This window comes from Trichosurus vulpecula, chromosome 4, assembly GCF_011100635.1.
Source record: "Trichosurus vulpecula isolate mTriVul1 chromosome 4, mTriVul1.pri, whole genome shotgun sequence".
NCBI classification, from domain to species: domain Eukaryota; kingdom Metazoa; phylum Chordata; class Mammalia; order Diprotodontia; family Phalangeridae; genus Trichosurus; species Trichosurus vulpecula.
In genome coordinates, this window is record NC_050576.1 from 58,784,539 (window position 1) to 58,856,627 (window position 72,089).

Consider the following 72,089-nt stretch of genomic DNA (forward strand, 5'->3'; position numbering starts at 1 on the left):
TGGGATTGTATCCAATGGAGTGCTCGATTGTGAATTATCACGTGGTCATTTTCCCTGCCAAATCCTACATGAAAGAAGGAACAAGAGATCAGGTGTGAGCTCTCACTAATGTTAATCCGAAGATAGACCCTGCTTGACAATGGCTTCTAAAACTATTGTCAATGTTGATAAAGATCTAGTCCTGGCAGAAATGACCCCATGTTCTTTGGGTGCTGTTAACACTATTTGGAGGGCAGGGAAACAGAACACAGGATGGTCTGCTCTTCTGCTTATATTTGCTCTTTTGTTTTGCTGATCAATGTTCTTTCCTATCAACATTCTTCATGGACAATTGACCTAGGTTGGGATCTGAGTAAAGCCCAGCCTCCCCAGTAGTAAACCTGGCTCCTTGGAAAGTTAATGGTAAAGCTATTAGCTGGAATTAAATTTTAATTCATTAACTTCTTTTTCCTTGTCCAAATTTTAAGATGAAACCTCTACTAAACAATATATTATCTACCTTTGTGGCAGAAAGAACATATATTTTTTCATTATTTAATATTTTATTTTTCCCAATTACATGTAAGAACAATTTTAACACTTTTTTTTCAAATTTTGAATTCCAAATTCTCTCCCTCCCTTCCCTCCCCCTCTCATTAAGAAGGCAAGAAATTTGACTTAGGTTATCCATGTGTAGACATGCAAAATACATTTCCATTTAAGTCATTCTGTGAAAGAAAACACAGACAAAAAAAGTCCAAGACAAATAAAGAAAGTAAAGAAAAAGTATCTTTAATCTGTATTCAGGCTGTGCCAGTTCTTTCTCTGGAGATGGACAGCACCTTTCAATAAGTCTTACAGAATTGTCTTGGATTATTGTATTGTGGAAAATAGCTAAGTTATCCATAGTAGATCATCAGGCAATATTGTTGTTACTGTGTACAATGTTCTCCTGGTATTACTCATTTCACTTTACATTGGTTCATGTAAATCTTTCCATGTTTTTCTGATAGCATCCTGTTCAATATTTCTTAAAGCATGATAATATTCCATCACAATCATATACAACAATTCATTCAGCCATTCCCCAATTGACGGATATCCCCTCAATTTCCAATTCTTTGCCACCATTAAAAGAGCTGCTATAAACATTTTTGTACACATATGTCCTTTTCCTTTTTGTTTTTAACTTTTGGGGATACAGACCTAGTAGTGGTATTGCTTAGTCAAAGTTTTGGTTTTTAGCCCTTTGGGCATAGTTCCAAATTGCTCTCCAGAATGGCTGAATCATCATACAACTTTACCAATAATACATTAGTGTTTTAATTTTCCCACATCCTCTCCAATATTTGTCATTTTCCTTTTCTGTCATATTAGCCAATCTGACAGGTGTGAGGTAGTAGCTCAGAATTTTGTTTTAATTTACATTTCTCTCATTAATAGTGATTTAGAGCATTTTTATGTGACTATAGATAGCTTTGATTACTTTGAAAACTGCCTGTTCATATCCCTTGACCATTTATCAATTGAGGAATATTTTTAGTAGAGAAAACTAACTCTACTAACCAATGAATGCATTTTTACATGCCACTCAGGAAACACATTATCTTAGTTCTATCTAGGTTTTATTCTGCTCTATTAAGTCATATAACTATAGCTTCAAAGCTTTCACCACCTTAAGGAAATCATTCTACAGCGAGATAAGCCTTTCATTACTTTCCTAGGACTTTGCTTACAATGTCGCACCCCTCTGCTTTTCAGCTTCTTTTTATGTTTTGTCTTCCCCCATTAGAATGTATGTTGCTTGAAGGTTGGGGCTGTCTTTCTGCTTGTATTTATATTCCCAGTGATCAGCATAGCACCTGGCGCATAGTAAGAGCTCAGTAAATGCTTGTTGACTTTTGAGATCCACAGGACAAGTCCTACGAAAATTAATGAAAGCTCAGGGGCAGAGCCAAGATGGTGGCTGGAAAGCAGGGACTTGCCTAAACCTCTCCCCCAGGACCCTCCAAACACCTATAAAAGTGGCTCTGAACCGATTCTAGAACTACAGACCCCACGAAATAGCAGAGGGAAGCAGGGCTCCAGCCCAGGACAGCCTGGATGATTGCTGGGTAAGGTCTATCGCACACAGCTGGGAGCAGAGTGGGGCAGAGCCCAGCATGGGCTGCGCCCGGAACCAACCAGACTGGGAGCCAGGCAGAACAGGCCCTAGCGCCCTGAATCAGTGAGCTGTGGTAGTTACCATACTTCTCAACCAACAAACACCAAAGGCAACAGAGAAGGTTAGTGAGAAAAGCTGTGGGGGACAGAGTGAAAGAAGGAGTTTGAGGTTAGACCACTGCCTCAGGGGCAGCAGAGGTGGTGCAGCTACAGAATTACAGCTGCAATTGCTTCTGGCCCCAGGCCCACCTGGTGGGAGGAATTAAGTGGCAGATCCCAGAGGGAGTGCAGAGCCTGCTCAGATCTGAGTTGAGGTCCGGGTTGGTGGTTCTTGGGGGAGGAGGAGCGCTGCTGTGACACAGCTTTCTGTGTAGAAATAGCTCTGAAAACAACAGTGCAGCCCCTGAAGTGTGGGACAAAGTACTCTATACTCTACAAGCAGTCATACCCAACAAAAAACTCAAGGGTCAAGTAGTTGGCTGGGAACATGAACAAGCAGTGAAAAATGAACTCAGACTCAAACTCAGAGTTTGGAATCTTTCTTTGGTGACAAAGAAAATCAAAATATACAGCCAGAAGAAGTCAACAAAGTCAAAGAGCCTACATCAAAAGCCGCCAAGAAAAATGTGAACTGGTCTCAGGCCATGGAAGAGCTCAAAAAGGATTTGGAAAAGCAAGTTATAGAAGCAGAGGAAAAATTGGGAAGACAAATGAGAGTGATGTGAGAAAACCATGAAAAACAAGTCAATGACTTGCTAAAAGAGACCCAAAAAAATACTGAAGAAAATAAAACCTTAAAAAATGGACTAACTCAAATGGCAAAAGAGCTCCAAAAAGCCAACGAGGAGAAGAATGCCTTGAAAGGCAGAATTAGCCAAATGGAAAAGGAGGTCTAAAAGACCACTGAAGAAAATACTACTTTGAAAATTAGATTGGAGCAAGTGGAAGCTAGTGACTTTAGGAGAAATCAAGATATTATAAAACAGAACCAAAGGAATGAAAAAGTGGAAGACAATGTGAAATATCTCATTGGAAAAACCACTGACCTGGAAAATAGATGCAGGAGAGATAATTTAAAAATTATTGGACTACCTGAAAGCCATGATCAAAAAAAAGAGCCTAGATATCATCTTTCAAGAAATTATCAAGGAGAACTGCCCTGATATTCTAGAGCCACAGGGTAAAATAGAAATTGAAAGAATCCACTGATCACCTCCTGAAAAAGATCCCAAAAAGAAAACTCCTAGGATTATTGTTGCCAAATTCCAGAGGTCCCAGATCAAAGAGAAAATACTGCAAACAGCTAGAAAGAAACAATTTGAGTATTGTGGAAACACAATCAGGATAACACAAGATCTAGCAGCTTCTACATTGAGGGATCGAAGGGCTTGGAATATGATATTCCGGAGGTCAATGGAGCTAGGATTAAAACCAAGAATCACCTACCCAGCAAAACTGAGTATCACGTTCCAAGGCAAAATATGGATTTTCAATAAAATAGAGGACTTTCAAGCTTTCTCAGTGAGAAGACCAGAGCTGAATAGAAAATCTGACTTTCAAACACAAGAATCAAGAGAAGCATGAAAAGGTAAACCAGAAAGAGAAATCATAAGGGATTTACTACAGTTGAACTGTTTTCTTTACATTCCTACATGGAAAAATGATGTGTATAATTCTTAAGACCTCAGTATTTGGGTAGCTGAAGGGAATATACATATATAGAGAGACAGAGGGCACAGGGTGAATTCAATATGAAGGGATCATATCTAAAAAAATGAAATAAATTTAAGGGGTGAGAGAGGAATATATTGAGAGAGGGAGAAAGGGAGAGATAGAATGGGGTAAATTATCTCACATAAAAAGGGCAAGAAAAAGCAGTTCTGTAGGAAGGGAAGAGGGAGCAGGTGAGGGGGAATGAGTGAATCTTGGTCTCATCAGATTTGACCTGAGGAGGGAATAACATACACACTCAATTGGGTATCTTACCCCACAGGAAAGAAGGAGGAAGGAGATAAAAATGGGGGGATGATTGAAGGGAGGGCAGATAGGGGGAGGAGGTAATCAAAGGCAAACACTTTTGAAAAGGGACAGGGTCAAGGGAGAAAATTGAATAAAGGGGGATTGGATAGAAAGGAGCAAACATAGTTAGTCTTTCACAACATGAATATTGTGCAAGGGTTTTACATAATAATACACATATGGCCTATGTTGAATTGCTTGCCTTCTTAGGGAGGATGGGTGGGGAGGGAAGAGAGAAGAGAACTTGGAACTCAAAGTTTTAAAAACAGATGTTCCCAAAAAAAAGTTTTTGCATGCAACTAGGAAATAAGATATACGGGCAATGGGGCACAGAAATCTATCTTGCCCTACAAGAAAGTAAGGAAAAAGGGGGTTGAGTAAAAGAAGGGAGGGCTGACTGAGAAATGGAGCAATCAGAATAAAGTTATCTTGGAGTGGTGGGGAGGGTAGAAATGGGGAGAAAATTCATAATTCAAACTCTTGTGAAAATTAATGCTGAAAACTAAAAATATTAAATAAATGAATAAATTAAGAAAAAAACTGGAAAAACATTTAGTGAAAGCTCACTTTCACTAATCCTCAGCTATCATTTTATATCACTTAAAGGCCAAGTCCACAGTATAACATATTCAGCTAGTACCCTGTGAGTCTCCTGAATGTACAGAAGGGTAGGGGAAGGAGGGTGAAGTATAATTATTACTAATAGAGATTCAAGTCTATATCCCAAACCAAAACACTAGTCTTCATATCTCTTATCTTCCCTTATTAGTATGTACACTCCTTAGGACTTCCTGCTAAGCTGGCGAGGTGTCAGCAATAAGCATTGACTAGAAACTAGCATAGCGCTGATCAAACTGGTGCTACAGTATTCATACTGGGACACCTCAAGCCCAGAAGCATTCAGGTCCCTAATTCCCTGTCCTGACATGCCAGAAGAGTCACTGAAAAACTAGCATTCTGAACCTCAAAGATCCAAAGGGGCCCAACCCTTGGAGACAGAGGTCAAATATGAAAACCCAGGGAAGCCAGGGTAAAGCCAAGCACGATTAACCATCTCACCCAAAAATGAAAGTGTTCCCCATCCCCAGCACAAAGCCTCAATTGAGGAACCAAAGCTGGAGAAATTAATAAAGCAAATAAAATATCATCTAGTATGAAAAAGGCATTACAAATCTAACTTCATAATAACTGCTAGAAGAAACTCAAAGGGAAAAAAATGTATTTTCCCCATGGATTATGTGAATAGTAGAAGAAATGATATAAGAGATAAAAAATGAAATACAGGTTGTAGAGGAAAGAATTAAAAAGATGGCTTAGAGGGGAAAGTGAAAAACCTTACCTAAGAAATGAAATCCCTGAAAACTAAAGTAGACCAAACAGAAAACAATGATTCCATGAGAAAACAAGAAAAATTAGAACAAAATCAAAATACTGAAGAAGAAAAAAGAAAATAAAGTTAAGAAATTTGATATCAAAAACAAGTTACCGAGAAAACAGGAGGTATAATTTAAGAATTTTTGGACTCCATGAAAGCCATGATTTAAAAAAAAAAAGCCTAGACATCACATCTCAGGAAATTATAAATAAAAATTGTTCAGATTTATTAGAACTAGAGGGCAAAGCAAAGACAGAATCAATTTGCCAATCACCTCTGAAAAGAAAAGGGAAGAGAGAAGAAAAGGAAAAGAAAGGAATGGAAAGGAAATATTAGGAAAAGGAAAAAGTAAAGAGGAAAAGAGGAGAGAAGAAAAGAGGAGAGGAGAGGAAAGGAGAGGAGAGGAGAGGAGGGGATGTGGGGAGGGGAGGGGAGGGGAGAGGAATGGAGAGGAGAGGGGAGGAGAGGAGAGGAAAGGAGAGGAGGAGACGAAGGGAGGTGGGGAGGGGAGGGGAGGAGGGGAAAGGAGAGGAGAGGAGAGGAGGGGAGAAGGGAGGAGAGGAGAGGAAAGGAGAGGACAGGGGAGGAGAGGGGAGGGGAGGGGAGGGAAGGAGGGGAGGAGGGGAGGAGAGATCTAGGAATGTCATAGCCAAAATCGAGATCTTCCAAGTCAAAGAAACAATACTACAAACATCCAAAAGGAAGCAGTTCAAGTAGCAAAGAATTCTAGTTCCTGTAGTGTGATAGATAGGTTTGCACAAGACCTGGCAACTTGAGGGAGGATCTTGGAATCCTTCTCATTGTTGATGGTTTCCATAGTGACTATTTCATCCCTCCATTCCTTTATTTGAATCAGGAAAAAAAAATAGGTTAATATGTATCATCGTCAAGGCACACTTTACATTGTGCATCGAAAAGAAAAACAATTTCTTCTCAAAATGGAAAGGAAACATAATAACACAGTAAGAGGAAAAATAAAAACAGCTATTTCTAAATAGCAACTCCTTTTCCTAATGCTATTTGCGGAAATGATGTTGCAAGTTCAAAATTTCAGTTCAGAATCCATTGGAAAGAGTTTGTATCTATTTCAGCAAAAAGGATCTTTTAAAATACTTGAACACAGAATCTTAGGTGCTCTAAAGAGTAAGTTAATAACAGGGCCCTTACTCTCTAGGATACACGGCATCAGAATTTGAACTGAGAATGGAAATACATACACACATACATACATAAATTTACACACACATACATATATACATATATATACATACACATATACATATATGCACACATTTACATATACACATATACATATATTTTATATGTATGTATGTATGTGTGTGTGTGTGTGTGTGTGTGTGTGTGTGTGTGTGTATAAACACATCCTCAGTTGCAACAGATTCAGGTATTCTACAAGCAGGCATGTGCTGGACCCAGCTCCAACTGGTTTGTAAGAGCCAATTGTAAAATTCCTAATATGAGCATTTCCACTGACATTGGAGGCAAATACTACAAATCAGGGCTTAATTTTCTGTTTTAGTGATTGTCTAGACTTCCGAAAGTAATGGAAAAAATTGTAATAATGCAGATTAAACTTAAAAGTGTGTCATAGGTACATTTTTTGGAGATCCTATTGTCAAACTAATACTACTAAATAAAACCACATTAATCATTAAATAATTAAATTAATCATTAAAAATAATGCTACTAAAAAACTAATTCTAATAAATAAGACCAGATAAAGGAAGGAAATTGGAATTGGAGGAAAGAAAAGTATAAACCAGGAGTTTACTTATCAGATTTATGGAAAAGTAAAGAATTCATGACCCAACAAGAGATAGAGAGCATTACAAAATGCAAAATGGATAATTTTGATTATGTCAAATTGAAATGTTTTTGTACAAAAAAAGCCAATGCAACAAGAATTAGGAGGGAAGCAGAAAATTGGGAGAAAATCTTTGCAACTAGTATCTCTGATAAAGGCCTCATTTCTAAAATATACAGGGAACTGAGCCAAATATATAGGAATACAAGCCATTCCCCAATTGAGAAATGGTCAAAGGATATGAACAGGCAGTTTTCAGAGGAAGAAATTAAAGCTATCTATAGGCATATGAAAAAATGCTCTGGATCACTACTGATTAGAGAAATGCAAATCAAAACAACTTTCAGATATCACATCTCTCCTGTCAGATTGGCTAAAATAACAAAACAGGAAAATGATAAATGCTGGAAAGAATGTGGGGAAATTGTAACATTGTTGCATTGCTGGTGGAGTTGTGAGCTGATCCAGCCATTTTGGAGAGCAGTTTGGAACTATGCCCAAAGGGCTATAGATATGTTCATACCCTTTGACCCAGTAATACCACTTCTAGGGTTGTATCCCGAAGAAATCACACAAGCGGGGAAAGGACCCATATGTACAAGGCTATTTATAGCAGCTCTTTTTGTGGTAGCCAAGAATTGGAAATCAAAGGGATGCCCATCAATTGGGGAATGGCTGAACAAGCTGTGGTATATGAAGGTGATGGAATACTACTGTGCCATAAGAAATGGGGATGATGCAGACTTCGTAACAACCTGGAAAAACCTACACGACATAATGCTGAGTGAGCGGAGCAGAGCCAGGAGAACGTTGTGCACAGCCACAGATATATGGATTCCGTGAGGACTAACCCTGACATACTGCGCTCTTCTCAGCAACCTAAGGGGCAAGGACAACTACAGGGGACTGATGATGGAGAATGCTATCTTCATCCAGAGAAAGAACTGTGAAGTTTGAATACAGAAAGAGGCGCACTACATGCTCGCCTTTTCTGCTTCTCTTTTGTTTTTGTGCTTGGGTTTTTTTTGGTTCTGTTTCTTCTTTCTCATGATTCATTCCGTTGGTCAAAATTCTTCTCCACAACTTGACTAGTGCATAAATTAATCCAATGCGAAGTTATACAGGACAGTTATATGAGCTTCCATGCCGTCTTGGGGAGGGAGGGGGGAGGGAGGGGAGAAGATCTGGAACTCAAAACTATGTGGAACCATGTGTGGTAAACTAAAAATAAATAAATTAATTTTAAAAATAAATAAATAAAAAAATGGAAAAAAAAAATAGACCACCTATATAGATGAGTCACTGTTAAACAGAGGTGAAGTTAGCTAAGGACTAGAAAATTACAGAAATTATGAAATACTTTATAGTCCAATGTGATTCATTGATCTAGCCATATAACATTTATCCCGCCTTCACCTCACTCCCCACTTTATTATAGCAATTCAAAATTATGGCCAAAACCCAAACGTAAGTCATTATAAAAGTCCAACGGAACAGTTCAAGGATAGCTTTCTAAAGGAGATCAACCCTTCCAATCTAGAGAAGAAATTAACAGCCCCTCATCATCTTGGCAGCCTCCAGAAGGATTCAGCAATACTCCATGCCCACGTACATTAAAGGCAGTTTTTGCACGCTGGACAGCCAGATCTACTTCCTTTTCCCTAGAACTGAGGAACCTAGGTATCACTTGGTCTAAAGTAAGAGTTAAAGAGATAGAGATTTCAGCTATCTGAGGAACATGTGCCTGGGCCTTTTACAGTAATGATAAGCGTCCCTTATAGGACCATTTGACTTCATGAGAGGACCTCTGCATTGTTTTTAAAATAAAAGTAACTTAAAATTTATGTTATTTTGAGAATTTTAAAACACTCCCTGAGATCACTGGAGTAAACCCTGACTCTTGCAAAATCAAGATTTGAAATTGAATTTATAGAGTTATGAACCATGAGGCAGCTAGAAGGCACAGTAGCTAGAGCAACAAGCCTGCAGTCAGCATGACTTGAGTTCAGATCCAGCCCTAGACATTTACTAGCTGTGTGACTCTGAGTAAGTCACTTAACTTCTGCCTCAGTTTCCTCAACTGTAAAATGGAGATAATAATAATACCTAACTCCTAGGATTGTTTTGAGGATCAAATGAGATAATGTTTGTCACATACTTAGCATGGTACCTAGCATATAGTAAGTGTTATATAAATTTTTACTATTTTTAGATGTTATAATAATAGCTAAAATGTAGGAAATGGCACATGAACTGAGCCATAAAGGAAGCTAGGGATTTTAAGGGGCAGAGTTCAGAGAAGATCACATTCTAAGAGGTACAACCTAAGCAAAGGTTTAGTGGGAAGAAATGGAGTGTTGAGTTTTGGCAATAGCAAGGAGTTAAATTTGCCTGACAAGAAGAGACTACAATGCAACAAGCCAGGAAAGGCAGTCTGGAGCTTAATTAATGAAGGGCTGCCTTAAGTGCCAAGCTGAGGAGCTTGTCATTTCTGATAGGGGTAAATAGGAAGCTAGGGGAAGCTAGGTGGCTCAGTGGATAGAGCACTGGGCCTAGAGTCAGGAATACCTGAATTCAAATCTAGCCTCAGACAATTACTAGCTGTGTGACCCTGGGCAAGTCACTTCACCCTGTTTAACTCAGTTTCTTCTTCTGTAGAGTGAGCTGGAGAAGGAAATGGCAAACCGCCCCAGCATCTTTGCCAAGAAAACCCCAAATGGGGTCTCAAAGAGTTGGACATGACTGAAACAATTGAACAACCACAAATAGGAAGCTACTGAAGTTTCTCAAGCAGAGAAATGACATGGTCACTCTAGTGATTTTAAAAGATTATTTTATTGGTTGTATAGAGGATAAATTGGAGAGGAGAGAGCCTGGAAATTGGGAGTCCAATTAGGAGACTCTTGATATTGCATAGACTGATGATGAGGCCTTGAACTAAGGCAATGGCCATGGAAGTGGAGAAATTGAATATCCCAGAAATCTCTGGAACAGAAGAGCACAGGAAGCCTTGAGGTAATTTTTAGGGAAGTCATATTGGAGACAGAAATGTCATTAGGTACAAACTTTGAAGGTGAAGATCAAAGAGACCGATAGAGACAAAGCAGGAAGGAGGGCATAACTGGACCAGATCTTTTCCACTAGAGCAGAGAGAACTTTAAATAAAACATGTTGGATCTGAACCAGCAGTGGAGGTGGGTGAGCAAGATCCTGTCTGCTAGAGGCATTGGGTAAATAGTACAATGGGCAGAGAAGGCTTCTGAGGCCATTTGAGACAAGGGGAAGAATTCTAGCCCCCAGCAAGACAAGGCAAGGCAAGCCCACAAGTGTTAAATGCTTGTTCTGTGCCAGGCCCTGTGCCAGAGAAATCCTTTGACAATTCAGTATCGCACTGAGTGAGTCAACTAATTTAGATAGTACTATCATTGTATCGTACTGGCTTGGCCTACCCATGAGCAGTTAATGTTTCACTAGCTATTTAAATCTATCTTTATTTCTACAAGGAGTCATTTATAGTTGTATTCATACTCTTCCTTTTTGCATTGGGGTAGATAGATTCCCAAGTATTTTTTACATTCTCTAGTTATTTTAAAGGGAATTTATCTCTTCCTGGTAGGTTTTGTTGGTAATATTAAGAAATGTTAATGATTAATGTGGTTTCATTTTATATCCTGCAACTTTGCTTAATTTATTATGCCAACTAATATTTTAGTTGACTGTTTAGGTTTATTTAGATAGACCAACATATGACAATCTGTACCCTCCCCTCAAAAAAAAATCTGTTTGATTTTATAGTCTATAGGGAAAAGGCAATTCCTATGGTCAGATCCGTCTGTCCTGAAAGCCAGACATTCTGGAAGCAGCCATAGTCATTGGGAACTAATCAGAGGTGTTTCCTGTGTCCTCTTAACAAAGGGCTGGGGAACAGTGCACCTCCATTGGAGGTGACCTTCTGACAGAGATCCACCCTGTGTTATCTCATCTAGTTGTGCCTGTAGTGGCCAGGAAGGAGAGGGGAGAGAGTGTCCCTGACAAAGAGATTGATAATGGAGGATACAAGTATCCTTCTTAGCTCTTGTTCTTCCCCTGGGGTGTCCCCTATAACAAGGTCATTCAGAAGAGGGCCATGGATTTTGTAGTAATGGATGCGGTCTCAAGTGCATTTGACTGTTTTCCCATACCTGATGTCATAGGATTGTGTTCTCCCAGTTTCAAGAACTCAAAATAAGGAAACATATTAACATGAAAAACCTGCACAATGAGTCAGCTTTATTGGAAGGGATTGTAGGGGGCAAGGGGACCTTACAAACCAGCTCTTCAATCACTGTATAAAAGTGGATTCCCAAAGCATAGTTGTGATGAAAAAAATTTTGGAGAACTATTCCTACTAACTCTACTGTGAAAAAGAATCTATGACCATAGGTTGAGTAGAAAGGGCAGCACCTTAAGGCCCAGACCCTGGTTCTTGGACATCTAGCTGCATCCTTGTCTCTTTGAGTGACTATTACCCTGGCTGTATCTTTGCCTTCTCCTCCTACAACTGTCCAAAGTTAAGCATATTTTGCATGTGACATAAAATGAGACTGTAGTGGATTGCCACCCCCACTAAATAGTACTTTACTTTTTCTAATTACATGCAAAGATAGTTTTCAACATTCACTTTTACAAGATTTTGAGTTCCAAAGTTTTTTCTCCCTCCTTCCTCTCCCCCTTCCCCAAGATGGCATGTAATGTGATATGGTCTATACATATACAATCATATTAAACATATTTCCACATTAGTTATGTTGTGAAAGAAGAATCGGAACAAATGAAAAAGAAAAAAAGAGAGAGAAAATGGTATGCTTCAATCTGCATTCAGACTCCATAGTTCTTTCCCTGGATGTGGACAGCATTTTCCATCATGAGTCCTTTGGAATTGTCTTAGATCAAGAAGAGCTAAGTCTATCAAAGTTAGTCACGACACAATGTTGCTGTTACTATGTACAATGTTTGCCTGGTTCTGCTCACTTTGCTTAGCATCAGCTTATGTAAGTCTTTCCAGGTTTTTTCTGATATGTCATGGGGTTTTTTAAGACTTTTTTTAGTGTTATTGGTCATTTTGCTTCTGTAGAAATCTCTAATTCCCCCAAAAGCAGCTACAATACACTAAAAGACATGGTACCAGAGAAGAACCACCCTATACCAATCAAATGAGAGACTGAGTAACCTGCTAATATACAGAGTAGCCCCTGAGAATGGCCAAGGTCCATATCTCACCTTTCTGTCACCTTTGTGGAGCCAGATTCCCTGGTAATCAATCAATGGAAATCAAGGCTCAAGAAGAGACCACTCACCATTGGTGAATGGAACATTGATGGCATATAATGACTTATAGAGAGGAATTGGATTATGGTTGGGATAATGAAGAAATTGCATGTTAATGCCCCCTGGGGGGGGTTGGAGAAGTGTGTCGATAATGCCCTGTCCAGAGGGAGGATCACTGCTGGAAAGGAGGGGGGGGGCGGGGAGGGAGATGTTGAAACCATAGAATATCTTTTCCTTACTTTATACTCTAGCTATAGTGATTCCAAGGAAGGAAAGACCACTAAGAGCTGGACTCATTAGAGACTGAGAAAGTGATAGCCTGGGTAATTAATGGGCCCAAGACTAGGACTGTGACTTGATACTAAGGATATATAACTAATAGCTGGTAACCATAGAAGTATCAGGGCTATACAGTCAGTGATGTGGCTGGTATGCTCCATAAATAATAGGTGAAGAAATTATTCCTAGTGCCAAACAATTCTTACTATTGGAGTGTATGCAATGTTTACTTTGTATGGTATACAAACATGTTATCACATACGACTCTGCTATGTTTTCTACAGTATATAATATGGTGTTCCATATGATGCTGGGTGTTTTTGTGTAACCAACGTATTTGATCTTTACTATGCACTCAACTATGTAACGCCACATATTGTTTCATCACGGATTCTGTTTCTGGGGTGATATGTGACACTGCTACTGAATAGTCTGTACAGATGAGAAACTGCCTATGACTAAATTATAGGCAAGTTAGTGGACATTGGGATATGCTCTAATGAATTGTACTGATATTCCTGACACAATCTGCAAGGATTGCTTTTTTTTCGTGAAGGGAGTGATAACAGGTCAAAGGATTTTTGCTTTAAGTACAGGAATGTAGGGCAAAGGTTGCCAAATATTTCCATCTTCCCCTAGTGTTATTACTAAGTGCCTCCTCAAGGCTCATTGAAGCTTCAAGGCTTTATATAGCTCAGGCATTGATTTCCAGGGGCATGATGGGAAATACAAAGACAAATAAAACATATCACTCTATGTCTGTTTAACCTCACTTTTGGAAAAATTTATTGAAAGGTGGGCAGAGGAGCATATGCTTTAACCCCTTTGAGGGCAGTGGCGGTAGAAGTTGAAAATAATTTACCCTGGCCTAGCCAAGAGAGATGACTGGGAAACTTTGAGGAGTGGCATGTGGTGACAACAGGGGAGGGAGTCAATTAAAGTAGATATTGACAACTACTTTAGTGAACCTTTTGTGTATCAGCTGACTAGCAAAAGTACCAAAAAAAAAAAGTTTTGATTTACCCAAAGGTATGCTGGCCCTGGGTCATTTCATTAAAAAAAAAAAAGAACATAATATTAGTCACACACGTAGGAGTCTCAGATGATAGCTTGAGCAGGCTGCAGTGGCAGTGGCTCAGTGGGTAAGATGGTAATAGCAGCTACAGGGGCAGGGCAAATGATGGCCACAGAGGTAGAGTGGAATGACTTTTGGGCAAGGAAAGCCCTAGAACCATCCAAAGGATCCGGGAGAGGTCAAGCCAAGAAACAGTGAAGTCTAGCTGGTTGCCAGTAGGTGAAGCCATGAGAGATGTTGCGCCATGACATAACTCTTTTTCATTACAGAGCATGAATGTACCAAGGAGCTCTTCTCTTCCCAGTTAGCCTCTTGGTCTAGAGAAGTTTTCATATATAGGAGAAGAAGACTGAGAATCTGTTGTTTGGTTTTATCTATTTACTTTGTATTTATGTCTTAATTAAATGCTTTGCAATTTGATTTATGCTTCCTACTTAGTCTGTTGGTAGAAAATGCACTAACAGGAACTCAAGTCATATTTACATGATTATAGTTAATAAAAACACCCCACACTCAATCTGTCTGGCAATGTGGGTAGCAGAGGTTCCAGAATTCAGTGGAACCTCTGGAGGAATCAGAAAAGGCATCATAGAGGTAGTGATAGCTATTGAACTGATATGAAGGAATAGATGGTAATGTAAATCTCCCAATTTCCACTGGATACAATTGGGGGAAGTTTTGGCCACTTACAATAGTCTTCATTGACTGACTTCATTCTGATTCTCTGACTTCACAACCATGCCTCAACTTCCCTCTCGCCCTGGAACTTCCTTCAGTGCCTGGGGTCTTCTTATCTGGAACATCTCCCACCCCTTTCCCCACTGATGAGTTCCTCCTGGGGCTTCCATTTTGGTGACTGGCCCAAGTAGACAATGCTTCATTCCCCTCCCAGCTCTACTTCTGACTCTCAGGACTTTACTACTGCTCCCAAGTGGGTGTCTCCCCACTCCCACCCTTTTCAGCTCCCTTTTGTGTGTTGTCTTCTCCCATTAGAATTTAAGCTTCTTAAAGGCAGCTACTATCTCTCTTTTTTATTATGTTTGTATGCCCACAGCTTATTTGCCATTAGAATTAGAAGGAAAACAGGTAATCAGTAATATTTGCAAAAAGTTGCTCAAATAAAGGTCTCATTTCTAAAATATATAAGGAACTGGTCCAAATTTAGAAGAACCAGAATCATTCCCCCATTGGTAAATGGTCAAAGGATATGAACAGGAAGTTTTCAAATGAAGATATCCAAGGTACCAAAAAGCATGACAAAAATGCTCCAAATTACTATTAGAGAAATAAATACAAATTAAAGCAATTCTGAGATTCTACCTCACATGCATCAGATTGACAAAGATGGCAAAAAAAAAAGTAAATGACAATTATTGGAGAGACTTGGGAAAGTAGGCATACTAATGCATTGGAATAGCCTTTCTGGAAATCAACGTGGAATTATGCTCTAATAGTCACTAAATTATTCATTTCCTTCCATATCACTATTAAGCCCATACCCAAAGAGATCAAAGAAAGAGAAAAGAGATCCAAATGGAAAAAAAAATATTTATAGCAACTCTTTTTGTAATTGCAAAGACCTGGAAACTAAAGAGGTACCCATCTATTGGAAAATAGCTAAATAAATTATGGTATTTGGATGTAATGGAACATTACTGTGGCATAAGAAATTATAAAATTTATGGTTTCAGAGTAATGGGAGATCTGTATGAAATGATGCACAGTGAGGTGAGCAAAAATAGGAGAATGATTTGCATAATAGCAACAGTATAAAGAAAAACATTGAATGACTAAAAAAAAAATCTAATCAGTATGATGACTAACTAGAATTCTAGAGGACTAATAAAAACCCACGCTTTTGACAAGTGATGGACTAAAAATATAGAATAAGACATTCATTTTTGGACATAACAAATATGAGAATTCTTTTTCCATGACTATATATTTCTTAGAAGGGCTTTGTTTTCATTTTCTAGAAGGAAGGCGGGAAGGAAGGAAGGAAGGAAAGAAAGAAGGAAAGAGGGAGGAGGAAAGGAAGGAAGGAGTGAAGGAGGGAAGGAAGGAGGGAGGGAGGGAAGGAAGGAAGGAAGGAGGGAAGGTTCACTGAGGTATCTTCTTATAAAATGCAGTGAACAGAATAGAAGGAAGGCCATAAAGTACATACAAACAAGTGGGAGGCTGAACTTATTACAAACATTTATTAAATACTTACTATGTGCTAGGCACAGTGTTATGTATATACAAAATACACAAATACAAGCAAAAAGTCAGTCCTTCCCTTCAAAAATCATACATTCTTTGTCCTCAGAATTTCATTCTTGAGCATCTCCTGGGCTGACTTTTGAAACATTTTAGTCTAGCAGATCCTACCCATCTTCCCCCTGAATGCTTCGAAATCCAGTTTCCCCAAATCTAAGGTGCATGTCAGACCATACCCAGATTTCTTCTCTAGAACAAAGAGTTCCCTTCCATTCCAAGGTTCCCATCATTTTCACCCCAGCATCTAGGTCCTTTATTAGTAAATTAGAATTTTTCATTGTTATTTCCTCTACCTTTTGAGGGATCAAATTATCAGAGTCAAGTCAAGAAGTTAGTAACTGTTCTGCTTTTAGCAGAGAAGGCTCCATCAAATGTCTAGATAATTGAAATTTTCCATCACAATTATACCCTATCTCTGTGCCAAGTTGGTGTCATTTCCCAAACTCATCTATTTCCCTTTGTCCAGTTGACTTGTGGTATACTCCAATGGTAAAATCATGTCTGGTTCTCCACTGACCTTCCCCCAAAATACTTTGCTGCACTTCCTTCCCCCTCCCCTCCCTCCAACCATAATTCCTGGATTCCTTCACTTGAGTATGCCTCCTTACTATACAGTCTGATACCCCACCTTTCTCTTTTTTACATTGGCTGTCTCTGCTGAATAATGTATGCTCATCTTAGCTATGACCTAGTCATAGCCAAGCCTATGTGATAATTTCTGAATTCAAATTTGCCTTCTTGTATTAAGACCTATTGTTTGTTGTCTAAATTATGGGCATTTGTGAGGTAATGGGTTGGACAAAAATCTGCTTCTTTCTTGAATTTTGTCTCCTGTGAACTTCTGGATGTCTCATTTATTATTATCCTTTGTAGTATCTCTATCATCCCTTATAATTTAATTATATTAGCAAGGCGGGGGAGAAGCATCTATTAAAGGCCTATTGTTAAGGTGCTATTTTATAATTGAGGAAACTGAGGCACAGAGGTTTAATGACTTGCCCAGGGTCAAAGAGCCAATAAGTATCTAAGGTTAAATTTGAACTCAGTTCTTCCTGATTCCAGACACAGCATTCTCTCCAATGTACTTCCTAGACAACCAGTAAATGCATTCCTACCATGCTTTGATAGACATACTCCATTTCTAGTCGGGAATCTGCCATTCCCATATTTCACACAGACCCAGAAATTAAAAAAAAAAACATTTTCAGTCTTTCAATTAGTCAATGAGCATTTATTAAGCACTTGCTATGTGCCAAGCATTGTGCTAAGCACAGGATACCAGGCATGGGGGCAAAGGCCCCTAAGTGGGAGACAGAACATTGTCTGAGGAACAGCACGTAGACCACTTTGGCTGGAACCTGGAGAATGTGTAATTAGCCAGGAAAGATGGTTTGGAGTTATATTGTGAAGAATTTTTAATGCTAAACATAGATTCTGCTTTCCTCTGACATGTACATTTCTGAATAGCACACTAAAGCAGTCTTGAGTTTCTAGAGCAAGAGTTGGTGCAAACATTGCTACTGTCAGATGTCTTTGTGCTTAGTTTAAGATGTATTTTTCTCATTTCTCTACTATCTACATTTATAGCTGAGCTGATTTCAGTCATTTCTGAGCGTAGATACACCATCGCCTCCTTACCAATGTCAGTTCTTGAGCACACATCATGTATTTTCTAAGAAACAGTTTATAAGGGGTTGAAATTCTAGGTCAACTCAGAAACTCACAAAAATCTGATTCATCACGTGCCTTTAGTACGGTACCATATGAACTATTCACCCAGTGCATGATGCTATAGAACATTTCTGGCGTTCAGAGTTAGCATAAGGTCATTAGGATAGTCTCTTTCCTGTGTAGGGGCCTGTAGCCATTCAGCTGCTGCTGGGCAGTGGGAGAGGGGATTCTTCCCTCTTTCAAGTTTACTGTTGGTAGTTCTTATGGATTGGAGCAGGAATTTACCAAAGGTGGGCTAAAGAGCTAGGGATAGAGCTTCTGAGAGTTGGAGAGTGAAGAGCTTTGGGGATCTGGGACTTCCTATCAGCATAAAGCCGAGAGGTACTTTTGCCTGGGCTGGTTTTCCACCGGTGCTCCCTTTTGTTCTTATAAGAAGCCCAGAGATCAGCTTGCCTGCTTTGGTTTAGTTAAATATTAAAATGTCTGTTATATAACGCATAATTATTAATGAATTGATACTGAGCTAGATAAAGATATTTAAGGCTGTGGCAAAAGGTTCTGTCTCTGCCTTTGGATGTATGTTCAACATTTTTATCAACCATTTACATGAAGGCATAGAACATAAAATCACAGGGTTTAGAGCTGGAGGGGACTTAAGGGTTCATCTAATAAAACCTCTCATTTTGTAAAAGAAGCTAAGGACTAGAAAAGTTAAGTGGTTTACCCAAGCGGTTGTGGTAGAATCAAAGATTTGAACCTAGGTCCTCTGATGACAAACCTAGAGCTTTCTACACTGCACCATGCTTATCCAATTTATGGATGAGGGATTCTTCAGAAGTAAAATAGATTCTTAAAGAAAGGGCGAGAAAAGGAGAAAGAAAAGTCTAAGAGAATAGGATGGAGAGAAATACACAATTAGGAATCATAATTTTGAATGGGAATGGGATAAGCTCACCATAAAGTAGAAGTGGATAGCAGAATGGATTAGAAACCAGAATCCAACAATATGTGTTGTTTATAAGAAACACACTTGAAACAGATAGACACAGAGTGAAAATAAATGGCTGGGGCAGAATTTGCAGCAAAATGCTTCAGCTGAACTTAAAGAGGCAGAGGTAACAATCATGATCTCAGACAGAGCCACAGCAAAAAAAAATAGATCTGTTTAAAAGAGATAAACAAGGAAATACATCAAATTTCTGGATGAAATGAAACTGAGAAAGGTAATACATTGAATGACAGAATCAGGATCCAAAAAACCATAATAGTCAAGAATAGCAGTAAGGTAAGAAGTGCACTTGTGGTTTAAAAAAAACTTCACAAAAAGAAAAAGATGGGAGACATGACAAGAAAAATTTGTGGCAAAGAAAAAAATCCAGGAATTAGTTATTCACACCACTAATTCATAGAAATATTAATTATTCATAGTATTAATTAATCATAGAACTTAGACTGCATGTTCTATGGGCCAGCAGTATAATATGGCACTCAAAAAAGTTGATGCGATTTTTGGCCTCTAAGAGCAGTACATCCACAGCAAAGGAATCGATATTCAATGTGGCAAACAAGTGCCTACTTTATTAAAATTATTTGTAGATGGACAGCTAGGTTGTGAATTAGAACATCAGAGGAACAGCTGTCCTTATATGACAGAAAGCCCTTTTGTTACAACTAGGTCTCAGGTGGCTGAAGTTGAGAGAACATAGTAAAGAGGAAACGGTGAATTTGGTCTGAGATGAACTGTGAAAATGCACTGTTTAAAATGGGGAAAGAAAGGGGAAAAGAATAAGAATTTATTAAATGTCTACTATGCAGTGGATAGAGTGCTGACCCTAAGGTCAGAAAGACTCATCTTCCCAAATTAAAATCTGGCCTCAGACATATACTAGCTGTGTGACCCTGCATAAGTCACAGTTTCCTCAGTTTCCTCATCTGTAAAATGAGCTGGAGAAGAAAACGGCAAACCACTCCAGTATCTTTGCCTCTCCCCACAAAAAACAAACCCAAATGGAGTCATGAAGAGTCAGACATAACTGAAAGGACTGAACAACAACCAAGATGCTGGAGTTATAGACACGTAAAATGACAGTCCTCTCAAGAAGCTCACAGTCCAGCAGGGGAGGTGATCATGTGCACAAGTAATGCAAGACAGAATACTTCAGTTCATAGAAAACAGAAGTTGCTTCATAAGAGCTTTGAGGAAATATAGTATACTGCTAAATGGGGACAGACAGGAAAGGCTTCATGGAGAAGGTAGTTGAGAAGAGCCTTGAATGAATCTCAAAAGGCAAAGCTACTGAGAATGTCTCTGATTGGCAGTGGGGGAAGGGAGGGAGAGGAAACATTTGCAAATGCAGAGACTGTAAATATCAAGCTAAGATCAAAGAATGGCAATTAACCCAGTTCCACTTGTCCATAGAGTGCATAAGGGCAGCATACTCCAAGGCAACGACATAGAAGGACAGAGTAAAATCAAGAAACGGAAAGTTACAGTTTGGCTGAAATGAAGGACCATAGATTTAGAGCTAGAAGGAACCCCAGTGATCATATAATCCAACTCTCATTTTAAAGATCAGAAAATTACAGCCTAAAGAGTCACTTGCCCAAGTTAGGACCCAACCCTAGGTTCTCTAATTCCAAACCCAGGATATTTTCCATTACAGAGGTAGTTGATATGAAATGAGGTGGCATGACATAATGCTCAACTCCTACACTCAAAAGGATCTGTGACCTTCTCTTTAGTGATGCAGATAAACCCATCAATGCCTGCTCTTCCTCTACAACTTTTCCATGTCTTCCCTTACATTTATCAGACTTTCCCTTGGAGGTCTTCCTGTCTCCTGTAATCAGGAGACCATCTGGGGTAACTGGGGCCATCCATCAACCTGTTGCCTCTTGCCTTTGCCAGCCCATTTTCTTTTTCTAGATAATTCCTCTGATGACGTTTTACTCAAGTTCCTTATAAAGTTGCTCATTTGTTATTTTGCAGAATGCTCACACTTACCATGTGACTCTCCACTGCTGTCTATGTGATATTTGTTTTTAGTTCCTTGGAGACTGATACTCCGTATCTCACATCTGTATAATACTAATCTAATACCACCATTTAAAAAGATGGACTTTTGTTTGTGAGAGAAGTTTTTGGTCACTAAAGGAGTTCTGCAGTTTCCTGAAGGAAATGCAACTCCTCCTCCTTTTTGATTATGGTACAATTCTCTAACTGGTTGTACAATCTGTCCCAGACATACATACTACTGGACAAGCTATATAGGCTATCCATCCAAATATGTATCCTAACATGAGCAGCAGAAATTTTTCATCTACTTGGTCATTCCTAAGTGGATGGCCAGGCTAAAACTCTTTTGAGTGACTTATAGTCTCTTCCTACAACTGTCTCCCCAAAGCTATCAAACTATGCAAATTCTTTGACCCAGCAGCACCACTACTAGGTCAAACAAAGAAAGAAGTAAAAGACGCATATGTACAAAAAAATATTTGTCAGAATCAATTAGGAAACTCTAGAACAAGTTAAATGAATGTGATGGTAAACTACTGGTCGTAAGGATGAGATATTGTCAGAAAAAACCTGAGAAATCTTGTATGAACTGATACAAAGTGAAATGAGCAGAACCAGGATAACAATTTATACAGTAACAGCAATATCATAAAGATAATCAACTTTGAAAGACTTAGTAACTCTGATCAATACAAGGACCCACCACAATTCCAAAGAAGTCATGATGAAACATCCTATCTACCTCTAGATAGAGAGCTGTTGGATTCAGAGTGCTGAAGAACATTTTCTTTCTTTCCTTTTCTTTCCGGTCTTTTCTATTTTTTTTTTTTAAGGAACATGGCTAGTGCAGAAATTTGTTTTGCATGACTATACATATTTGTAATGGGTTTGAGTTTTTGTTTTTGTTGTTTTTTTTTCCTTCACAATGGGTAAGGGAGAGGGAGAGAAGAGGGTGAGAAGCTGGAACTGAAAATAAAACTGAATTTTAACAAAATATCTTCCTTCAGGTATTGCAATATTCCAAGACCTGCTGAAATCGAGCTGCTGTCACCTGCACACAAGAGCACCTAGAGAGCCTCATCAACCATAGGGAATCCCTCTTCAGCTTGGACTTTGTACTGGATCTCCTTTATCACAGCAACAAAAAACTCTGACAAGCACACAGCTCCCTATCTTTTGCCTTGCCTTGCCTAATGTTTATGATCAGAAGGTTACTGATTATTATCTCTTTTGGTGTATCAGTCAAGGAATCCTGAATGGTTTCTGCTACATGGAGCGACACCTTGTGGAAGAAAAATTCAAGACAGCATTTTGCTTGTCCAAATTAAACACATTTTCACAATTAAGAAACAGTAAATATAGTGAGATAGTCTCGCAGATGCAGTCATCCATACACAAAGGAGTAGATTGTCTATGATGCAATTAGAGAGGGATAAGATGGCTGAAGGCTAGAACCTTGAAAGGTACCTACACGGGCACCGGTCAAGATGTTGAATTGGGGTTGAACTAGAGCACTTAGATATCATTTTCAAATTTGCAGTCTGAGTCTTATGTTACAGTAATTAAGGTGGGACTTTTTTTTTTTACTGTTTTCTCTTTTGGACCACTTATTTAATCAAACACCCTTGATGAGTCTGGCCTTTGTTTCTTTCATTAAATCGGGAGGCTTTGATGACCTGCTTGCCTCAAGGGAAAGCCTAGTTTACATGGGTTTGAGTCACATTGTGATGCCCCTTGACCCTGAACAGGGTATATAAACTCAAGAGGTTGGCTTTTTTCCTTTGGGGCTTTCACTCACTGGAAGAGTGGTGTGTGACTCTGGGCAAGCCATTGTCACTGACCCCCCAGCTTTGCTAACCCAGATGTTGGTTTGTATTTGCTCTGTTCATGAGATATAGATTTGTAATTTGTTTGTATTTGCTCTGAAGTTCAGGGTATTGACTTTTCCTCCTGTACTAAGAGAATGATATTTGTATGTCTGATTAAGGTGAGTTTGTTAACCCCTTAAAGTTACTTTCCTTAGTAAAAGCAGATCAAAAGAACCTACACTGGCAGCTCCTGTTGCTGATCTTGTTGGGTCTTACACCTCAACAGCTGCGGCTAGCTGAACTGTTGTTACACTCTGAGAATGTGCAAGACTAAAGGGTCTGCTTTCCTGGAAAGCCTTTAGCAGGAAGCTATCGTGGTTTCCCTCTTCCCAACTAATCCCCATCCCCTCCACTATGTTTGAACCAAGCACACACAGCAATTCTTAGGCAGCAGATTACCAGTAGAACCATCACAGAAGGCAATCACAGTAGGGCAAGAGTTGTAGCATATGCAGCTCAGTAAAACACATATAATTTAGGAATATATACCTATCTTGGAGACGTAAAAATAAATTTAAAAATTAGATCTAGGAATAGGCTTGCAAGTCCCTGTACTAAAGAATGCGTACATAATATTTCCTTTTTCCTTCTTAAAATACAAATGTTCTTAAAATTTTTTATGAGCAGTGCAAATAGTGGAGAGGGAGCTGACCTCAAAGCCAGGAAGACCTAAATTCAAGTGCCACATCTGACAGACTGGCCGTGTGACCCTGGCCAAGTCACAGTCTCTCAGCATTCTAGGGAATTTGCTCAGACTACAAATTGCAGAGAATTCATTGCACATAGAGGGAGTTTCTGTACCAGGAATTCCCTAATGACACTCTAGTTTCTTTTCTATCTTTTATTCTTTACTTCCAAATCTATCCTTCCCAGAGATATATATCCCTTTTGATGAATGAAGTGCAGTTACATGCAGGGACCATCCCTGCCCTCAAACAGCTGACATCCTAAAGAGGGAGACAGCACAGGAGAGATGGAGGTCCCCCGCCCACCGCGTGGGTAAATGGCAAAGAACTTTAGGGGTTGGACAGCCCAAGTCTCTATGTGTGGTGAATGGACAGCCCATGGAAGAGCTGGGACACCAGACTGAGAATGACACAAGCTGTGGCCTAAGTCTCTGCCTGTGGTTACCAGACCCATGCTGAATCAAGAGCAACAGAAACAACCTGATGAGGAAGACAGCAGGAAGCTGAGTGAGCAAAGTCCTCCACAAGCTGGTAACTGTCAGTTACCATGAAGCATGGTCCCACGATGAGCCCAAGTGGAGTGAATGATGCTGCCCTTGCACTCCTCGGTTTAACTCTAAACTCATCCCCATCATCCCAACCTATAGTGTCTCCATGGTGTGCAGAAGCCAGGGGCTTTGGGGCCACACCTCAGGGACCTTGGGAGCTGGGAGAAAAGTCAGGAGGAACTTTCCCCTTACATTTTCAAAATGCTAAAATTGGACAAAAGAAAGCGATCTGCCTCAGCACATGGATCTCAGATGTGCTTGCAAATTTTATTTTTCATGATGACCAGTCAGGCTATTGATCAGGACAGAAACTGAACCAGGACTTCTACACAAACAGAAGAAAAACAAAACAGGAAAATTAATGATTAGGAAAAATACTCTTCAACAGGCTTCACATAGAAGTGGGATTCTATTAAGCAGTGATCACTCCACCACCTACATCACCATTACAAAAGGAAAACAAAGAAAACTCAGCAGAGGCCAAGAATCTCAGGGAAGGGAAGTAGGGCCATCTGTCCCATCAGCTCAACCAGCTTAAACAGAAGGAACAGACTGTCTCCATGTCTAGTGAAGAGGTGCTTCTGGAATAACACAGGGACAGGGAGAAGATATAATTGTAGAATCAAACTAAGAGGGAGGAATGTGGGAAATGAAACAGAGAACAGCAAACTCACGGCTCCCATCACACACTCTCTTCCAAAGAACAGGTTCACTGAAGTCCTGAACTAGTAAAACTGTTATCTCCCTCTCTCTCTGTTTTTGCTCATCATATATATCTAAATTCAGATAAGCTAGATGTTCATATAATGGGATTCCACTGGGATTTATTTGCTTTAGCTTAATCTGAATGCTTCACTCCTAGACTAACACACAAAAACTTTCTGGTAAGGGTTTGCCAGATGAGGATATCTCAAGGAAGTCAGAGACTTCCATAACGGCTCTGAAAATAAGCAAAGTCGTTAATATGACTACTGTTAAAAACTCTGTTCGATACTATAGTTTAATAACTGTATTAAGCAGGAGAGATGACTATCTACTTTTTACTAAGCTATCTCCACAACAGGGTGAGACTAGGTACAAGGGTGAGGAAGCTGCAGCCTTGAGGTCACAGGTAGTCCTCTAGGTCCTCAAGTGCAGCCCTTTGCCTGAATCCAAACTTCACAGAACAGAGCCCCTTAATGAAAGGACTTGTGCTGTAAAACTTGGACTCAGTCAAAGGGCTGCACCCAAGGACCTAGAGGGCCATATGTGGCCTTAAGGCTGCAGGTTCCCTGACCCTGGATTAGATATTTAATAAAAATAGTCACTAAGCAAAACTATCACCTTAGTAATTTTTAAACGGGTTAAAGAGAAGCAACAAATACCACTGATGGATCTAATCTCTCCAAGTTCTAGGCATTTCTGCTCTCCTAGAGAGAGCAAAGAGTTGGCATTTTAGGGTCTTGTACAGATTCACACTGGAGAAAAATCACAGCTCTTTTGGTTAATCTGTAGAAAATGTTATTATGTGTTTTTAACAGACAACCCTGGGCTGAGAAAAGAGTGTCACTCAATTCTCTACCCCTGAAGGACCAGAATTCCAAAGGCTGAATAGGGCCAGGTCCCAATTAGTGTTGAGTCATGCTCAGTGTCAAGACGTTCAGCTTGTGACCCCACCACGTGGTGCTGTTTTCACAGATCTCTGCCTCGGCTCATCAGAATACAGACTCCACATCACCCATCTCAACACAGACGGTCTTTAGCTGTGAATAATACTCAATTGTCACACGGCCATTCTCTCTGCCAAATCCTGAATGAAAGAAAGAAAAGCCAAGTGATTGAGGGTGATACATCACTTAATAAATGTTTTTTGACTGATAGTACTGTGCAAAATAGCAAGTAATGCTTCAACAGTTTTGTGGATATCATTAGGACTCTGCCAAGATTGGTAGAGATCTGATCATGGCGGAAGTGCTCCTTTGGTCTGTGCATGATCATCATGTGAACAGAGGAAGTGAAAGTGTGAGTGTGTGAGCATGTGTGTGTGTGTGCGCGTGTGTGCGTGCAGGCAACTCTGAGCTCTACAGTACTGGGGTGCCAAAGCCCCTTAAGTGTTCCTAAGATACCATTCATTTTTCCCTTCTTTCCTTGTGATCCTACCTGACATCTTATAGCCACCAAAGGGCAATTCCACCGGGCTAACATTGTAATTGTTAATGTAGCACACTCCAGCTTGAAGCTCAGCCACCACTCGGTGAGCCCTCTGGATATCCCTGCAGAGGAAAGAAACAATTATTTATTACTTTCAAAGATCAAAGTTTGCAAGCAATCAGCAGGTTTCAAAGGTTATTTAGACAGGAGAATGACTACGAAAACCCAGTTATCACTTCCAAAATGGTTCTAAGACCTTTACCATTTGTGCAGAGCAGATAAGGTATTGGGATTTATGGGCTCAGATCAAAAACCTTCATAAAAATCAATGGTCGCATACCCAGATGTGTGAACCATATCTCCTTTGAGAAATAAGCTCAATGTCGCTATAGCAGAGCAAAACCTGAGGCCTATAAATTTATCCAAAAAAGGGCTCCCTGTGGTATAATGGTCCCAATACACACAGCTCAGAAGCACAATAACAATGTGGATTCCACCTCACCGACTCCATAGGCGAAATGCTGCAAATCTCCAGATCATCAGATATAAAACATAATGCCAAGTAGGAGAGGGCCATGGGAAACAGCCTACCCCTAACTAAGAACCATGAAGGCTCCCAGGCTCACCATTTGGGTGCCATCTTTAACTCCTCACTCTCACCCCCCACATCCAATATGGTGTCAAGTCCTGTCAATTCTACCTTCCTAACATCTCTTGCATACGCCCCTTCTCTCTTCTGATACTGCATAGTGGCCTTCTAGTTGGTCTCCCTGCCTCATCTCTCCCCACTCCAGCCTATCAGCTGCCAGAGAGAAGGTCTAACCATGCCACCCCCTTATTCAATTAACTCCTGTAGCTCCCTATTACCTCTAGGATCAATTATAAAATCCTTTGTTTGGCATTCAAATTCTTTTATAACCCACTCCTCCCTTTCCAGTCTCCTTACACCTTACTCCACACCAAATCCTCTACGATCCACTGGCCTCTTGACTATTCCTCACACAAGATGCTCCATCTCCTGACAGTGGGAATGCGCTCTCACCTTATCTCTGTCTCTTGCCTTCCTTGGCTTCCCTCAAGTCCCAGCTTAAACCCTCCTTTGCCCTCCCTCTGTGGATTATCTCCAACTTATCCTGTATATATCTTGTTTGTACACAAGGGTTTGCATGTTGTCTCCCCAATTAAATTGTGAGCTCCTGGAGAGCAGGGACTGGCTTTTTGCCTTTCTTTGTATCCCCAGCATTTAGCACAGTTCCCAGCACATGGTAGGTACTTAATAAATGCCTGCTGATTGACTGATACAGTCAAACAGCCTATCCTTGATCTCATGTTTACTAAGAAAATCATTTTTCACTTTGCAAAGTTCTGACGTGAGTACTAAGCTTGTCTCCTACTGATAAGTGTGGAGAATGAAAACTAAAGAGAAACGCCCCTGGAGGGTTGAGATCAGTGGCATCTGGACAGACTGCTCAGCCCCTATTTTAGGGGACAGCTTCTGACCTGCTGCCTGAAAAGCCAAGCATACCTTGTGAAGACACCAGCTGCAAGGCCAAAGGTGGTGTCATTAGCTCTTTCCAGGACCTCGGCTTCTGTGTCAAAGGGTAAAATGGACATAACCGGCCCAAAGATCTCTTCCTTCACACAGGTCATGTCATCTTTGCAATTTCCTACAAGCAAACAAAATGTTACAAAAACACTTTAATTCGGTGACAACTGTTCTTGAGACCCGGAATAATTTTTCTTTTTTATATTGTTGAAAGAAGCCTTTATTTGCAGCTTCATACTTCTTTATTTAATATGAAAATCTGTAATAAGCTTTATAAACTTATATAATAGATAAATGAAGAGCTAATTATTTACTTTATGATGAAATTCAATAGAGTTCTTTTACACTTAAGCTACCCTAATAGCATTACTGAACTTACACATGTAGAAACATGAACAGTGATTTAGATCAGGGCCTGGCAAACTATGGCATGAGGGACAAATCTGGCCCATCTCTTGCTTTTATTAAAAAAACATTAAATAAAATACCTAGCTCAATTACCATACAAAAGCAAGACGACTGCCCACTCCTGATTTAGATAGGTCCTCACCAGAACTTTCAAACCAATGGCCCTTCAATACGACCTACAGCATAAAATTGCTACTGTCCATAATGAAGATGCTGCAGGATAAGCGCTGAATTAAGAGACTCTGCTACCCAGGAGAAATAATTAAATTATAATTAGTTTAGGTCTAAAGGATTTTTACTGTGTTCTAATACCTTGAAAACTCATAATCCATATGACAACTATTAGCCAGAATATTTAATTAGCCAAAATGCTTCATTATTCCCCACTCATGGCAGGTAATAATGTATTCTATATTACCAGACTGTCCGGCCAACAGTGAGCCCTGCAGACCAGAACTATAATATGATAAAAAGGAATGAGGGGGATGAAATATGCTGCCTACTTCCAGATAGAGTGTTATGGACTCAAGAGTACAGATGGAGACAATTTTTTTTAAAGACATGGCTAATGTGCGAATTTGTTTTAGATGATTATGTATGTTTGTAATGGGTTTTATTTTTCTTGCTTTCTCAATAGGGGAGAACAAAAGAGAAGGGAGAGAATTTGGACCTGGAAATTCTTTAAAAATTTAATTTTTAAAAATAATTTTTTAAAGAAAGAAAAAAAAGAACAAGAGGATAAAGCAGGAATGAAACACTCAGGGAACAGGGAGGAAAAACTGGTCCAAGTCTTGTCTAACATTTAACTCATCAAAGAGAGTAGACCTTTAATCAGAAGTAAAAATGACTTTTAGTCACCTATGAACTCAAGGGAATAGAGGCACGGTTAGGCTATGTTAAGGACTTTTCTTAGCTCTTAATTCACAGGTTTTAACCATAAGTTGAGAATTTCATTAAGATGTGGCCTACTTTCAAGGTTAAACTGCACCTATTAGATACCTGTGTCCTGGTCGTTACGTCTGGTTTCTTTAAGTCTGTCTTTCAAACACAAAAAAATCGCCACCCTAGAATTCGTTAAAAATCAGCCTGCTCTTATCTTTAGGACAGAGGATATTAACCCATCATAAATTTTTATCAGGTCCAGAAATACGCAAGAGGCCATTGGTTAAGGCTATTTAATGCTGTGTGAGGGTACAAGGTCAGCTTACTGTGCTTAACTAAGACAAGCTATCCAAGGAGAAGATGTGGGCAAGACAGGGTCTGGATTATCTTGTAAAGTTATGTTCTAATCTTCCAAAAGCACAAATCAAAGCTCTTTTCTGAGCTTGAAAATAACTAAACCGGATTCAGTGAAACAATATTTCTATATTATAGTGCCCTCATATCTTATTGGGGATACATCATTTAAAGCTTTCTTGTGTTTTTCTCCTTACCCCTACTTCTCAGGGCTGTTGTGATGATCCAATGAGATAATAACTGTAAAGCATTTATTAGCACAGTGCCTAGAACATAGCAAGCACCCAACAAATATGGGCTATTACAATTATTATCACTGTTATTACTATTACTCTTCAATTTGTATAAAGTGCTTTTAATTAAGGATGGAAACCCTTAAGGCAGGACCTGGCAATCAATGCTGATTTCAACATGTGTTAAACTGATGAAGCTCCTTGTGGCCCCTCCTCCTGGTACAGAGGAGGTACACACTGTAGGAGAGGCAAGAAACACACATTTTCAGTCAAGACCAATACAACACAAAATAAGGACTGTTCCTTAACTCTTCTAGCACAGCATGCTTAGAACATTACAAGGAGGATTTATTTTGAGGGAGTAGTTGGCGGAATAGAGGAATTAGTGATTAGTGATAATGAGACAAGAAAAGAGACACCAACAAAATATCTTTAGAAAGAAACTAGAAAGCAGAAGGAAGCTCAGCAGTGTTGGGATTACCATATTAAATATATTTTTAAAACCAAACCATAGGTAATAGATTTAGGCTTCATGCTGAATATTCTTTTTTTTAATGGTTCTCATTGTTTATGGTAATGCTCATGTTTGTTGATCATTTTTCAGTTTTTAAATTTTCTTTAAAGCAGAATAAGCTCCCACACAATGCCAGATTGCAAGGATAAAAAGCCATACCTAGTACACAAGGTTTCATGTAGTATCCATCCTTTAGCTTGGGATCCTTTGGAACATACAAGTCTCCACCACACAATACTTTAGCACCCTACAAATAAAAACAATGTTTATTATATGTGAACACAGGACCACAATGTGAAATTCTTCCCAGGCATTTCCAAATCATGCTGCCTGTGCTTAGCAAGGGAGGACTAAGACATGAAGCTAAGGAGATAGTAGTCCTATTCCACAGTAAATACAGAAGGAAAGTTTTCAAAGATATCAGTGGACTTGACTGACCCTCATTCTTCACAATGACATATCCAAATCCTTTCCTCGCTTCTCTTCAAGGACCCAAGTACAAGCCCCCCCACCCCCCTCCCCACAACACATAAACAGAAGATGGTTTTGGATTCCAACTTCACTAAGACTGGGGGGCAACCTCAACTTAAGTCTCCTTTCCTCAACATTGAGCAGTATTCTTCCCCATCATTTCCACCATAGCTGAGAGGAAGAAGCATCCCATTCCTTCCTAAGATCGACCTCACTCTCTGTGCCCTTGATCCTACACTCCCTTGCTTCCTTGGCCACCCATATTCCACCTCTCACTCTATGGGCTTCTTGCCATGTGCCTATCACCATGCTAAGGCCTTCCACTGCTCCACACGCTGTCTCCAGCTGGCAGCTCACGTCTTATCTTCCCTTTACAGCCAAACTTCATTTGAAGCCTCCACTTTCTGACCTTTTGCAATGTGGCTCCCACAGCTGTATCTACTGAAGCCACAGGCAGAGAGTTCATTCATGGCCTTAGTCACTAAAACCATCCTCTTTAATCTAACTGTGGCACTTAAGGTCAAAGACACAGAGTTGCAAAGTACCTCAGAGACCATCTCATCCAAACCCTTCAATTCACAAATGAGGAAACCTGGGCCTAGAGAAGTTCAATAACTTGCCCGAGGTCACACAAGCAGCAAGTATCAAAGACAGGATTTGAACCCAAGTCCTCTGCCTCCACCAGTGCTATTTCTACTGTATCATACTGCCTCCCCTGGCTAATGCAGACCAGCCTCTCTCTGGATACTTCCCCTTCCTTCTGCTTCTTAGATACCACCTTCTCTTGCTCTGCTTACCCCTCTAACCACTGCCTCGATGGTCCCTTGTCCTCGTCCATATGCACCAAAATGAGTATCTATCTCAGGTCTGTCCTTGATTTTCTTCCCTCTCGCTTTGGCAATGCCAACAGAAACAGGAAGTCTAGAGGAAGGGAGGCTTTAGCAGCACATCAAAGTCTGCTCTTGATGTTGTCTCTGTACATCTCACACGTGGCATGTATTTGATAAATGCTTGTTGAACTGGAATGGGGAAGATGATGACTTTAGTTTGGGCCAAGTTGAGTTTGAGATGCCAATTATGGGTGTGTGTGTGTATATTTATAGGTAGGTAGATATACACACACACACACACACACACACACACATTTATAGGTAGAGATGTCCGACATTCAGTTATAGATGCTCAAGAAAGAAATCAGGGTTGACTACATAGATCTAGGAGTCATCTGTGGAAAGAGATAATTGAACCCACGAAAGTAGGTGAGAACACCAAGTGAATGAGTAGACATCAAAAGAAAAGAAGGGGAGCAGGTCCGAGGCAGAGCGTGGAAGGCAGACACACTTGGGCATATAGGAGATAAAGTGTGTACCCTACCCAGATGGCAAAAAAAAGGTGTTCAAAAAATACACCCAGAGGAAACTCCAGTATCAAGCACTTTCATCATCCCCATTTCAGAGATGAGGAAACTGAGACAGAGAGAAATGGAGGAACTAGCTCAGTCAGCAAACCACTGTCTGAGGTTGGATTTGAACTCAGATTTTCCTGACTCCAGGTGCGGCACTCTCCACTGCACCACCTACCTGTATTGCATTCTGAGTCTGCTGATCCACAGGATGACAAGAATCAAATAAATTTCAAGGACCTATTTCCGACAAAATTAGCACATACAGGATGGCTAGAGTAAAAGATGACTTGGATTTTAACAGCACATTTCCTCTGAAAAGTTACTATATTAAAACCTTTCTACCATCTGCTTCATAATTTCCTATCAGAAAGAAACCACATGGGTAAAATTTCAGTCTTTCAACTAAATGGATTGTGAAGGAAGCAAACAAAACCAGAAATGAGAAAGCAAACTGAGTTTGGAGGCCTCAGTGGAAAGCTTTCAGATTATCCAGGGTAATTAGTGAACAGGACTCCTTCCAACAACACAGAATTCAGGAAATCATATTACTAGAGGTGAAAATAACACAGGCGGCAGAGGGAAGATTTCCAAAACGAGGACTCCCTCTGGTCCTTGCCTCCAAAGGGCACCCATGCCCTCCCTGACCCTCTGGAGGAGATTAGTACAAGCGTACATCCATCTCTCCACCCTAAACAGAGCCTGCACTTCACCCAGAGAGGCTGCAGATGACCACAAGCCCAAAGATTCCTGCCCCACACCCTGTGACCAGATGTCCTGCAGAAGTGAAACCTCCCCCCCCACACACACTCTTGGATCACTCTGCTTCTGCACACCTGTAATCCTTCCAGCTTTTCCAAGTTATGAGATAGCTGAGAACAAAAGCGTATAATCCTGGTTTACGTATATTGTTACAAAGTTTCCCCAAAACAAAAGTCCCATAGTTCCAACCTGTCAGGATTTCACTGGATTCTAATCCTATCATTTAACGTATTATCTACTCCTCCCAGTGTCTGTCATCCCTAAGAATCAACCAATCAATAAGCATTTCTTAAGCATCTACTAGATGCCAGGCACTGCAGCACTGTGCTAAGCACTGGGGATGTAAAAAATACCTTCTATGTCTTATTTAACAAGTTTACTCTGGAAGTAGGGTTATAAGATACAGAAATCTCTAAGCAGCGTCTCATTCTGAAAGCTACAGAGAATAAAACCTACGCACTGACAGAGAAGACTACAGAAGTCTTGCCATCATTAATGTTTATGATCAGAAACATTAATGTATATTATTAGTCAGCTGTCTGGAGGCACTGCCATCTAGTGGCAGCTCTCCAAAGAGCTAGGTCAGAAATAGGAAAAGACACCAAGACAAATGGGACAGGACACCATGTCACCATGTAGATTTGGGGGGTAAAGACCCAGCATCCAAATGAGGCCAGCTTTGTCCTCTCAAAAGTCATGTGGGGTAGAGATTCAGGCTGGTGAGTTGCTCAGACTAGGAAGAGGCTGAGACATTTTGAGATCCAGCACCCAAGGAAGCCACCATCAGAGAGAAGGAAGTCAGAAAGTGAGCAACAAGGGAAAGTAAGATAAAAAAAATATTCAAAGATTCCAGGAAGAAGAAAACTTAAGGACTTTGAACATAAGAAGATAATAGTGTATGGTGATTAGATTAGTAGCCAGGTAGAAATAAATATTTAAAAGAATCAAATATTGTAATACCTGACAAGAAAAATGAGATCCACACCCTTCTTACTTCTTACCTGTTTCTTTGCCTGTTCAATGAACCCAAGGACACGCTGCAGATGTGGTCGGTTGATAAGGGGGCCCATTCTTGTGTCTTCCAGAAGAGGGTCCCCAATCTTTATCTTTTGGGTTTGTTTTACTACTTCGTCTGTGAATTTATCCAGAATTTCTCTTTGCACAAATACTCTTGTGCCATTACAGCACACCTGGGGTGGGGAGAGAGTGGGTGAACAAAACACAGAACATAAACTGTATTTTAAAAAAAAAACCCTCTAAAATATGAAAAGTCTAAGATGAAAAATAAGGGTTCTTCCTATCCCTGAGCATTTTCCAATTATACAGCTAATACCCAACAAAACACATGGTCTTTTTCTGACATAAACCCATTCTACTGAGTATATTATTTGTCTGAGCTGAGATGTTTGTTTTAAAACCATCATCAGATGCATATCACTCCTGTCCCACCACCTCCTACTAGCTATTTTGGGTTGGTTTGGGGCAGGGGGGTTAAAAAATATTTTGTAGTAGTAATATGGGGTATGGGGAGGGTGAGCACCAGGGAGGAGTTAGTAAATAAAAAGACTAAGAATCACTGATATCTCTTCTCCCAAGAGAAGGTAAAGTTACTTAGCTCGAATCTTGCTTCTGTTTCTGTTCTAAGGAGAATCATTTTTTGAATTAAAAGAGCCAAAAACAGAGCTAATAGGGGGTCAAAATCCAACATAAATAGGGAGAGAAAAGAGAGCACCCAAACAGACTCTAACCAGGATAGTGGCAAAGCTGGCAGACGTGACTGCTGCTATTTTAAGTAACCTTTGAAACCTCATGGTAAATGAGACAAGTGCTACAGGACAAGAAACGAGCAAATGTCCCAATTTTCACAAGAATAGGATCTGGGAAGTATAAGCCCATGAGCCTGACTTTGATTCTTGGCAAAATTCCTGAGCATATTATTATAGGGATGGTTAACAAACATCTTTAACGTCTAAGAAAGGATATGGTGATCACAGAGTCACCCCAACTTCAGGCCAGATTAGGTTCATGTCCCTTTTTCAACCAGGCAACAAAACTGAGCAATGGGAGTAATGCTGTAGATGAGAAAGATTTTAAGAAAACAATTGATAAAAAAAAATCTTCTCATGCTACTTATACAGACAAGGTGGGAAAAGATGACCAGTTGAACTTAATGGTTCCATGTCAACTTGGAAGAAATTCTCTAGTGGGGTGTCCTTGGCACTTTGCTATTTGACATCTTCATTGGTGACTTTGAAAAAAAAGCATAGATGGTATATTTATCAAATTTTCAGATGACAAACTAGGAGAGATAACTAAGAAAGAGACAGCTGGGACTCAAGAAAATCTTGACACAATACATGTGAAGTATGCGAAGGTCTGGGATGTTGAAGGAAAATTAGATTTGTTCTTCTTGGCTCCAAAGGGTAGAATGAGGAGCAATAAGGAAAAGTCAAAGGGTTAGAAGAGAGTTGGGGTGAGATGTTAGGAAAAACTTCCTAACAACTATAATGAAATCCCAGAAGTAGAATGGGAAGCTTTGGAAGGCAGTGGATTTCCCCTCACTAAAGACCCTTCATCCAAGGCTGGATGACTACTTGTATGAATGATGTAGAGAAAATTTTAATTCCCCTATAGTTGAGTTCCTTTACATTTCTGAGATACTAGGATTCTGTGACTCAATCCTATTAAAAATTAAATACTTCACAGCTATTTGCCTCTAAAGTTAAAGCAAATAAACATCTGGATATCCTACTCCCCTCCCCAGATAGGAGCCCGAATACTGTGCAACTGTTCTCTGTATAGAAGTGCCTTTTAATTCTATTAATGCTCCTTTTCATGGGGGAAGATGAGCACCTCGCCTTGGGTGAGGAAGTTGGCCATCATCGCTCCTTTCACAGCATTCTCTATATCACAGTCCGAGAAAATGATAAGGGGAGATTTGCCTCCAAGCTCCAGGGTGACAGGTTTGATGCCTTGAGAGGCCAACTCCATGATCTAATACAACAAACATAAAAAATTTAGAAGGCAATCATCTTACCCCTTCCTCCCTTCACTGGCCTCCTCCCATACATTCAATGACGTGTACTGGCAGTCGGTCCTCTAAGCCCACAATGCTCTCTAGAGGCCCTGACCTCGGCCTCCTAGAATCCTTGGTGTCCTTCAAGACCCAACCCAAGTCCACCCTCTGTAGGAGGACTTTCCCAGTCCCCTTTGCTGCTAATGCCTTTCCCCTGAGATCCCTTCCCTTTACACCACAGATCTTATCCCCAGTTATCTACATTTTGTTTCCCTTCCTGCTACCTCCCCCATTAGAACAGGAGCTAACTAGAGAGCTGAAATTGCTTTCTCCTCTCCCTATATCCCTCGTACTAAGCAAAGCACCTGGCATGTAGTAAGCACTTAACAAATGTTTGTTGAACAACTGTTTTTGGGACCCAGGCTCACTTAAAAATACATCCTTTCCCACTGAGGCTTAATACAAAAATTTATTAAACTTCTAATTTAGGACAGAAAAAAGACTATATGAATATACATGAATGTTTAAAAAGTCTTTTTACAATTAGTAGGTGTGGGGTGGGCTGCAGGTCAGAGCCATACTAAGGTGGGAAGGAGGTTTATCTTTAAAAAAATGCACTTTCAAACACTTTCTTCTCAGTCCTAGCCACTAAACAATATAAGGTAACAGTTTATGCTCTGAAATATTAAACTTGTCCTCTGACACATACAAACAGAAGGAGATAATGATTTCTACTTCCATTAGGTCCTGTGTAAACATACCATTTCAACCCCACCCAGAGTCTGCAGACTCCCTACCTTCATACCATTTAGATAAACCTAGACTTTCAGCCAAAAACACCTCCCCAATACAAGCTGAAAAAAAATTAAAATCAGTGGGTAAGAGGTTTAGAAAATATGCTAAGTTGGACAGACCACAACATCTAATCATACTGACTAATATATGAACCAGGTTCCTGATGCCTAAACACCCATCTTAAGCACCTTCTTGCCAGTGGGCACACTCCCAGTGAAAGAAACTTTGGCCACATCACGATGCTGGCACAGAAACTGGCCTGTGGCAGCTCCACCTTGCACTACATTGAAGAGCCCCAGAGGCACCCCAGCTTCGGTATAGATTTCGGCCAACAGCAACGCTGACACAGGCGTGAACTGAGAGGGTTTAAAGATCATGGCGTTACCTGCATATCAAACAGAGGGATAGTTCTGGTTGGGAAAGATAAGCAGGGAATGCTAGAAATGACTTACATCAGAGCTGTCCAACCTTAGGTTTTTATTGAAACAACAGACAATATATTTTGATTTGTCATTTTTGTGAGAGCTCTGCGGTAGCTCAGCTTCATTTACTAAAGCATTTAGGTAAATTTCTATGCTTGTAGGTGGGCAGCATAGATTGCACTGCAAGGGCCACAGGGCCCGGACAGTGTATTTTGGATGGCCCTGACTTACATGTTAATTTCCCTTCCATTCATCTTTGTGCTAAAAAAAATACATTTCACTTTTCTTCCACATTAGTTTTTTCTATTTAGCTCACTCCCCCAAAAAAGCACAACACTCTCCCCATCAACTCCCTTCACTAATCAATATCAACGTGAAGACACAGCTCAAAATAGGGACATGAATCAATCAAATGAATAAAATTCCAATAGACCTCCCCAACTATAACGCTTTAAATTTATTTTTTCTATACATTTCTCTAAAGAGAACTAAGCCCCCTTCCCTCTAGATGATAACTTTAAAACAGGGGTGGGGAACCTACAAACTTGAGGCCACATGTGGCCTCTCTACGTCCTCAAGCACAGCTCTTGGATTCAGTCAAAGGGTGGCACTTGAGGACCTAGAGAGGCCACATGTGGCCTCATGGCCGCAGGTTCCCCACTCCTGCTTTAAAACCATTTGCCACACTCGGTGCCTCTTACTTTCTCAATTCCATCATTTGCCTTACCCCTCCTGCAATCTGACTGGCTTGTGACCTTATCAGTCAATGGAAATTGCTCTCTGGGATTGCCAACAAATTCTTAATTGCCAAATCCAACAGCACTTTCTCAGTCCTTATTCTCCTTGACCACTCCGTAGCATTTGATGCTGGTGCCCACCCCGTTCTGGACACCCTCTTCTCAAGTATTCATGACACTTACCTCCTCCATCTTCTTTGCAAATCTTCATCTTTGTCCCACCCACTATGGATAAGTGTACCCTAGGACTCTGTCATGGGTCCTCTTCTCTTATCCCACTCTAATGTCTTTGTGTGACCTCATCAGCTCCCATGGGTTCAACTCTCACCTCTAAGCAGAGGACTCCTCAATCTGTAAAACCAGCACCAGACTCTCACCTGAACTCCACTCCTACACCATCAGCTGCAGGTCCCATCAGTATATCAAAGTCCAAATGTCCAAAAGAGAACTTATCTTTTCCCCCAAACTATCCCCTTCTTCCTAACGCTCCTGTTTATGTTGAGGGCACCTCCGCCATCCTTCTAGTCCATATCCCTGGAGAACTAGTCTACTTTTCCCTCTCATTCAGCATACGAGGACTAGAGAATAAGCTCTCAGTACATGCACCAGCAGTTCCCCCATTTACTGAGTTGTGTATAGTAGGCATACATTCAATAAGAATTTATTGCTCTAACTTGAACATGCTGTAGTGGCTCCAACCTTACCACAAGCCAAAGCTGGGGCAGACTTCCAAGTAGCAATCTGGAAAGGGTAGTTCCATGCTCCAATTCCAACACATACCCCAAGAGGTTCCCGTCTGGTGTAGCCAAATGATCCGCCAGGCAACTGGATATGCTCACCTAAAGAGAAACACAGAAAGGAAGATACAACTCTATTCTCTTTCAAGGCATACAACTATGTTCTCCCCAACACACACCTCCTTGGTCAGACTGGCTGCTTGATGTTCCCCAAGCATAACAACATGCTCATTCCCGCCACCCCACTGTCTTTCCTCTTGCGTTGGTCCAGTCCACACGTTAACTCTAACTCTAAGATCAAATCCCACCCATCCTTCAAAACCTAGATCAAATTTCGCATCACCCATGAATCTTTCCTTCCTGACTAAACATGGTATTTTGTCTGAAGATGCGCATATGTATATGTGTATATGCACATGTGTATAAATATGTGTGAATATACAAACCTATGTACATGTGTATATACATACATATATACAAAATGCATATACACACACACACACGAGACAGAAAAAGGGAAGGTGGGAGAAAAATGTATATTCCGGAACTTCAAAAAGTCTGTCTTTTCCTTTATTTCAGATATGTAAAACCTGTCTTTCCAACAAGATTGCAAACTTCTTGAGGGCAGGAACCGTGTTACTTCTTTTGTATCTTATATAGTTCTGGCCACATAGTGAGTAATCAATAAAGACTTCCCAAAATACTGAATCTCAATGGTGACAATGGCTAACCTCAACTTAATCCTCATTCCCAAATCCAGCTAACCCTATCTTTTATTAAGCAGAAGGGGTCACCGGAATATGAAGAAGGAAGCTGATTTATCCAAATTAATTAAGTGAGTATAGAGTAGAACTGGGAAGGACACTGCAGACACTGAGTCTGAGGATTCTCGCGCTAATAATTAGGAAAACACCTGACACTTTTCTGGTCAGACGGACCAGGTCAAAAAGTGTTCAGAGGCCACAGACCACGATACTAGACACTAACATCCAAGAAACTTTCAGAGTGTTCATGTGGTGGGCCAGAGCACAGGAGACACCAAATTGAAGTCACTAAACCAGGTAAGGGTTTCTCCCACGAAGGCTGAAACCTTAGCTCCCTTTGCTATAAATTTATCCCAGAGTTTTTGCTTGAGACCCAGTGCCCAGTCAACAGCATGATCTTACCTGCCATGGAACCAGCCAAGCCTGCACAATACTCTAAACACTGCCAAGAAGAATCAATATCTAACTGCGCCTCGAAGACAGATTTCCCATTGTTAATGGTTTCCACAGTAGCTATTTCATCCTTCCGTTCCTTCAGGTAATGAATTAAAAACAGAGTAAGAGCATAACACCTTATGAACGTTCTCACTGTCAAATTATGCAAAATAAACAAGATGTCTAGCTTTTGCAATTAAAAAATTGTCCCTGGGGAAGAGAATGAAAAAAGTGACGACAATGACTAAGGGGAAAAACAGAAACACAATTATTACCCAATAGTAGTCCCTGCCCCACCGCCCCCCGCCAAAGACTTGTGGGGCTGACATCAAATTCAAAATTTCATTTCAGGGTCTGTTAGGAAGAGTTAGGAGGTAGAAATCTATTCATATGACATATGTATATATGTGTGTACATACGTATGTGTACACACATACATATTCATAAAAAACTGCTAAGAGAATTAAAAAATTAAAATAGCCTGGTACATAATTGGCACTGCAATATTCACAAATATTAACCTCTTGATTAATAAATCCAAAGGAATTTAGCAGGTAGGAATTACAAAGTAATTTTTCCATCATACTGGGCACATAATACTCATTTGGAGTCCTATGCATGCTCAGTTCACATTCCACAACTCCCCAGGGATATGAAGAAATATAAAGAGGAAAGCAACAAAAATGGTAACCTTTTGAAAAACAGGCCCTTAAAGAAAATGCTAAAAAGTAAGTGCTTTGTCTAAAAAGAAACCTTACTTTGGTACTCTGGAATATAGACAGATACAGTACAACATGCAATGGGAAACAGGTTGGAGAAATGGGAACGATGGCAGCTCTCCAGTGCCCTTTGGGTGTTACACTGTAACACTTAGGAGATTATAATATTATTCTGACTCCCACGCAGATAAGCTCATTGAAAGAACCCCAATAACCAGATCCAATCGAGCAATTCTAATACTCTCTCCACTATATTCTCGGAGCCTCTGATGTTCATTTTTCACACCTTACCCTTCTCCCTCCCCTCAGGGCAGGCCCAAAAAGCTCTTGGAAGGGAATAATGAAAACACATAGTTAATTTGAAAGGTATGTCAGAATAGCACACTCGCTCTGTAATGAACCCAAGGCTCTGATACTAGCTTAACTCACAGATCAACAAAAGCCCAATCCTGCTGGATTTGCAGAGTTCTTGAAATAAGAACTAGTCATTTTCCTTTGATCCATATTACAAGGAACACCAATGTTGCTTCTGTTTTCAACTATGATTCTCTTATCTCCAAAAGTGCTGCTGAGATCTGTTTGGTTTTAGTTTTTTTTAATGTTGTTAGTCTAATTCTGAAGCTTTTCTTCCTTGCAGCCTACTATACAGAGGAATCTCTAATGGCTGTTCTAACAGACTCCTTTCCTTACAGAAATTTCAATTTCCTCTTCCTTACTCTCATCACATCAGTTGTTATGATTTCTCCCCTTTGAGCCTTTACTCTCTGTTACCATTAATTCCTGCCCTCTTACTACACCTGGAGAAGTCTTTTAACTAACAGGAGCCAAGGTTACCCTTTGTCCTTCCCTTCCGACGTCTACAAAGGCATCTAGCAATCCTGGTCAGCAAAAAATGAGCATGAACCAACAGGGTTATCGGCTCAGTCATACTGTTAATTATCAACATTGAGAATAACAACTGAGTTTCTCTCACCACTATTATTTACTCAGTTTATAAAAAGGGACTCTTCTGCTTCTAACAGATGAAAGAACAATTGTCAACTATAATAAACAAAACAGGAGTCTAAGTAGTACATTAAAATTAATTTTAAAGTATTTGGAAAGGTAATTTTTTATGTATCAAGTGCTCACTAGTCTCTGATGATCCTGACCAAAATGCTGCTCAGATTTCTCATTATGGTGTGCAGGGGAACAAGGGTTGTTAAAGGTTTTACCAATGGATCATAACCTCTGGTGGGTCTTAGCACAACAAAAAGATTTCCAGTCCTACATCCCAAAGGACCAGCCCAGCTGAGTTTAGAGAGGTTTATCAATGAATTGGCCACCAAGGTGATGGCTATTTTTTGGCCATGAGAAGCTGTGAAATCATTCACAAATCCATTAAGGGCTTTCAGCAAACAGTAACAGCAAATTCCTACAGAAATCAGGGACTGCACATCATTCTGAATGCTATATAAAACAAATTAAACCAAGAGTCCTGACTACCTAGAAAACAGGGCACAAGGAAGTAAAGAATGAAAACATATCTAAGTCTTATGAGCTACAACAGATTCATGGAGACACTAGGCCAGAAAAAAGTTAGAAGGGCCATTGAGGGTTCAGTTAAAGAGGGAAGGAGAGACAAGCATAAAAGAAGACAAAAAATAAACACAATACAAGGATGAATTACTGTCAAACGAAGACAAACCAAGTTTCTGACAAACTATAAACAAAGACCCATGTATAGCCCTACATGATCAGCTGAGCTAGGCAGATGGTACTTCCTCCCAAACTTTACTACACGGTCATGGAATTTCACTTTCAGGCCAAGGCATCATAAAAAACCAAGTGAAAAGTTCAAGGTAACTTAAAGAGGACAGTCCTCTAAAAAGGAATAAAACCAACGCACTCTAATTATCCTAGCAGCTTCCAGAAGGATTCGGGAACGCTCCATGCCTGATTTTTGCCTCCATATTTTAAAAGCAGCTTTTGCACTCTGAACTGCCAAATCTACTTCCTTCTCTCCAGAGCAATGGAAAGTAGCTATTACTCGGCCTAAAATGGGAATAAAAAGAAGAGATATTTCCAATGAAGACAGTTATGCAAGTATTTTAGTTAGGTGGATTCAGCAGATGCAATGCTGGGCCTGAAGTCAGGAACCCGTGAGTTCAAATCCAGTCTCAGACACTCCCTAGCTGTGTCACTTCACCTCTGCCTCAGTTTTCTCAAGTGTAAAATGAGGATAATAAGAACATCTACCTCCCAGTCATTATGAGGGTCAAATGAGATAGTTACAAAGTGCTTAGCGCAGTGCCTGGCACATAGTAGGTGCTTAATAAATGCTTATTACCTTCATTTTCCTTCCTTCACCAATGCATCAACATCATCAAAATGAGGATCATATAACTGTGCAGTATTCAATAATTAAACCCATCCTTTACAAGCAGGGGTATAAAACTTAATAGAGATGGGGCCAGTACATAACATACTAACTTGGAAAACTACATATTAATGTTATCTATGTTCCACTGTATTTTACTTCTTTAGCTATAGATTTTCCCAATTACATCTTAATTATTTCCCAATTTTTAATTATTTTAAATATTTCCCAATTATATTTTGTCCTCCGCAAGTCAGTCTGACACCTATGTTTTATAGCACTGAGTTCATTCTATGACCTCATCAGCAGAAAACCAACTTGTTGGATTTTTCCGATCCCACAAAAGGTTTCCTAAGTCCTCCCCACCTTCTCAGAACCGCTTCTGGGCAACTCTGCCATTTACACTTCCCACTAAGCCACTTACTGCACTAAATTGGTATTAATATTGTTATTGGATTAAGTTAATTAAGCTACCAGTGTCATCTAAATTTTGCATCTCCCGGGGCACCAAAGCTCCACGTTCAGCAAACAGTGACTTTAAAAAGATTTTTAAAACTGCTTTCCAACAAATATTGCACAAGCGCTATGACAGAGAAATCCCTCTAGTCAGCACAAAAGGTGGGACTTCACAGGGTGGTTGTGAAAATCGCAGATCATTACGCTTATGAATCTCCGCTACTACTTCTAACGTATTCTTCCGCCCTCCACATGAGATTGCAGGTGGGGTAGAGAGTCCTGTAAACCTTGAAGTTCTACATAAAATGATAGCTATGGCAAAATTTACTTTGGCCAAACCAACGCTTGGGATCCTCCCTTCCTAACCAGGACCAAGGAACTAACTCTGTCCCCACCACTTTCTACGAACTGCTGAGTCCAAAAATCTGGTCCCCAGCCCCAGGCTTCCAGGGATTACCCCGACCCTCACCCCTGCTCCCTCCAACAATGGTTCTGTTGGACTTGGCACCTAGGAAGTTGGGCGGGAAACAGAACTGAACGTGGAATCCACAAGACCTGAATTCAAATTCAACCTCAGATACTTGGTAGCAGCAGGACCCTGGACAAATAAATCACTTAACCACAATCAGCCTCAGGGTCTCCAGCTGAAAGGGGGAGTAATTAACATTAAAAGCATCTGCTTCCGGCGGTGGTGGCGACCACACACTAAAGTGTGGAGTGCGTTACAATCCTTCGATCTGTTACAATGTTCCGGCTATCGTTATCCTCCCTGGGTTGCTGGGAGGACCGTTCCACGAGCCTTAACGCGGCTTTAATAATGCTTGAAAACCGCTCTAAGACTAGCAGAGATGCAGATGGAGAGCAGGGCACACGGTGCAAAGGCGCCGGCAGCTGTGGTTCAATTTGGGACCAGAGGCTCCCAGGGGGACATCCAGGACCACCCTTTCATTTTAGAGATAGGGAAACTGAGGCCAGAAGTCTAGACACCCACCTAAACTTAAAGTTTGTGAAACTGTATCTTCTACTTCGTGCACCGCCCCCTTCCCTCTCCTCCCTCCCCCTCCCTTCTCCCCGGTACCACCTTCTTTTTCCATCCCCTTTCTTTTCTCCCCCTCCTCGCTCGCTCCCTCCCGCCCCTCCCCCTCCTCCCTTGCTCCCCCTCCCCCCACCCCCATCCCCCGTCACCTGTGGCTGGCTCGTACGCCTTCTCCGTGCCGGAGTCGTCGGCGGGCTGCACTCGTTTCCCGTCGCGATAATTGAGGGGCTGCGAGACCGTGAAGCTGCCCGTGTTCATGGCGGCGCAACCTGGGGGCAGAAACGCTCTGACAAACGCAGCTGCAGCCGCGGGCCCAACTCGGAGGAACCACATGAGGGGGCGGTGGCGGCGGCGCAGGGGCGGGTCCAGTGTCCGGGCGGTGATGGGGGGGTGGGGCGAGGGCAAGCCCCGCCCCCGTGACGTCTGACTAGACTGCCACGAGACTACGCCGCGAGGGAGGGAGGGAGGACCCCCACCCCCCACCCCTCCACCCCCGGAGCGAGTACAAACGTTGTGCTGGGGCTTGAGCTAGCGCTCTGCCGGTGGTGTACTTTGTTTTTTGCCAGAGAGCCGGTTGTTAAACGTTTACCAGGGTGGCCCTGGCAAGGAAGGCAGGAAAGCGGGAAGGAAGGGAGGGAGGGAGGAAGAAAAGGTGGGAAGGAAAAAAAAGGAAGGAAGGATTTATGAAACGCTTATTCTGTACAAAGCGCTGCACCAAGCGCTGGGGATACAAACATACCCTGCTCCCACGGAAGGTTTCAGTCGGACGTCAGATGGAACAATCCCATGATCTTTAGGGTGCAGCTTACCGTCATTTCCACTAATAAAATCATGTCCATTTCTGCTATTGAACCATTTGACAATGACAGGACTTTAGAGACGACAACTCTCTCTTACGGGTCTCTGTGGCTGCAACCCCTGATAGAACAGGGGGCATGTTACATGACCAGGCTGCTTTCCTAGGATGACGGCTGCAGGGGCTGGGCTAGAAGCATGGCTAGTATCCTAGCTCTAGGGTTGATGGTCAAGGGCTGACTCCATCCGGGTCCAAAGAAACGTGGTCAAGACTGGTTTGGTTTGATTTGCCTGGCACATGCTACCTCTCCATCTTTGTGAGCAAGAGCCCTAGCTGCTTCAGTTAATTGTAAGGGCAGAGGTCCTTCTGTCTTTAAATGTGCATCTCCTAAGGTCTCTCCTTGGTGGAGATTAAAGAACCCCATCTCTGGAGTGAGAAGACCTAGGTTCAGTTCCCCACCTCTGGCACTTCCTGTATGACCTGGAATCCTTTGAGCCTCAATTTCGGTCCCTGTAAAATGAGATTGACTTATTCAGTCGTGTTCCCACCCCGTGGATCATACTGTCCTTGGGGTTTTCTTGGCAAAGATACTGAAGTGGTTTGCCATTTCCTTCTCCAGCAGATTACGGCAAACAGAGATTAAGTGACTTGCCCAAGTTCACACAGTAAGTGTCTGAGGTCAAATTTGAACTCAGCTCTTCTTACTCCAGGCTCAGCTCTCTATCCGCTGAGCCACCTAGCTGTCTCCTTTGGTTTGTATATTATTAAAGTCATATGAGTCTGGCAGCTACTCTGCTTCTGACCAAATGCAATCTTCAGATGCCCTCATGGTTGGAGTCTCCTTTCACTACTCAATCAGGTCTCCATGAAGAGATTCAAGATTTCTTCTCTAAACTACTCATCTATTGATGCCTCCTTCTGTCTCCTCAGTCTGTACATACTCCCATGACAATATCATGTCTATTTCTCCCCCCATTATGTGTCATCCAGTGTTTGCCATGCTTCTGCCCTCAGGTTCCTGGATTGATTCTCATGAATTTATCTTCGTATGTGCTATTAATCTACTTCTCCTCTTCTTTGCTCTCCTTTACCCTCATGCCCTTGTCCTTTCTTTCTCTTCTTCTTTCTTTCCTTAAAAATGGAGGAAAAGAATAGGCGCATGCCCAAGATCTATCTCCATAGGCACCTCCAACTCAGCATGGTCCCACTTATCCTCTTCCCTGTAAAACTTGCTGATCCTCTGACATCTTCCTATTTCTTTTTTTTTTTTAAATTACAACATGACCTTGCCAGTCACCAGGACTAAAGGTTCTTCCCACACAACTAATCAGCTGCAGAGTCCTGCAGACTCTGCCTCTGTTATACACCCAATATCTATTTTCTCCCCTCCATTCACGCTACCATGGAATGTGAAGACTTCATTACCTCTCACCTGGAATATTGTGATATTTCTCTAACCCGGCATCTCTGTCACTTGTCTCTCTCTTCTCCTCTTCCATCTACGCTTCACAAAGCCTCCAGATTAATCTTCATTACCCAGAGAGCTGGTCATATTAAGCCCCAGATTTAAAACATTCAGTCACTCCCTGTCACCTTTGAGATGAAATGAAAACCATTATCCTGACATTTAGAAGCGGCTAGGCTGGGCAGCAGATAGATGGCTGCGCCCGGAGTCAGGAAGACCCAAAGTGAAATATAGCCTCATACACTCCCCAGCTATCTGACCCTGGGCAAGTCACTTCACCTCCATCTGCCTCAGTCTCCTAAAATGTAAAAAGGGGGTACTAATAGCCACTACCTCCCAGGATTGTTACGATATTTGCAGTGTTTAGCACAGTGCATGGCATATAGTAAGCATTTAATAAATACTCATTTCCCTTTCTAAAGCCTTGCACAATCTGGCTCCAACCTACTTTTCCCAGTCTTATTGTATACTGCTCTCTCCTAAGCCATCAATTCTGTTCAATAGACATTTATTTAGCACCTATTGTGTACAATCAAGCCATCTTTATTCTAGTCAAGCTGACTAGGAACAGATCCTCAGTTTGGTACTAAACTCTGCTGCTTCTGTGCCTCATTCACCTGAAATGCATTTGTTCCTTTATTAGTCTGTAGCCCAGCTACTCGGGATAGCTAGGTGGTGCAGTGGATAGAGTGTCCACCCTGGAGTCAGGAGGACCTGAGTTCAAAGATGACTTCAGCCACTTACTAGCTGTGTGACCCTGGGCAAATCACTTACCCTTGTTTGCCTCAGTTTCTTCAGCTGTAAAATGAGCTGAGGAAGGAAATGGCAAACCACTCCAGTATCTTTACCAAGAAAACCCCAAATGGGGTCACAAAGAGTCAGACACAACTAATCGACAAACCAAAAAACCGGGCTAATCTAATGCCTAAAAGCAACAGGTATGGGATCGTGCACAATGTCCAGCTCTAAAAGAGAAGCGCTCTCCTAGATATCTGTAAAAGAAAGACTGCCAAGGAACAAGTTTACATAATATATTTATGTTTTGGCTTTTATACACTGGGCCTTTTTGGTTGGTTTACTGAATCATAGCTGAGAGGCAGAAAAAAAAGAGTCCTAGGGAGTATCTCCTCTTCTCTTTTTCCTGCCCAGATAGATTGAGAGAGGAAACCATAATGTAAGCTTCTGACTGGGGAAGAGGGGAGCCTCAGGCTCCTCCTATCCAGGCTGACATGCGTCCTATGAATATGGGCCTTTGTTCTTTGCCTCTGTGTTTGTTCTCTTAGAGGAAAGATGATTGGACTAGACTACAACATTGTGAACTTTGAATGGCTGGGAGAGTGAGCTGCCAGAGTTTGGGGAACTATGCCAGATTTGGACAGCCAAGCCCAGGAGGAACAAAACACTTGACCCAAAATAGCAATGGACTGAAGGCAGTGGAGAAGAAATAACAGGGACTCAGTGAACTTTGTTGAGGGAGTGCTTTGCAGTGATTCTATTAAATTTGTTCCCAGAGACTAAGTTGGTCTAAGCAACAGTGTGCTCATGGCTATTGGGGGCTGCCTAGTTTAATATTTTTCCTTTCAAATTGACCTAATAAATTAAATACCAAAGACTGGTAAAGGAAATGATTATTAATAACCAATAATTTGAGGAGATCCAGAGTTCTCCCATCTTCTAAAGTCCTGATTTTAAAAAGTGAAAAGGTCAGTCTCTTGAAGGACCTTACTGATAATGAGATTAAATTAACTTCTCCTCTATCTGACCCAACCCAACCCTACAAGGACTTTCTAGCCTCAGGTGAATTCCATTCAAATAAACTTAGGTGAAGATAAATTCTCTTTTTTTAATTATAAATTCTTTTGTATAGACCAGGGCTTCTTAAACTTATTCCACTACTGACCCCTTCAGCTGGGGATGGTCTGAGCCTAGAGATAGTTTTTCTGTCCAAGGATGACATGATGCCACTCTCAGCCTGTCCTTTTAATATAGCTCACTTCTTATTCTGTTAACCAATCAGAATTGGTTGCCAACTCCTTTTCCAAAAGAATATATAAGCTCTGTTATCAAAAAAACTGTCCAGGTAAATGAAAGGGATGATGGTATACAAAATATTAATGCCCAGACAGCTTAAATAACCCAGTGTCAGAAATAGAAATTGAACAAGCCATAGATGATTTCCCAAACACAAGCTTTGTGGATAAAAAGGATCCTACTGTATTCCTGCTATGACATAAATGTAATCTTTATACATAAATCAGGGAGAAATAGAACAGAAAGAAAACTATATCCCTAAATTACTAAATAAAAATAATTATCCTAAAGAATATTAAGGGAAAATGTTTAGAATAAATACTAGCACAGAAGCTAGAGCAATATATCAAAAAGTTTATATGCCATGATAGGTGAGATTTATGCCAGAAATCCAGAGTTGGTTCCAAATTAAGAGTACCATTAACATAATAGTTTATAGAAATAACAAGAATGATTAATATCACATAATTATACCAATAGATACAGATAAGACTTTTGACAAAATTCAATAGCCACTTCCCTTAAAACAAGTAGAAACTATAAAAATAGGTAGACCCTTCCTTAATATGGGCAGCTAGATAGCACAATGACTAGAATGCCAGGCCTGGAGCCAGGAAGACCTGAGTTCAAATTTGGCCTCAGAGACTTACTAGCTGTGTGACCCTGGGCAAGTCACTTAACCCTGTTGGCCTCAGTTTCCTCATCTATAAAATGAACTGGAGAAGGAAATGGCAAATCACTCCAGTATCTTTGCCAAGAAAACCCCAAATGGGGTCATGAAGAGTTGAACATGACTGAAATAACTGAATAAAAAAAAGTTTAAATTAGCATAAAAATGACAATTCTACCTATTTTAATTTACTTAACCAGTGTCATGCCAATCAAACTACCAAAGGATTACTGTATAGACCTAGAAAAAAAATAATAACATTATCTAGAGGAGCAAAAGGTCAAGAATCTCAAGGGAAATAGTAAAGAAAAGTGAGAAGAGGACCCAGCAGTACCAGATCTCAAACTATACTATGAAGCAGTAATCATGAAAAAATATTTGAACTGGCTAAAAAATATTAGACACTCCACATGTAGAAGCAAATAAATACACTGTAGCCTAGTATTCAAGAACCGGAAGCCCCCTGTAACTAGGGATAAGGACACACTACTGGGAATCAAAAAGCTGCTCTGAAAACTGGAAAGCCGTGGTAGAAATTAGGCATGAACAAACACCTCATGCCTTAAAGCTAGAATGCATACATGACTTGAATGTAAAAGGTCACATCACATCATAAATAAATTAGCGAAGTCAAGAAGAAATTACATTTCAGATCTACGGATAAAGGAAGAGTTCATGACCAAACAAGGGATACAGAGAATTCCAGAAGGTAAAATTTCAGACAGTTTTGATGATAAAAAGTTAAAGATTTTTGCCCAAACAAAACTAATTCAGTTGAAACCAGAAGGGAAGGAGTTACCAAGGGATAAAAATCTCTGTATGCAACTTTTTTTATAGTATCAAGTAACTAATCATTAACAGGATATTCATTAATTAGACAATAAGTAAATGAACTATGATACGTAAATGTAATATAATAATATTGTACATTAAGAAATAATGAAAGACATAATTTCAAAAAACCTTGAGGGATTTATATCAACTGATACAGAATGAAGTGAGCAGAAACAGGAGAATTTTATTTATATATGTTTATACATGTATATATATGTATACATATATAAATATATGTATTTGTTGTGGTGGTATATATATACCACCACAACAATGTAAAAAACAACTATGAATGACTTAAGAACTCTGACCAATATAATGACCAACTACAATTCCAAAGTTCTTCTATTCTGATAAGGGAAAGAGAAGGGAATAAGCATTTGCCAAGAACCTATTATCTACAAGGCACTATGCTAAGTCCTTCACAAATATTATCTCATTTGATCCTTACAACCCTGGGAGGTGGATGCTGTTTTTATTTCCATTTTACAAGTGAAGAAACTGAGGCAGGAAGAGGTTAAGTGATTTTCCCAGGGTCACACAGTTTGAAAATGTTTGAGGTCAGATTTGACCTCAGGTCTTCCTGACTCCAGACTCAGCACTCTATCCACTGCACCACCTAGAAACCTCTACTAATGGGCTCAGGATGCAGAATGAGAAATATTTTGGGGCATGGCCAATGTGGGAATTTGTTTTGCATAACCGTGTCTGTTTGTTATAAGAGTTTTGCTTTTCCTTTTTTTCCAGTTGGGGGAGAGGGCTGAATAGGAGAAAGGAGATAGCAGTAGGGTTTTCCAACGAAGATGAGAAGAGAACAGAAGTAATGCCAATCAATCAATCAATTAACCTTTATTAAGTGCCTGCTACCTGCCGGGCACTGTGCTAATTGAAGGGGATATAAAAAGAGGCAAAAAACCATCCTTGCCCTTTGGGAGCTCACAATCTGGTGGAAAGCCAGGCATCTTAAAAGTTACATGTTGAATTTATTGTATATTTTAAAAGAAAAACAAGCTCTTAAATAAGAGATTTGAAGTTTCATATACAATATGCCCATTCTGTTTTACAATGTATGTGGAAATGCTAATTAAATTTGGCCGTTGTAAAGACCAGAATTTTTAAAAAGTCAGTGGGAAGACTGTGGAGTTTTATCTTTAATCTGTGAGGAGTCTAGGAGGAGACAAAGAGTTTCAACTGTCAGCTATATGGAGATTGAGTTTTATCTGCTATTTATAAAGAGAATGAGTTTTAACTGTCATCCATGAAGTGATATCTTTTTCTGTCATGGCTGAAGAAAGAGAAAGGATAGTATTTAGCATTCGTATTTGGAATAAATAAGAAGATTCACAAGAAGGTACTTTAATTAATATTCTGAATATATTGAATAGAGGGACTTTCAAAAGTGAGAAATCCAGAGTAGAAGTGATGATTCAAAATAACTGCCTGTGATCTTTCTTACAACTGAAGTATCGTAAATAATTATTTATACATTTATGTATCTGTTGTCTTGTAAATATTTTTATGGTCATTAACATTCATGTTTTTTAGTTATAGGAGATTATAGATTTTTATAGAGATAGAAATGGAAGCAAATGCTTCTAGGAAAAGATGTTTCTTCAGTTTGTCAAATAGATAGTAAATAATATGTGATAAACTAGTAAAGGAGCTTAGAGCCAACTGACTAGTTACTAAGAAAGATATTACAATTTTAATAACTAAGAAATATCCAAACATATTCCTGTGTTACCTTAAAAGTTGGGATGAGAATGAATATGCTGAAAAATCAGGTAGCAGCCTGATCTGTGATTCTGTGATCGAAGTTGGACGACTTGGATTAGAGAATATAGTAGTATTGAAATTAGATTGGTGTGGTATGCTCCAGGAATAGAAAATAACAGAGGTCTATCAGAGCTAATATGCTCCATAGTCCATGATGTGCCTGAATGGAATCTCATCTCCTTTCCTTCATGAGAAAATGGAGAGCGTGTTCTTGGCAATTGGAAGGTATGGGAACAGAGGGTAGAAGGGTAAAGCAAATGGACCACAGGTCTCTGAACCCAAACAGGCTCAGAGGTCAAGAATCTCCAGAAGGAAGAATACCTCAAGAAGGAAAAATTATACAAAATGATGAAAAGACTAAGTCCTAGTTTTGAAGAAAAGGTCCTTTGACCTACTCTAAGTGGAAGAACTGAGGCCCCAGAAAGTCAAGCAGAGGTCAATGAGTCCTAACTCTTAGGATTACTATGCTTCATAGTTCCTAATGGTTCATAATCCATAAATCACAAGCTTATGTACCCACAGGGTGACATGTCTGTTCACACACACACACACATACACACACACACACACACACACACACACACACACACACACACACCACCTAAACAAAAGCTGCATTAATAAAAGTATAATACCCAGAAATGACAGAAAAATGAATCGTGGTACTTTGTCCTAGTCAAACCTCATCTGAAGTAGTGTGTAAAGCAGTGGCCACCATACTTTAAGAGGAAGATTGACAAATTAAATAAGAGACAAGAAGATGAAAGGTCTTGAAACCATATCAAATGAATAATAGTTGAGGGAAATGAAGGGTGTTTAGCTTGTAGAAGAAAATATTTAATAGTAATATAATGGTTGTCTTCAAATATCTGTCATGTGGAATGGAATTAAATTAAAAATACATTTACTAAATACCTACTGCATGTGGTTCATCGTGCTAGTTTCTGAGGATTAACAAAATTTAAAATAACACACCCCTTTCTTCCTTTGAGATAATAACTTAATTAAGGAGACAAGACATATATATATGCAGGTAAATATTATGACATGGGACTGTGGTGTATACTTACAAGTTCTGGGCTCCCCATTACCCTATAATATACAATATTCTGTGATAAAAGTGATATATAAGTTCCCAGAGGGAAGATCGTTACCAAGAGAAAAGGAATGGATCTATTCTATGAGTCTCCAGAAGTCAGAACTAAGACAAATGAGTAGAAGTTACAGGAGAAAAAGATATTGACTCAGTAGAGAACTTTATTCCAGTTATAGCTGTCCCATACAGGAACAGATAACCCTATGTTCCTAAACGTGTTCCTCGTCAGTTAGAGTCGAAGTTGAGGCTGCTTGATCACCCACCAGGGATATCACTGAAGGGTTTCCTGCATTACATAGGAGGTAAGAATCAATAACATCTAACCTTAAGATTCTATAGTCCCTCCCCCCAAAAGGATCACAGATTTATCAGAAATGATACTCCCGAAAACCGTCTGAACAGTGAAAAATTACACCATCAAGTGGTCAAATTGTATAAATCCTCGTTTGAAGTTCAAGTGTGCTCAGATCTGCCATCTAGTGGCTGAAATAATGAATTGCTCTGAACATTGGTAAGGAGAATTAAACCCTGCTAAACATAAAAATATGAAAAGTCTTCACACTCCCTCAATAAGGTTGTAAAGTCCTTGTGAGCAAAAATGGACTACATTTCATATTTTTCTGTATTCCAAAAAGCACCTGGAAAAAATACCTCAGACACACTCAAACATTTGCCAATTTTGGAATTTGCTTGTTTCTTTGTGCTCAGCACTGTCCTTTACATAAAAATCAATGTGTATAGTTGGCTTCATTTTCAGTATGCCAACTTGACCTGAATATTGTCTTCTAGGAAAAATAATTGTTTTAAGTTTGATTAAAAAAAAACCCTTCCATGCTATGGTATAGTAGAAGGGATATTGGACTAAGAGCCAGTAGACCTAGGTTCAATAGTTACAATAACTCACATTTATATGGCACTTTAAAGGGCTACAAAGTTATTTCCTCCCAACAGCACTGTGATATAAGTAAAATATTATTATCTCCATTTTACAGATAAAAACCTGAGGCTCAGAAGAGTTAAGCAGTTTGCCTATGATCACATAGAATCTGAAGCAGGATTTAAACTCTGTCTACTACTATCTCATTGGCTCTGTCTCTCAATGACCCTGGCTAAGTCATAACCTTGCCAAGCCTCATTTCCTCACTATGAAGTAAAAATAAAAATGTCAGCTGAATACACATGATTGTGGGGGAGTAGGAGGAAGGTATGTGCAATGCCTGGTGCTTAATAGGTAGGTGCTTAATAAATGTTGGCTGATTGATAAGTGTTATGGATTTTCTGTAAAAAAATATAATTCCTTAAGAAAACAGCACTTAAATTGATTACTTTTTACTCATAAGCAACCTAATGCACCAGTTAGAGTTAAATTCAATGTCATATGTTAATGGGACAGCCCTGGTACCATAAAGTGTACAATACCAGTCTCCATAAATTGTTCTAATTTGTATTTCAAAGTGTAAGTTTAAGATCATTGAATTCGGAATTCGTCCTTTGGTCTGTCCTCACTGATTCATACTGCCAAATGTGTTGAATGAGTTAAGGCCTTTGTGTTTGGGGTAGAGGTGGAATATGGAATTAGAAATAAATTTACCAGTATACAAAAGACACTAATGGATATAATACATACATTTCTCCCAAGATATGTAGAAGTTTCCTATATATGTATGCGTGTATAAGCAGGCACTTTAAAATAGTTTAGTCACACCAAATGCAATGCCATAATTCCTATGTTTACTAAATTGATAATGGTAAAATAATAATGATACAGATAAATTGATGGCAAAAGATTCTCATATTTACTAGAAAAGGTACAGTTGTTTTTAAGAGGATAACGTATTTAATATTTGCTGTTCCCTCCACAGACAATGAAATATTTCACTACATTCAAAGGTCTTTAATGGAATTATCACATAAATTCAAACCTTACATAACACAAGAAAATGTGACCATGGTCCTACAGTATTTCATTGATAAGTGTTCTTTTTTCTAGGTTTGAATAAGTAGTCATATATAAGATGCTAATAGCTTCTGAATGTCTGGAACTTATTGAAACAATCAAGAGGAAAATATCATAAAGGGGGTTAGTGAGCATGGATAATTCTAACAAATATTATTTGTCAATTAATCCATGTTAAACATTTCTTTTTAGACCCTAAAATCTGGTGGGGTTACACAACATTGCCAACATGAGCTCTGTCCAGGGTACTTTATTGGAAAGAGTATTGAATTGGGAATCAAAAAACCTGGGTTCTAGGTCCGATTCTTACATTACATGATGTGTGGCCATGGACAAATCATTTTGTGCCTCTGGAACTCAGTTTTTTCATCTGCAAAATGGAGCAATGAGATTAGATGGTCTTCCAGGCCCTTCCCAGATCCAATATTATATTACTATAATTATAAATGAAATCTAATACAGTGTTGTACCAATAATTGGAAACAATATTGCAGCTAAAAAATTCCCTGCCTTGTTAAAGAAGTTGTTTCAACATCTACCTTTCCTTAGCCTCAACTGAACAATGTAAGAATATTCCCATTTTTCTGTTGATAACCTGAGAAAACTGATAATGATGGTGATGACATAGTGAAAAGAAGGTTTGATTGGAATTCAGGAAATTTGGATTCCTGCCCCAGCTCTGCTACTCACTCTCTCATCATATGCAAGTTATTTGCCTTCTCTGAATCTCAGTTTGCTCAACTTTAAAGGGAAGGTTGGATTAGATGATCAAACATTTTGTGACTGGAGTAATTTGGGGTTCTGCTTTTGCAGTCCCCTTCCTTTATAACTTACTGACATGTGCAGAAGGAAATAAACCTTTGTTTTCATTTTTGTTTTTGACAGAAGGGTGATATGCATTGCAAAAAGGTAGTCTTAGAATAAAAAAGATCTCCAGTCATCATTCCACAGCATTAAGGAAACCTAAGCACAATGAAAAGTGTTTAGCCTAGGGCACTTTCCTTTCCAGTTTAGGGTAAAAATCCTAACCCTTTCCCATGGTCCCACTATCTAGATTTATTTTTTGTCTTGAGATGCAGCAAGAGGAAAAGGCAGCTGGCACTGGAAAGAGAGTCAGAGGTCCTGGGTTTGAATCCTGGCTCTTGAATCTAGGCAAGTCACTTAATCTATCACTCACTTTCCTCATCTGTAAAATGAGGAGTCTGAATTAGATGACCTCTGACATCCTGCCCTGTGCTAAGTCCTGTGGTCCTGTAACTCTATAGAGTGGTGTTCCCATTAATGATAGCAGGCAGGAAAGTATAGAATGGCTTCCACAGTGAGAATACCTGCAAGGTTGGAGTGTCTGACCTACTGCCTCCCTCTCTAGACTGGACCTTGGCAACCATCAGTGACCCCAATCTGGAGTAACCGTGTATAACTGCAAGGACGTAATCAAAAACCAATCAGCATTTATTAAGTGCCTGCTGGATGCTAGGCACTGATGCAGATAAGACGAAGGAGAGTCAGCAGAATTCCAGAAAAGGTTCCACTTGGGTCCTGGAGAAGTATAACAAAGAAAAGGCCATAACTCCTCAGATCCAAAAGTAGTTAGACAAGAAGCACAACCCCACCATAGCAAACCAGTTATCTTTGTGTTAATTATATATTCCATACTCCAGCCTTCCCCGCCTCCCCCATCCAGTTCTTTTATTAAAAATAAACCTGTTGGAGATTGTGTGTGTGTGTGTGTGTGTGTGTGTGTGTGTGTGTGCATGCGCATGTGCTCATGCATGCACACTAAAAAAAAGGCAGGAATCAAAACTTTTAAAAAAATGTTTAAAAATTGTTTTAACATGAAATTGGAGGAAAAAAATAAAATAATATATATATTTTTAAAAGGCAGGACAGATTGCTACCACTAGGTGGCAGAGATAACCAGCTGGTTGTGGAGGAAAAAAGATTGGAGCTGAAAGAGGACGAGTTTAGAGCAATGAGAGGAGAGGAAAGGAGAGAAGAGGAGAGGAGAGGGAAGAGAGAGAGAGAGAGAGAGAGAGAGAGAGAGAGAGAGAGAGAGAGAGAGAGAGAAGATGAGGAAGAGAGGATGAGGAAGGGAAGGAGAGAGAGAGAAGATAGAGGGAAAGAGAGAGAGAGAGAGAGAGATAAGATGAGGAAGAGAGGATGAGGAAGGGAAGGAGAGAGAGAGAAGATAGAGGGAAAGAGAGAGAGAGAGAGAGAGAGAGAGAGAGAGAGAGAGAGAGAGAGAGAGAGAGAATATTAAAATAACAGCTGGTGTTACAATATTTATGTAATTCATATAATTCTTTAAGGTTTACACAGCCCTTCACATATTTAGCATCAGGGCCAGAAGTGCCACTCATCTGAGGCCACAAGAGCTAGTGAACTACGCCCTCCCTGGCTTGTACCAGCCATTGCTGTTTGTCCAGGTTCACCTCTAGGGAATCCTCACCTTTCCTTGGGGGATCAGGCTCCCCATTCTCACACTCGTTGGTTCACCACCACCTCCTTCTGGGAAAAATTGCTCATCATAGTAATGATGATAGTAATTACAGCAGTAGTAATAGTAATGGCTTAAAAGTCTAAGGGGTTCTCTTCCCAAAAGAGGAAAAAGTTAAGAAAGAGGGAGCTCTCTAAAGCCTAATACGAATTGAGTTAGAACAGATCGTTGTGTTCTTACACAGAAAGCAATGTTAAATCTCAAAGAATCATAATGTGCAGAAACAAAACAATTTAAACAGGACTTAATAACAACTTATAAATATGGTCACCCAGGAGGCTCGGTATTCAAGCCTCAACAAGACAAAGAACAGTGTGAAAGACTACTAATTAGCCATTTCACAGTTCACCTCACTTCTCACTGTTTAATTAACTCCTGGGACCAAGCTGCTGGCTCAATGACTAAGCTGGCCAGTCCTCTTTCTAGTGGCCTTTTGCTGGTGCTGACGTTTCCCCTGCCAATAGTCACTGTGGACACCATAGGTGCTCCTTTGCCAGGTGGCTACTCCCCTATGTAAGTTGTCTTCCTTAATTACAATGTAAACTTTTTGAAGGGCACAAAATGCTTAATAAATACTTGTTTACTAAATTGACTGACCAAGTGTTTCCTCTCTTCCCACATAAAGTATTTTTGGGATAGAGCACTATAGGAATACAGAATCAAGGAATGAATGAATGGAAAAACTTTTATTAAGCACTTACTATATTCTAGGCACAGTGTTACTTGTTAGAGATAATACAGTAATCCTTTCCACATCACAACTTTCCCCATTGCTTTTTCCATATCTCACAGGTCAGCATAAGAAATTAAATGGGAATTTGGGGGGATTTTCGCGGAAGCCTGAGATGACACATGAAGGCGAGCAGACGACACAGGAAAAGTTTAGAAACTCAGATGTGCATAAAACATATCTATAGTATTGCATAATATCAACATATTTTATCTTTTAATGCTGTAAACACCCCATAAAAGAAAAAGAAAAAATTCAGACTTTTTTCTGGTACAAAAGGAGGGCCAAAAAATTTTGGCATACATTTTCCAGATCACAGGGGCACCAAGATGTGGAAGGGATAACTGTAAATACGAAAGTGAGGCAAGTCCTGCCTTCAAGAGCCTTATGTTCTAATAAAGGGCAAACAGAACTTATGTGGGAGAGGGAGCCAGGGAAGAGGGTCACAGGAAATGATGAGTTGATTAATAGGGCAGTCAATTGACCTAGACTTTCCAGAAACAATGGTAGTATAATGCTATTGATTAGATTGCTGAGCCCAGAGTTAGAGGGAAGATAGAGGGTGAGGAAAACTCAAAAGTCAAATAAAAGGAAGTGACTAAGCTGTCCCAGGCTGCTCATTCCACTCCACAACCGCATCCCTAAATCACTAGGCAAGGTACCCTGTCCATGAATATTAATGGCTTCAAACATTTACAGTTCTTCTCTCCAATGTCTCACCTGGCAACCATGTTGATAAATGAGCTCCCATGGTGCATAGTTGTCAGTGGCGTTCTGATTGACTGGCCTTAAAATTCAACTCAACTGAAGTGAGCAAATATCCATTAAGTTTCTACTGTATACAAAGCATCAAGAAGGTGGTAGAGATACAAAGATGAAAAACAATACAATCTTTATCCTTAAGGGATTTTAATTTACTAAGTAAGTTACTAAATGTTTATTCAAATGCTTGTTCAAATATAACTGTTTTTGATATAATAGTTACTGGTTTTGCAAGAGCTATAAAAACTACTACATTATTAATCAACACTAACCATATGAGTTCCATTAAATAAGAGAGCCCATGAAAATTTCCTAAAACACCTTCAGAATGACACTTTCTGCTTGTTTGGTAAATGACTTGACTTTGATATCCTTTTCTTTAATTCTTCTTCCATTGCAACACAGGAGTTATGATTATAAAGTTATGAGACTGATTCTTTCTGGTTAATACAACAGAACTTAAATATCTAAATGACTGTTTTCATACATAGTAGAGGGATTGGTATTATATATTTATCATCCACCAAATTCTCTCCAGGCATATTTCGACAACAGAATTTTTGGGTTTATATACATTTATATTGGTAGATATAAATGTATATATTTATCTATCTCTATGCCTATTTAAATGTACATATGTGTGTATTTACATTATATACATCTATAATACATATAGATAGGTATAAATTTATATATTTATTGTCTATGTTTAAGGTCCGGAATTCCCCCGGATGGGGAGCCCTGTACCTCCCGCATAACTGTGAAGTGTTCAAGTATCTCAAATCGATTACAGGAAGTAGTTTAATCAATCATTATGAATACTTACAAACAGGGGCAATCGGGGGCAGCTGCCAGACAGTTTGGTGGATCCTTGCTAAAGAACCCCCAGAATCCCCATAGTAATTATAGAAAACAGACAGAGGTAGGAGGAGCTAGAGAGTACATCACCACTGATTGGTGGATATTTTTGGTTTTCTGCTTGGTAATGAGCTTGGGAGTTAAGCCAATGTTATGCCCAAACGTAAGTTTGTTATTGATCTTGTCCCAGTCACGTATATGTCATGATGCTCTTATTTTGGCTTTCATAGGTCATAGTATCTTCAGTTTTGACTCAATGTCCAAAATATAATTTTGTATCTAAGTTATGATTGTAAGAGGTCACCATGTTTGGGCTTCCACCTTTCACAGAGTTAAAGTTTTTATGGCTTTTCACTTATTATTGTATTTTATTACTTTTTTCCAATCAGGACTCCACACTATCTCTATACATATATATGTATAAATGTATGGATGTATAAGGCATTCAAGAGAGGACTAGTATGTCTGGTGTGAGGGCTGCTAAACCCTTTTCAGGGCTGCTCATCTACCATTGGTGTCCACTTGCCACCCAGCTCTCACCTATGGCTCCAAGAAGCTGTATCAGGCTCAGTGGCCACACCCTGACAAACCATCTCAGCCAACAAGCTAAAACGTGTTTAGAATAACCAATAGGCCTCAAGCCATTCATTGAGTTGGGGGGGGGTGTTATCTACCCCAAGCATGTGAAGACCTCCCCAGTGAAATAAGCAGATATGAACATTTTGTTTCAATGGACCATGAAGGTGGTGGAAGAAGATGCTTGTGGAGTGCTCAGAGCTTGGTAAGACACTGAAGATGCCAAGGTCATCCACTGCTTCCAGAGTCATCACCAGTTGTTTTGATTTTTGTCTTGCCACTGGGCTCCAATGACTCTGGAAGAGAGAGTGAAGCTGTGGACTTCCAAGCAACTCTGCCTCACTTGAATCCAATTTGCCTGCAAGTCAAAAGGCATCCCTTGATCCCTACATTGTGATGTCATTTTGGTCCTCCTGGAGCATGATGAACAACAACATAAAATGCACATGTATGTACACATTTTATATACATTTGTGCATACATACAGATGTAAATCTGTATATTTATCTATTATCTATCTATATACACATATGTGTATAAATGTATACAAACCCCAAAATTCAGAGGTAGGAGTATTCATGGAGAGAATTTGACATACGATAAAATAAGAATAAAAAGTATAATTATTATAGGTCAGCTGGTTAACAAAAATGAAGAGCTTATTATGTGCCAGCTCTGTGCTAAGTGCTGAGTAGAAAAAAAAGACAGTCCCTGGTTTCAATGTATTATAAACAAGCTTATATTTTCCATGAGTGTTATCACTGATTTCCCACTTGGTAAGAAGCTAAGATTTTGGCTGGTTAAGTCAGTTTCTGGGATAACTTGGCGTTTGTTATATCACAGCTATTGATTAAGCTTCTCTAAGAAATGGAGACAACAGTCACTAACCTTAATTATGCCCATTTCCCAATTTTCAGAGTCAATTGTTTATTGAAATAAGTGAGCTTGGAGCTCCTGTACAAAATATCTTCTCATCTTTAAATACCTCTTAATTTTGTGTTTATTTTTATCCTTGTCTATGAACTTACTACACAAAGAAAATTCATTCAGATATGACTCCAGCATCAGTAACCAGGGCTTTTCTTTTTGTTAAGCTTTAGCTAATTTTATTTTTGTGTAATGTTATTCAGTACTCTCTACATCCAGCATTTTCTTATTCCCTTCTAGAACAAAGCATTGATGGCTCATTGATGTGAAGCTTCCAAATGATATCTAAGTTTTTGACCCCTTTCTTTCTTAAGTCATATTTTCCAATATATCTCTCTTTGGGGTTTCCTGTGCCCACTTTTGAATTGAAGTCCCCAGGGATATGTGAGATATATGTTGACTTGACTTGGAGGATGTTGTGAAGTTCTTCATAGAATTTCCCTGCTATACCACCTGCCTATGCTACAGTGAACTTTGGGAGATCTGGGCATGTTTCTAAGGAAGGACTTAAAATGAGACAAAAAATTAGAGACAGAGACAGAGAAAAAGAGACAGAGACAGAGAGGGAGACAGAGAGACAGAGGGAGGGAAGGAGAATGATTAATGGGGCAAGAGATTTATCAGATCAAGAACTGCATTTATGTGCATGCCTAAATTGTGTTAGGGCAGTTAGGTGGTACAGTGGATGGAGTGTTGGTCCTGGAGTCAGGAAGAATCATCTTCATGAATTCAAATCTGGCCTCAGACACTTACTAGCTGTTTGACCTTGGGCAAGTCACTTAACTCTACCTCAGTTTCCTTATCTGTAAACTGAGCTGGAGAAGGAAATGGCAAACCACTCCAATATCTTTGCCAAGAAAACCCCAAATGGGGTCACAAAGAATTGGACATGACCAAAATAACCAAACAACTAAGGTGCATTTTGAGAGGGTAGGCAACTGGGTTTAGTTGAGTAAACCACAGGAGGTTTAAGTGTAAGTGGCAGGGGTTCTTACTTTCAATATTATTCTCTATCTTGACCTCTAGACTCTGGCACTTTAAAACCATGCTTAGTAGTTATATTTAGGAGTTCTTCAAAATCTACCTCCCCATAACTTCCATCCATTGATCCTAGTTCGTCCTTGGGGAGCTACACACAATGTCTATTGCTTTTGTCCACATCATGGATCTTCAAATATTTCAAAAAGTCGTGTCTCCTTGAATCTCCCCTTATCCAAGTTCAAAATAATAGTTTCTTCAACCAGTCCTCATATTATAAAAATTCAATACTTTTCAATCCATGTTGTTAATCTCATACTCTCCTATTTCCTCAAGGAGTTTGTCCTATTGATTATTCTATCTCTCTCTTCCTATCCCTTTCCTCATTTAAGTGTCTCCTTCCCCATTCCTAATAAACATACCCAAGTTTCCCAAATCCTTTTTAAAAAAAATCTTTAATTTGATTCTGTCATTCATGAAAACTATAGTTTTATATCTCTCATACCTTTAACTGATAAACTTGCTGGAAAAAAAAAGTTTGCACTAGCTGTCCACTTTCTCATCATCCATTTGTCTCTCATCCTTTGGCCATATTTCTTTTAACCTTACTTTTCTACTAAAATAGTTTTCTCAAAAGTTACCAACAATAACTGGATTTTTTTTCTGGGTTGCAGTTTCCTCTGTCTCTGATGAGAAGCCTATCCTTCTTATATTTTCAGACTTGGTCCAGAAATCCAAATCTCACTCTCAGATACCATCTGCTAAGCCAACTCACCACCACCACCACCACCACCACCACCACCACCACCATACATGCACACATATCTTTCGGTTTTTCACATATACATATTTCCCTTGGTTTCTGAGTTTTATTTAATTTTTGTTTGTTTTTCCAAAATATAACTTTCTCTTTTGAATCACTAGAGTTATGATAGGCAGCAGTGATTGGGATAGGGTGACATAAGGAATCACTTATGTCCCTTAGGTCTTCAGTTTCTTGTCCAAGGCTTTGTAATCTTTGGGAAAGTTTTCTGGGTCCCTCTTTACAATGTCATTTGAGAGTGAATATCTCACCAAAAATCAGTAGTGGTCATCCATTATAAGAAGTCTTAAAAGGTTCTCTGTTATTTCTTCAATACATGCCCTAGGAAGAAAACAGACCTCTCTGTTGTTATTATCAACAAATACTTGTTTTAGTCAATCAATGAATAATCATTTAAGTGCTTACTAAGCTCTGGACATACAAAGAAAGGGAAAACAGTTCCTGCCATCAAGGAGTTTACATTCTAATGATGGAAACAACATGTAAGCAATTAGGCACATACAAAAGACATACAGAGTAAATGGGAAGATAACCATTGAGGGGAAGGAAAGTACTATCATCAGCCACCACTACTTATCTCTTCTTCCTTTGAATCTTTCTGGATAACTTCTCACCTGATGGAACTTGTGGATCCACATTATTATTTGAAAAAAAAAAGTATTTAGCATTTCTCTTAAGACATGTTTATGCTTCCTCTTCAGAGTACCCCATTCTCTCCTCTTTAGGAAGGACCTCCAATTTGTTTCAGCCTTGAGTGTGGAGCAATCTTTCCACCCTTTTCTTTTGCATGACGAAGGTCAGGATTCCCCAATGTCTCTTCAAATTCCTTTTCTTCTTTGTTTTTCACACCAAAGATATTTTTCCTACTTGGGGTTTTTTTTTTTTTTGAGGGAGGAAGGCAGGGCAATTGGGGTTAAGTGATTTGCCCAAGGTCACACAGCTAGTAAGTGTGTCAAGTGTCTGAGGCCAGATTTGAACTCAGATCCTCTGGACTCCAGGGCCGGTGCTCTACTCACTGCGCCACCTAGCTGCCCCCAATTTTTCCCATTTTTAAAGAAACATTTCATCTTCCCTGATAACCTAGAAAGTGAAGAGACAGTCTTTGAGTCCTTTTATGTTCTTTTCTTTAGAATTTTATATTTTGAATGTAACAGGATGTTGGAGGCAATGTCCACTGGAGAACAAAAACCTCCAATATTGCCCCCTGCTCTAGCCTTGGGGGACTTGTTCTTACTGTGATGAACTAGGTTTAGCCTGTGACTAACAAAACAGCCTTGCCTATCCCTAAAGGAAGAAAGCAGAAACCTGCAGCTGGGGCAGGCATACCAGTCAAGAAGAGAGGAGATGGGCCCCTGGGAGGCTAGAAAGTAGACCTTTTAGACAAGTCTCTATGAGTCTCAGTCAACTCTACAATTTATATACTGAGACAGACAGAAGTTGAGAGTTTCTGGCTTATGGAGGGCATTCTCACACTGGGAGTTCCCAGTGAAATAACAGATCTTTCACATTCAGAGAATGCCTCTTACTTAGAATTTTTCATGGCCCAATGATATTTTGTGGCTGCCATTACCAGCAGCTATGCCAGAGGCTGAGAGGAGAATTCTGGAAAACCATGGAAAGAAAGTATCATTCATGAGGTCCAGGGACTGTGTGATTTAGCCATGCACCAGAGGTATGGAACAGACAGATGCTAGGTTGTTGAAATTGTTCAAACTGCTGAAAATAAAACTGCTGATCCATTCTGTTCCTAAATCTGTATTTGTTAAGATTTTTTTTTAATTTTTGCTTTCTATTTTGCTTTTCATCCCTCCTCAAACCTACCATGGCTCCTTCTACCCCATCACCCATTCTCTCAGCTGCGAACCTTGACTCATATTTCACTGAAAAAAATTGAAGCCATTCACTGAGAGTATGTTCTTTTCCCTTCCCCCTCTTTTCACATCAACCAGACAATTTCTATCTCTCTGCCTTCACCCCTGTCTCACATGAAGAGGTTGCCCTTCTATTTGCTAAGGCAAACTACTCTAGCAACACAAGTTACCCCACTTCAACCCATGTTCTCCAGTAGATTGTCCCTAGATCATCCCCACTCTCTCCTTTATCTTCAGTCTCCCCTGTCTCCTGGTACTTTTTTACCGGATACAAGCATGCCCATTTCTCCATAATCCTCAAAAAAAGAAACTTCACTTGATCCATCCATCTCTGGGAGCTATCATCCTTCTCCCTTCTGTGGCTAGATTACTTGAGAAGGCCATCTACAATAGAGGCCTCCACTTCCTTTTCTCTCATTCTTTTCTTTATTCTCTACAATCTGGCTTCTGTCTTCATTATTCAATCAAAATTGCTTTCTCCCAAATAACCAACAATCTTTCAACTGCCAAGGCTAATGGTCTTTTTTTCAACCCTCATTCTTCTTTACCTCTCTGAAGATTTTTATAGTCAGTCACCATCTTCTTCTGGATACTCTCGTCTTTTCTAGGTTTTTGTGACATTCCTTTCTCCTGGTCCTGCTCCCACATGTTAAATTGATCCTTCTTAGCCTCCTTTGCTAGATCTTGGTCCAGTGGGGATCCCCTCAAACTTTGAATTGGACCCCCTTCTCTTTTTGACCTATACTATTTTCCTTGGTGATCTCATCAGCTCCCATAGTGTCAATTATCATCCATGTGCTGATGACTCTCAAATCTACTTACCCAGCTTCAAGGTCTCTCCCAACCTCCATACTCACATCTCCAACTACCTATTGGATATTATTTCTAATTGGATGTCTCATAGACATCTTAAAATCAACATGTCCAAAACTGAATTTATCTTTTCCCCAAAACCCTTCTCCCTCCTGAACCTTCCATTGCTATCCAAGGCATCCCAATAAAGCCAATCACTGCAGCTCCCAACCTAGGGATTATCCATGACTCTTCACACTCTCTCATCCCCCCTATCTAATCTCTTGCCAAATTCTGTTGATTTTACCTTTATAACATTTCTCCTATAATATTCATGCCCCATTCTCTCTTCTGACAGTACCACCAGCCTAGTACAGGCCCTCATCACCTCATGCCTGTATGATTGCAAGTCTTTTGAATGGTCTCTTTTTTTGAGTCCCTGTCCAGTCCAGGCCATTCTCCACTTACATGTGAAATACCGGTGCCCTATTCAATCAACTCTAGTGGTTCCTTTTCACTTCCTGAATCAAATATAAAATCTTCTGTTTGTCATTTAAGTCTCTTCATAACTTGGACCCCTCTTGTTTTTTTTTAAAAAATATCTTTCTCCCCACCATGGGCTCTGAATTCCAGTCATTTAATTCCCCTCTGGGCCCTCTTCCTGGCTCCTGGACTTCCAAACCATGCTGTTTCATCTTGGACTTTTTCTCAGCACCTAGCACCTCCTCGCCTTGACCAACCAACCATCTATGTGGCTTTCTCAACCTGGAACATCCCTCTGTGAGATCCACCCTCTTCTCACATTGGTGAATCCCTTCTAGGGCAGAGGGGCCCAGGCTGGCTTTCATTCCCTCCTTTTCCTGTTCCTGGCTTCTGGACCTCAAATCCCTGCCCTCCTGCTAGCTCTGTTCTTCCTCCAATTTTCAGCTCCTTTTTGTGAGTTGTCCTCCGTCATTAGAATGTAGACTCCTTGAGGATACTTACTGTTATTTCCTTTAGCTTGTGCAACCTCGGGCTTTGGGACTGGGGTTTTACTTGTATGTGTATCCCTGTCACTTAGCACAGTGTAAACAAGCATTAATAAATAATAGTTTCCTTCTTTCTTTCCACTGACCTCTTTGCTGTTTCTCTAACAAGACACTCCATCTCCTGACTCCGTGCATTTTCATTAGCTGTCCCCAATGCCCAGAATGCTCTTCTTCCTTACCTTTACCTCCTGAATTCCTCAGATTCCTCCAAGTCTCAGAATATTTTTCTGATCCTTCTTAATGTTAGTGCCTTTCCTCTGTTGATAATCTCCAATTTATCCTGCATATATTTTTGTACATAATTGCTTGAATAATGTCTCTCTCATTAGAATGAGTTCCTTGTGAACAGGGACTGTCTTTTGCCTTTCTTTGTATCTCCAATGCCTAACACAGTTCCTGGCACATTGTGGCTATATAATAAATGCTTGTCAACTGATTGACTGACTTTTGTTTTAAAGTCATAAAATAAAGATGGTTAACCATTGTATACTGATCTATATGTTTCATTATGCAAATGCAGCAGAGAAAAGTCTTGGGGAGGAGGGAAAGAGAGACAGAGACAGAGATACAGACACACAGAGACAGAAAGAGAGGGGAGAGGAAGAGAGTGATGGAGAGCAGAAAGACTCAGGAGGGCGAATGGGAAGGGGAGAGGGAAGGAAAGAGGAAAAAGGAGAAAAAGAAGGTGATATATCATGGGTATGATAGATATTTACCACTGCAATTTTCCTAGATGAGAGCTCAAGCTGAACAAAGAGAATTATTGATGCATTTTTCATAACCTATCAGAGCAGGAAGAAAAAAAAAACATTTAAACTGTGATCTTCCTGGGTAATAAGTTAACATTAGTCTTGGTTGGGGAAGGCTGTGACAAACTGGGTCTGGGATAAGATGCGGCACCTTGGCCATACTTTCTGTTGTCTTTCCTCAGCTGATTTGAAAGGAAAACCATTCCTTCAGATGACAGAGCTGAGGAATTGACCAGAAAGAAGGTCATGCCCAAGGGGAGGAACTAGAAAGGAATAATGCCATCCATGAGAATGGGAGAACCAATGGAAGGGAGTCATTTGCCCTTCTCACTAATATAATAACACAAGATATCAACATAAATGCTAGATGAGCAGAGCAGTTGTCTGACTATAGCAGAAATGAGGGAACTAGACTAAATGCCTATACCGCCTTTTCAAATGTAACATTCTATGGCTCTAATGAGAAGAGCCAGGGCAATATGGTCAAGTGGAAGGGGTACTGGTCTGATAGTCAGGGGAGTTGGGTTCAACTCTTGGCTCCAGAAAGAGCTCTGGACTCAAAGTCAAAAAGACCAGGGTTCAGATCCCACCTTACATGCTTACTAGTTATGGTCCCATGAACCTCAGTTTCCTAAACTGTGAAACAGGAATAAAAATATTTCTACTACCCAGCTCAAGGGGTTATCGGAAGGATCAGAGGCAGACATTGAGCAAGTCATTTAACTCCACTTTCTAATCCCCCTCTCTCACATGATGGCTGTCAGAAAAGTCCAATGCCAAATATAAAGCATTTCAGGAAGAGGGAAGGCAGAAAAAGAAAAGCTAGCTTTAGGTGAAGACTTGCTGTTTTGTTCACAATTAACAAAGGAGGAGACCTCTCTGAAATGTTTGCTTAAGAAAGAATTTCAGTTTTCACCACTGACTAATAATTATTTCACCTTGGAGGAAGAATGAGTCTCTCCTCACTGGAAGTGTTTGTGTAGAGAATGCATGAGCCTTATTGGGAAAAACTAGATGATCTCTCTGGTCCCTGCTAATTCTACAAGTCCCATTCTGGGAGCCTCCTTGATTAAGGCTCCCCCCAAACTCGGAGAGATGAAGTGATTTAAACAAGGAGACACAGTTAGGGACAGACAGTGGAAGAGAGTCTGGATCTCTTGATTCTAGGTATAGTGTGTTTCCCATTCACTGAATTACACTCAGTAGGTCTTTAGAGTCCCAGTTCAGTGGGCTTTTGATTAGGCTGGGTAATAGATAATCAGTCTATTGTTGTGATAGATTTGAGAATGAGCCAGGAAGGTGGATTTCACTTTTCAAGAACTCAGAGAAATTTAGTTATATCTGAGTTCTGAGGATTAGTGCTGCTATCTATCAGGAGGTCTTTAAATTGCTTTGAGGATTGACATAATAGGACTTTGCATTATTCTGCAGTCCTCTGGGTGCTTTTCCGACTTTATTGTGCTTCAATAAATCCTTCCAATATCTGCTGAAATAGTCAGAGGGCAAGTTTTATTATCTCTGTTTTATTGGAGGAGATGATAAGATTTGTCATTAAATGATGTGTCTTAAATTACTCACTGAGGCTTCATTGGAATCAGCACAACAAAGAACCCCAGTTTCTTTACTCACAAGCTCAGGGTTTATCAGCTATATCTTGCTGATAATGTGCTTAAGGCTAATGCTCTCAGACATGGAAAGCTACAAAAAATAATCTTCTAATTCCAGCCAGCAATCATGGTCAATTGAGTGCATGCATGCCTACATGAGTGCATGTGCGTGTGTGTGTGTGTGTGTGTGTGCGCGCATGTGCGTGTGCGTGTGTGTGTGTTACAGAGCTGGGCCTGGGGATCATAGAAGATTCGTCTGAAGTCTGGTAGACTAAGGACTATGGTTGAGGGGGAATCTCAAAGTTATTATAAGGTGTCCCTGATTCTATGCGAGGACCAAATATTGCCATTTTGATACTGATTTAGCACTTCTTCCTTCTTGAAAAATAAATCAAAGTTTAACTTATTATAATATATAAACATTCCTCTGTAAATGAAATCATATGTTTCACCCAGGTATATATAATTGTTTTTCAAAGTATATGTACTTGCATTGTTGTCATGAATAAAATATAAATTCATTCAAAAACATTACAGAAATCCTACAGTTTGTCATAATGGATTTTCTTACCAAAGGTATTTCCCATTGTCTTGGAGGATGTCCAGCAGAAAGTCCAAAAGAAAGAATTGTCTAATAGGTCTTGGAATTCTCCAGGTGCTCCTATTTGTGGATGACATTGTGCTGATTGCATCCAGTACCAGAATGATGCAGTCTTCTAAATGAGATCCATAAGCATAGAAAGTTGGGCCTAACGCAGTAAAAATCAAGTGGATAAAGAATGGCTACTGCCAGAACATGATATATAGTTGAATGGACAAACCATGGAGCTCATCCATCAGTACACATATTGATGAAAAACTCTCAAAAGAGACAATGAGCCGGGCCTAGAATTGAACAGGAGGAGGATGGTGGACTAGACTCCCTTCAGGAATTACAAAGTTCTTTTAATGATCTCAAATACTATCTGTTTCAACTTGAAATGAATGCCTAACCTTTAACAAAAATATTCTTCCAATAAAGTTTTTTGGCTTCAAGTCATGGACAAATTCAAAAGAACTGAAGCTAAGTATCACAGAAAGGACAAAGGTGGTACAGTGGTTAGTGTGAGAGGCCTAGTCAGGAAAACTCCTCTTCCTGAGTTCAGCTCTGGCCATAAACACTCACTAGCTGTGTGACCCTGGGCAGGTCACTTCACCCAGTTTACCTCAGTTTCCTCATCTGTAAAATCAGCTGGAGAAGGAAATGGCAAGCTACTCCAATATCTTTGCTAAAAAAACCCCAAATGGGGTCATGAAGAGTCAGACGCAACTACAAAAATGACTGACTTGAATCCATACAATGTCAAGAGAACTCAAGGAAGGCCCCCAGCATGTTGGATAGTCTAGCTTTGGCTCCATTGGTTATGTTATGGGCCATGAACAAGAGTCACATAGGATGGATAGGTATGAGCTGGCTATAATGTATATTATAGATTACAGGAGAGAGTACCTACATAGATAATGATCAGAGATCCATTTGAGTATTGATATACTAGAGTATTCTCTTAATTAACAGGAACTAATAATAATACTATTGTATGTGGGACAAAATGTTTTGGTATTTTAAAGATGTCCTCATGCTCAAAGACAGTGGGAACCACTTGTATAAATGAAACGAACACTCCCTGTTTTGGCTAGGAAACAGTGATGATGAGTTGAGGGTTGAACAAAATGATGAATTTGAAGGCCAGGATGTTTGGGGGGACATCAACATGTATGTTGAAATTCCCAGGGATAAGGGTAAGATTGGGAGGGGGGAAGAGAGGAAGACTGTTAACCTGGCATTGTGAAAAATAAAATGACCTGACAGTTAATGGATAAAATCAGTATAAGATAAGATAAATGAAGTGAACCTCAGTGGAGGAGAGGTTATTGAGTGATGGTGGCAGGGGAATGGGAATTGGGAAGTGGTGATGAGAAGTAAGGGGTATATCTACTTCTCTGGGTCTAGTATGTCAGAAGGCATGAGTGAAGGGACATCCAACATTGGAGAAGGTATTCATTCAAGGTGTGAATGAATAAATGCCTCATCTTAAGGGGCGAGCTATGTTTAGGTTTCTGTGAGCACGATAAGATGGAAGGATTATGAGAATTGAAAGGGCATAAGATGAAGGAAAGCTTAATTATAGAACTGGAGTTCCAGAGGACATAATGGAAGGGGAGGGTTGAATTTAGGGCCCTGCTGGTAAATGTTTAACAGCATCTCTCTGGGGGAAAAAAACTGAACTCATGGTACAGTTTTAAAGTAATATGCATTATTAACATTTTCTCCGTAACTTTCTTAAATCTAGACGATCAACAGAATAATAAATCAAGCCTTAGTTTGCTGAATCTGCCAATGTGTGCAATGTAAAATCTTGTAATAAAAATTTAATAATCAGCTCTGAGCCCATTTGAGCTAGCTCCAGCATATCTCTGACTCAATTGCATGAGGACCTGAGAGGGGTAAAACTGAGGTAGACGAGGTTAGGAAAAGAAGGAGTGGGAGCAAGGGAAGAAAATGGTTTTTCTCTTAGCCATCAATTCTGCATCACTGGAATTTAGAGGAAAGGAGAAGGGAGTTCAGTGGCCATAGGACCATTGATTTTTACCATCTTTGCTTGGTTTATAAAGAACTATAGCTCAGTTATAGTGAAAGTTTTAGTCATAGGTTGGTTCAAGTGGCTAAAAACCTGGTGTCTGGGCAATCAGTAGTAATAAAACCACAAAAGTCAGTTTATTCACAAGATAAAATGACATTAAGATATGAGAGTTAGAATAAGTTCAGCATATAGTATGCACTCAATAATGTTAACTGATTGAATGCAGGCCATAGAGAGAACTTCAAAATGATTCAGTTAGATAGTGTAGATAGACTGGGTCTGGAGTCAAGAAGACCTGAGTTCAAATCTGGTTTCCAACACTTACTAGCTAGGCATATGACCCTGGGCAAGACACTAAACTGCTATTTGCCTCAGTTTCCTTAACTGTAAAATGGGC

The 72,089-nt window shown here is 40.0% G+C and overlaps 1 protein-coding gene across 1 annotated transcript; it reads right to left on the reverse strand.

Annotated features, from left to right (window-relative positions):
* Window positions 1–24,316: 24,316 nt before the first annotated feature.
* On the reverse strand, window positions 24,317–44,598 carry ALDH9A1 (aldehyde dehydrogenase 9 family member A1). The gene is made up of 11 exons (XM_036754809.1): window positions 44,398–44,598; window positions 42,286–42,431; window positions 39,646–39,775; window positions 38,447–38,581; window positions 36,772–36,968; window positions 35,626–35,766; window positions 33,774–33,962; window positions 30,297–30,384; window positions 27,726–27,867; window positions 26,210–26,322; window positions 24,317–25,859 (listed from the first exon to the last, which is right to left on the reverse strand). Exons 1-11 carry the CDS (start codon window positions 44,579–44,581, stop codon window positions 25,765–25,767), a joined length of 1,560 nt encoding a protein of 519 aa, XP_036610704.1. The 5' UTR covers window positions 44,582–44,598; the 3' UTR covers window positions 24,317–25,764.
* Window positions 44,599–72,089: the final 27,491 nt, after the last annotated feature.

What these genes read in the sequence shown, in the direction of transcription:
- ALDH9A1 (XM_036754809.1), bottom strand. Translation starts at nt 44,581, where the DNA reads ATGTGGTTCCTCCGAGTTGGGCCCGCGGCTGCAGCTGCGTTTGTCAGA. An exon ending in TGCCCCAGCTTTGGCTTGTG is followed by an intron (nt 36,969 to 38,446) that starts GTAAGGTTGGAG and finishes TTTGATATGCAG; the next exon opens with GTAACGCCATGATCTTTAAA. An exon ending in ACTTCCTCACCCAAGGCGAG is followed by an intron (nt 33,963 to 35,625) that starts GTGCTCATCTTC and finishes TCCCCACCCCAG; the next exon opens with GTGTGCTGTAATGGCACAAG.